General features: G+C 47.0%; 3 protein-coding genes across 28 annotated transcripts in view; 1 reads left to right on the forward strand and 2 right to left on the reverse strand.

The window, feature by feature from the left end:
* LOC123189942 (uncharacterized) overlaps window positions 1–19,012 on the reverse strand; it is a 20,205-nt gene extending 1,193 nt beyond the window's left edge. The window contains exons 1-18 of one of the 5 annotated variants that reach the window (XR_006496062.1): window positions 18,785–19,012; window positions 18,509–18,623; window positions 17,966–18,037; window positions 16,285–16,808; window positions 16,102–16,197; window positions 15,883–16,020; window positions 15,732–15,803; window positions 15,491–15,639; window positions 13,971–14,044; window positions 2,122–2,265; window positions 1,920–2,028; window positions 1,606–1,665; window positions 1,335–1,530; window positions 1,092–1,142; window positions 872–978; window positions 693–770; window positions 369–596; window positions 1–269 (exon numbers count right to left, since the gene is read on the reverse strand). The exon at window positions 1–269 is cut by the window's left edge and continues 236 nt beyond it. Coding sequence is in view for 3 of the 5 variants with exons in the window: in XM_044602488.1 (XP_044458423.1) it covers window positions 3,463–4,389 (927 nt within the window). In the remaining 2 variants the exon portion in view is untranslated. Of the gene's footprint in view, window positions 270–368; window positions 597–692; window positions 771–871; window positions 979–1,091; window positions 1,143–1,334; window positions 1,531–1,605; window positions 1,666–1,919; window positions 2,029–2,121; window positions 4,481–13,970; window positions 14,045–15,490; window positions 15,640–15,731; window positions 15,804–15,882; window positions 16,021–16,101; window positions 16,198–16,284; window positions 16,893–17,965; window positions 18,038–18,508; window positions 18,624–18,784 lie in introns of those variants that run through there. The other 4 variants (XR_006496061.1, XM_044602488.1, XM_044602470.1 and 1 more) reach the window with 4 other exon arrangements.
* A 19,605-nt stretch (window positions 19,013–38,617) lies between these two features.
* On the forward strand, window positions 38,618–54,235 carry LOC123189964 (receptor-like cytoplasmic kinase 185). Of its 7 annotated transcripts, none has more exons than XM_044602513.1 (15): window positions 38,618–38,855; window positions 39,609–39,735; window positions 40,038–40,299; window positions 40,408–40,636; window positions 48,175–48,343; window positions 49,119–49,339; window positions 51,182–51,443; window positions 51,555–51,597; window positions 51,692–51,783; window positions 51,991–52,039; window positions 52,260–52,333; window positions 52,407–52,526; window positions 53,346–53,434; window positions 53,865–53,910; window positions 54,071–54,235. In XM_044602513.1, the coding sequence occupies exons 1-15, from the start codon at window positions 38,767–38,769 to the stop codon at window positions 54,140–54,142; spliced, it is 1,944 nt and encodes a 647-aa protein (XP_044458448.1). In that variant the 5' UTR covers window positions 38,618–38,766; the 3' UTR covers window positions 54,143–54,235. The 7 variants fall into 7 exon arrangements, with proteins under 7 accessions (XP_044458448.1, XP_044458440.1, XP_044458455.1 ...); XM_044602505.1 differs by having other exon boundaries at window positions 38,619–38,855; window positions 39,606–39,735; XM_044602520.1 differs by having other exon boundaries at window positions 38,619–38,855; window positions 39,606–39,735; window positions 40,038–40,119.
* Window positions 54,236–55,111: 876 nt separating this feature from the next.
* On the reverse strand, window positions 55,112–60,291 carry LOC123190007 (vegetative cell wall protein gp1-like). Of its 16 annotated transcripts, none has more exons than XR_006496124.1 (7): window positions 58,902–60,291; window positions 58,568–58,785; window positions 58,323–58,438; window positions 58,111–58,178; window positions 55,830–55,949; window positions 55,515–55,694; window positions 55,112–55,435 (listed from the first exon to the last, which is right to left on the reverse strand). XR_006496124.1 is itself a non-coding variant. In XM_044602573.1 (5 exons), the coding sequence occupies exons 1-3, from the start codon at window positions 60,154–60,156 to the stop codon at window positions 56,054–56,056; spliced, it is 876 nt and encodes a 291-aa protein (XP_044458508.1). In that variant the 5' UTR covers window positions 60,157–60,287; the 3' UTR covers window positions 55,112–55,435; window positions 55,515–55,694; window positions 55,830–56,053. The 16 variants fall into 16 exon arrangements, 7 of the variants coding, with proteins under 7 accessions (XP_044458508.1, XP_044458494.1, XP_044458515.1 ...); XR_006496109.1 differs by having other exon boundaries at window positions 55,830–56,075; XR_006496110.1 differs by having other exon boundaries at window positions 58,111–58,181.
* Between the last annotated feature and the right edge of the window lie 657 nt (window positions 60,292–60,948).

Below are 60,948 nucleotides of genomic sequence, written 5' to 3' on the forward strand. Positions count from 1 at the left end.
ACATGGATGAGGTTCATGAGTACATTTGCTGATAGACTACAGAGCATGAACGTGCAGATGTCAACAGATTGCAAAGCTCATTTACATATATACAAACAAAATAACCAGGGCACCGAAGCTTTATGACCCTCTACACATGGATATCGCCTTGACTGAAACTGAAACACAAGGGGCGAAAGCATTTTGAAGGTTGTTGCAGGTCAGCTGATCAATTTACTCGTTTCACCTCCAGGCACCAAGTCCAGGATATACACTTGGAAGGTGTGCACCTACAACGCTCATGTAATGGGTAGAGGTCAGTGTACAAAAATATGAGAGTTGGAATTAAGAAATGGAATGATGGCAAGGGAATCCAAGTATGTTTCAACCTTACTAAAAGGCAGTCTGTCTCCAAGTAGCCCGACAGTCTGGATGGACAGTGACATTGTTGTGATAACAGTCACCGTAGATCTGAAGCAACCAAATGATTTGGCAATATGTGCCTGCGAGCCTGAGCTCAAGTAGAGGAATCGATAGTACATCTATACTGATAAAAAACCATCCATTTACAAAACTTGTTTCCAAAAGGCTTAGGTCACCAAAAGACGTCCTTGTTCCTGAAATGATGCAAGAATCAATGAAAATGATATGGTGCAATGTGAAATGATAACAAAGGCCCAAGAAGAAGAGATCAATTGGGGCAAGGTAAATACCTAGTAAAGGGTTCTGCTTCTTCCAGACCTTTCTTGCCCACAGTCGTTGGGGCAACAGTAGGCACGGACGGTTCAAACCTGAAAAGAAAGGACATGACAAGCAGAAGTAGCATTAGGCATAGAACGGTTAATGCAGTTTCAATAAAAGAGACGCCGAGAGGCAAAGGAACATCAAGAACCTGTTTGCATTGGTTGTTGCATCAGTAAGCGCCAACCCGTCTTTCTCATGAGAGTGAATAGTTGAATGGCACTTATAATCCCCAAGACTCATAATATCATAAGATAACTATTACAAAATGAGATGTAAGAATGGCATCAGTATGAATCCAATTTCAGATGAGAAATAATAAAAAAGAGCTCCCAGGAAAATGTTTATGATAAGTAATAAGGAGCATGTACATTTGCCTTTTGCCTCAGTGTCTCACCCTGTCCTGACAGAACTCTCAGGATCTGCCACACACGGATAAACCCAGGACTTATTCAGCATGCTGACCAAATCTTAATAAACACTACATTAACACATGTCATGTTGTAGCAGAGACTTTATAGCAGACACACAAGCACGACACCGATTGCAAGCAATGCATCATGTAAACAGTAACCTGCAGGACCACCACAACAGGAGAGAAAATCAGAAACTACCTGAATCCATAGTTGACGACAACACTGTTCCTCCACTTTAGTGTGCTCCAACCACTGGGCACACACACCACTGACCAAAGCCCGCAACGTGGTCAATCTGGTGGGATTGTCCATGCCCAAGGAGATCGTGGACGCTGCAACTGGCTCTGCTCTGACGCCCTGCCTTCTCCAGCTCCACCCTCACAAGAATTGAATGCTAGAAGAAATCAGTCAACTTGAGTCCCTCCAAAAATGGTTGCATGCTAGAAGATACAGATATATGATATCAGACCTTGAAAGGCATGCTAACCACAAGCTTCACAGCAAGAGACCTATAAAGGAGCTCAGGAACCTGGCAAAAAATGAGGCTTTCATCATTATAGAACACATTGAGTAAGACACGAAATCTATATATCTTTGTTGTAGTTATTTTATCAAACCACGTAACAAAGTAGCATTCTTGCTAAATGCAGAAAACTAAGAGACTACTGAAATTCATCCATGTTTAGATTAGAAAATAGCTGCATCGAGATATCTTTTGGTGGGGTCACACAAGAAAAATATCAATACAAGACACAAAAGAGGGTATTAGCATGTGCTTCTCACCAATCTCAGCATAGGTATGGTTGCCCTGCCAAGAAACAACATGGATGTGGTTGTTTCAATTGAACTTAGGCACAAGCTTCTCACCAATCTCAACATACATGTGATTGCCCTGCCAAGAAACAACATGCATCAATTACCAAGCAGAAAAGGAAAGAGAAAATTACAAACAACATAGGGCACGGGGGCTAGAGATGCCATATACCTGGGCATCCAAAAGGACCATGTCAGTGTGTTTGATAGGACTGTTATCAGTGGACCCACGATGCTGCCACACACTCGAAACACACACACGGATGGTCAAGTTCTTGTTCCCCACAACAAGAGCCTGCAGATCAACCATCGCCGTCTACAACAAAAGTATCAGCACCAAAACACAACCATCACATGAGACCACATATTTATTCAACCAACAATATATGTCGCCACCCAAAATATCATCAACCTCATAAAATCATGCCAAAACCTACCAAAATGAAGACTACCATCATACACAACAAACCTAGGCCATTCCTGTGGCCGGGAAGACCTCAGGGAAAACAATGTTCTTGGTCTCAGAGCCGCATTTGCCATCAACATCTAATATAAGGGTTTTCAAAGAAGCCCTTGACATAACACGAGACACTGCCACATACAGCTGCCCATGCGTAAAAACAGGACCCTTAAGATATATACCAACAACAGATAGGGTCTGTCCCTGGCTCTAATTAATTGTCATGGCATAGCATACATGAACAGGAAACTGGCGACGTCTAAGCACAAAGGGCGCATTTCCCTTCTTTCCCAATAATTCAATCATGGGGATATAAACGGTATCACCCACATGTGAGCCAGTCATAATGACAACTTTGATAAGCCGATCACCTAATTCTTTTACAATTAGCCGTGTACCGTTACACAAACCATTTGCCCGGCTCAGGTCTCTAAGAAGCATAATCGGAACACCAACCTTAAGAGTCAGCCTATGATTTGGGAAATTTAAAATTTTAGTTGCATTCAGGTACTCGACTGGATAGTAAACATCTTTGTCCCTAACAGAATCTGCAGAACCGTCAATAGAATTAGCACTCAAATAGTCTCTGCTATCAGTAGGAACCAATGTAAGAATATAATCATTAATGTCCTCAGCATGGTCGTTGGTAGGGGCTAAAATGGCTCTCTCTTGCAAGTAACCAGAGTTCAAGTAGTTAAGCAAAAAATCACCGTAGACAGAAGAAACAATAGCAGCTATTGGATCACCAGATGTACAAACCAAAAGGTCATCCGGTATCTGTATCCAAGAAGCCTCGACTTCATCACCTCGCCTTGTGAGAGGCAACTTCCCTTCCCCAAGATCTAGCACCCATCTGCTAAATAAGGCAACATCCTTCTGCGCCTGGGTATCCGCACCATGCACAGCCAAGCGCATGTTAATAGAAAGCGACAATTTCTGAACAGAACGCCACAACGGAGAATTTGTGATTGCTGCATCAATGATCTGAGGCCTAGTACCTCCCTCAACGACTGGTAAGATTTGTCTAAGGTCACCACCCAAGACCATCACTACTCAACCGAATGGAATATCCGCAAGATCTGGATTAGCCACAGAGAGGACATCACACAAAGTTCTATCTACAGCCTCAAAGCATTTCCTGTGTGTCATAAGCGCCTCGTCCCAAATAACAAGCGAAGATACCATCAGCAACTTATAAAGCTTAGAGCCTCTTTTAATATCACATTGCGTATTATCTTCAAGAAGAATAGGTATCTTAAAGCGAGAATGAGCAGTTCTACCACCAGGCAACAACAGTGACGCAATGCCCGACGACGCAACAGTAAGCACTATCTTCCTCTCGCCCCTAAGGAAATCACATATTGCACTCCATAGGTAAGTCTTCCCAGTACCACCATACCCAGAGACAAAAAAGCCCGATTTCCCCGCCTTCACACACTCTACAATTGTCTTATAAGCAACCAACTGGTCCTCATTTAAACTGGCAAACATAACCAAGGACTGTTTAGACAGAGCACATGCATCATAAGACAGTTCCTCACGAATAAGGCGATTATCATCAGACTGCTCACCTTCGCTAGAGCGAGATGGCAAGTTAAAACTTCTTATATCAGAACCATGTTTCAAGAAAATGTCGACCAACTCGTTAAGAAGCATATTTCTTAATCTTTCAGGAGGAACAACATAGTTTGGATTACCCAGGGCATGCCGCAACCTATGCTGGATATCATCATACATGCTAACGCAGTAACGTTCAAAGAAACCCATCTCATCCCTGATAGAACAATGCATGAGCATAGTCACAAACAGCTCTCTAAGTCGATGCCCAAACCCCCAGACAACCGCTTCATCAAACGCTATGTACCACTCGTTATCGTCTCTTAACAAACCACGCGTGGAACAAGCCTCTTTAAAGGTGTGATAAAGACGACCAGCATATTGATACGTCTCCAACATATCTATAATTTTTGATTGCTCCATGCTATTGTTGGGGAACGTAGTAATTTTAAAAAAAAATCCTACGCACACGCAAGATCATGGTGATGCATAGCAACGAGAGGGGAGAGTGTTGTCTACGTACCCTCGTAGACCGGCAACGGAAGCGTTGACACAACATAGAGGAAGTAGTCGTATGTCTTCCCGATCCGACCGATCCAAGTACCGAACGTACGATACCTCCGAGTTCTGCACACGTTCAACTCGATGTCGTCCCTCGAGCTCCGATCCAGTAAAGTGTTGAGGGAGAGTTTCGTCAGCACGATGGCGTGATGACGGTGATGATGTTCTACCGACGCAGGGCTTCGCCTAAGCACTGTTACGATATGACCGAGGTGGAATATGGTGGAAGGGGGCACCACACACGGCTAAGGAACGATCACGAAGATCAACTTGTGTGTCATGGGGTGCCCCTTGCCCCCGTATATAAAGGAGGGAGAGGGGAAGGTGCGGACGGCCCAAGGGGTGCGCCTGGAGGAGTCCTACTCCCACCGGGAGTAGGACTCCCCCCTCTTGCCTTGTTGGAAAAGGAAGAGGGAAGGGAGAAAGAGGGAAGGGGGGCGCCGCCCCCCCTTCCTTGTCCTATTCAGACTAGGGGGGGGGGGAGGGGGCGCGCGGCCTGCCCTGGCCAGCCCTCCTCTTCTCCCTTAGGGCCCATGTAGGCCCAATAACCCCCGGGGGGTTCCGGTAACCCCCCGGTACTCCGGTAAAATCCCGATTTCACCCGAAACGTTTCCGATATCCAAATATAGGCTTCCAATATATCAATCTTTATGTCTCGACCATTTTGAGACTCCTCGTCATGTCCGTGATCACATTCGGGACACCGAACAACCTTCGGTACATCAAAACACAAAAACCCTAATTACGATCGTCACCGAACTTTAAGCGTGCGGACCCTACGGGTTCGAGAACTATGTAGACATGACCGAGACACGTCTCCGGTCAATAACCAATAGCGGAACCTGGATGCTCATATTGGCTCCTACATATTCTATGAAGATCTTTACCGGTCAGACCGCATAACAATATACGTTGTTCCCTTTGTCATTGGTATGTTACTTGCCCGAGATTCGATCGTCAGTATCTCAATACCTAGTTCAATATCGTTACCGGCAAGTCTCTTTACTCGTTTCGTAATACATCATCCCGCAACTAACTTATTAGTTGCAATGCTTGCAAGGCTTGAGTGATGTGTATTACCGAGAGGGCCCAGAGATACCTCTCCGACAATCGGACTGACAAATCCTAATCTCGAAATACGCCAACCCAACAAATACCTTCGGAGACACCTGTAGAGCACCTTTATAATCACCCAGTTATGTTGTGACGTTTGGTAGCACACAAAGTGTTCCTCCGGTAAACGGGAGTTGCATATTCTCATAGTCATAGGAACATATATAAGTTATGAAGAAAGCAATAGCAACAAACTAAACGATCAAGTGCTAAGCTAATGGAATGTGTCAAGTCAATCACATCATTCTCCTAATGATGTGATCCCGTTAATCAAATGACAACTCATGTCTATGGCTAGGAAACTTAACCATCTTTGATTCAACGAGCTAGTCAAGTAGAGGCATACTAGTGACATACTGTTTGTCTATGTATTCACACATGTATTATGTTTCTGGTTAATACAATTCTAGCATGAATAATAAACATTTATCATGATATAAGGAAATAAATAATAACTTTATTATTGCCTCTAGGGCATATTTCCTTCAGCTATTTTATCTACTATTTTGGACTATATTGGGCTTTATTTTCCACTTTTATATTATTTTTGGGACTAACCTATTAACCGGAGGCCCAGCCCAGAATTGCTGTTTTGCCTATTTCAGTGTTTCAAAGAAACGGAATATCAAACGGAGTCCAAATAGAATAAACCTTTCTGGAACGTGATTTTGTTCCCGAATATGACCCAGGAGACTTGGACCCTACGCCAAGGAAGCTTCGAGGTGGGCACGAGGTAGGAGGCGCACCCTATACCCCCAGGCGCGCCCCCACCCTCGTGGGCCCACCGAAGCTCCACCGACGTACTTCTTCCTCCTATATATACCTACGTACCCCCAAACGAACAGATACGGAGCCAAAAACCTAATTCCACCACCGCAACTTTCTGTATCCACGAGATCCCATCTTGGGGCCTGTTCCGGAGCTCCGCCGGAGAGGGCCGTCATCACGGAGGGCTTCTACATCATCATAGCCTCTCCTATGAAGTGTGAGTAGTTTACCTCAGACCTTCGGGTCCATAGTTATTAGCTAGATGGCTTCTTCTCTCTTTTTGGATCTCAATACAAAGTTCTCCCCCTCTCTTGTGGATATCTATTCGATGTAATCTTCTTCTTTTGGCGGTGTGTTTATTGAGACCGATGAATTGTGGGTTTATGATCAAGTCTATCTATGAATAATATTTGAATCTTCTCTGAATTCTTTTATGTATGATTGGTTATCTTTGCAAGTCTCTTCGAATTATCCGTTTGGTTTGGCCAACTAGATTGGTAGTTCTTGCCATGGGAGAAGTGCTTAGCTTTGGGTTCGATCTTGCGGTGTCCTTTCCCAGTGACAGAAGAGGCAGCAAGGCACGTATTGCATCGTTGCCATCGAGGATAACAAGATGGGGTTTATTTCATATTGCATGAATTTATCTCTCTACATCATGTCATCTTGCTTAAAGCGTTACTCCGTTTTTAACTTAATACTCTGGATGCATGCTGGATAGCGGTCGATGAGTGGAGTAGTAGTAGTAGATGCATAATCGTTTCGGTCTACTTGTCACGGACGTGATGCCTATATACATGATCATGCCTAGATATTCTCATAACCATGCTCAATTATGTCAATTGCTCAACAGTAATTTGTTCACCCACCGTAGAATACTTATGCTCTTGAGAGAAGCCACTAGTGAAACCTATGGCCCCCGGGTCTATTCTCATCATATCAATCTCCATCACTTTAATCTTGTTTTGCTTTTTTACTTTGCCTTTTACTTTTCACTTTGCATCTCTATACCAAAAATACCAAAAATATTATATCTATCAGATCTCACTCTCGTAAGTGACCGTGAAGGGATTGACAACCCCTAATCGCGTTGGTTGCGAATAGCTATCGTTTTGTGCAGGTACGAGGGACTTGAGCGTGGCCTCCTACTAGATTGATACCTTGGTTCTCAAAAACTGAGGGAAATACTTACGCTACTCTGCTGCATCATCCTTTCCTCTTCGGGGAAATCCAACGCAAGCTCAAGAGGTAGCAAGAAGAATTTCTGGCGCCGCTGCCGAGGAGTCTACGCAAAAAGTCAACATACCAAGTACCCATCACAATCCCTATCTCTCGCATTACATTATTTGCCATTTGCCTCTCATTTTCCTCTCCCCCACTTCACCCTTGCCGTTTTATTCGCCCTCTCTTTCCCAATCTCCTTCTCCTTCTCCGCCTCTCTTTTCCATTTGCCTTTTTCTCGCTTGCCTTGTCGTCATGGCTAATCTTATCTCTTCTCCGTTATCTCCCTAGAATGAAGTCCTAAATTTTAAACAAAGGGAGGGAGAAAATTTGAAAGACGCTTGGTATAGAATTTGCAATGCTCAAAATAGATCTACCAGGAAGCAATCTACTTCAGTCCTTCTTCGCAATTTTTATGTAGGTGCTAGTCCTTGGTATAGATATATCCTTGATACCATTACTGGGGGGAATTTCTTGGGTAGCCACACTTTTGATTCTTATAATGCTATGATAGATTTATTTGGCTCACCATCTCTTTTTGTTAATGGAACTATGTTAACTTTGGAGCATGTTATGCAAAGGCTTGAAATTATTGAAAATAAAGTTGCTACCATTGAATCAATTGATAATCTAGATAAAAAGATCCATAATCAAATTACCCAATATGGATCTAATGTAGGAATGACTTTGAAAAATATTAAGGAAAAGGAACCCATGGTTAATGAGAAAATAAATCTAGATTCCACTAGAATCGATAAACTTGAGGGTATCATTACCAACTTAGGAACCGCTTTTTCTTCCGTAAAGAATACTTCTAGTCCTCCCACTAAAATTACCAAGCTTATGTATGTTCCTAAGAATAAGGGTGAATCATCTAGTAAGGAAACTGCGGATCTTAAATCTATAAGCATTTATCCCGATATTTTTGCTATCATTAAAGAACCTTATGCTACGAATGAATTATTTGATCTTGTGCCTAAAAGTTTTATAATTACTAGAAAAGAAGAAATTTCTAAGAAAGATAGATGCCTCATTGAAGAATTGCCTACCAAAGATGGCAATACCTAGATCTATCCTCGCTTTTATGCCTAGCTAGGGGCGTTAAACGATAGCGCTTGTTGGGAGGCCACCCAATTTTATTTTTAGTTTTTGTGTTTTGCTCCTGTTTATTAATAAATAAATTATTTAGCCTCTGTTTTGGTTGTGTTCTTTGTGTTTAATTAGTGTTTGTGCCAAGTAGAACCGTTGGGAAGACTTGGGGAAAGTCTTGTTGAACTTGCTGTAAAAAATAGAAACTTTAGCGCTCACGAGAACTGCTGTCATTTTTATTTGGAAAGTTCTATTTAGTTAATTATTTTTGCATATGATTAATAGATAAATTCCTCACGTCCATAAATTTATTTTAGAATTATTGGGGTTCCAGAAGTTTGCGTTAGTTACAGATTACTACAGACTGTTCTGTTTTTGACAGATTCTGTTTTTCGTGTGTTGTTTGCTTATTTTGATGAATCTATGGTTAATAAAATAGTTTATAATCCATAGAGAAGTTGGAATAAAGTAGGTTTAACACCAATATAAATAAATAATGAGTTCATTACAGTACCTTGAAGTGGTCTTTTGTTTTCTTTCTCTAACGGAGCTCACGAGATTTCTATTGAGTTTTGTGTTGTGAAGTTTTCAAGTTTTGGGTGAATTCTTTTGATGGATTATGGAACAAGGAGTGGAAAGAGCCTAAGCTTGGGGATGCCCATGGCACCCCCAAGATAATCCAAGGACACCAAAAAGTCAAAGCTTGGGGATGCCCCGAAAGGCATCCCCTCTTTCGTCCACTTCCATCGGTAATTTACTTGGAGCTATATTTTTATTCACCAACATGATATGTGTTTTGCTTGGAGCGTCTTGTATTATTTGTGTATTTGGTTGTTAGTGTGACACAATCATCCTTGCTGTACACACCTTTTGAGAGAGCCATACATGAATGAGAATTTGATAGAATACTCTATGTGCTTCACTTATATCTTTTGAGCGCTATAATTTTGCTCTATGTGCTTCACTTAGATCTTTTAGAGCACGGTGGTGGATTTGTTTTAAAGAAACTATTGATCTCTCATGCTTCACTTAAATTATTTTGAGAGTCTTAATAGCATGGTAATTTGCTTAATAATAACATGCTTGGTATTCAAGATTTGTGAAACTTTCTTTTGAGTGTGTTGAATACTAAGAAAAGTTGGATGCTTGATAATTGTTTTGAGATATGGAGGTAGTAATATCAAAGTCATGCTAGTAGAGTAATTCTGAATTTGAGAAGTGCTTGAGTTAAAGTTTGCAAGTCCCATAGCATGCATGTATGGTAAACTTTATGCAACAAATTTGAAACATGAGGTGTTATTTGATTGTCCTCCTTATGAGTGGCGGTCGGGGACGGGCGATGGTCTTTTCCTACCAATCTATCCCCCTAGGAGCATGTGCGTAATACTTTGGTTTTTGATGGCTTGTAGATTTTTTCAATAAGTATATGAGTTCTTTATGACTAATGTTGAGTCCATGGATTATACGCACTCTCACCCTTCCACCCTTGCTAGACTCTTCGGTACCGTGCATTGCCCTTTCTCACATTGAGAGTTGACGCAAACTTCGCCGGTGCATCCAAACCCCGTGATATGATATGCTATTTCACACATAAACCTCCTTATATCTTCCTCAAAACATCCACCATACCTACCTATTATGGCATTTCCATAGCCATTCCGAGATATATTGCCATGCAACTTTCCACCATCCAGTTTATCATGACACATTCATCATTGTCATATTGCTTAGCATGATCATGTAGTTGACATAGTATTTGTGGCAAAGCCACCGTTCATAATTTTTTCATACTTGTCACTCTTGATTCATTGCATATCCCGGTACACCGCCGGAGGCATCCATATAGAGTCATACTTTGTTCTAGTATCGAGTTGTAATCATTGAGTTGTAAATAAATAGAAGTGTGATGATCATCATTCAATAGAGCATTGTCCCCAAAAAAAGAGAAAGGCCAAAGAAAAAAAAGAAGGCCAAAAAAGAGAAAATAAATAAAAAGGGGCAATGCTACTATCCGTTTTTCCACACTTGTGCTTCAAAGTAGCACCATGTTCTTCATATAGAGAGTCTCTTGAGTTATAACTTTCATATACTAGTGGGAATTTTCATTATAGAACTTGGCTTGTATATTCCAACAATGGGCCTCCTCAAGTGCCCTAGGTCTTCGTGAGCAAGCAAGTTGGATGCACACCCACTTAGTTTCTTTTGTTGAGCTTTCATACATTTATAGCTCTAGTGCATCCGTTGCATGGCAATCCCTACTCCTTGCATTAACATCAATCGATGGGCATCTCCATAGCCCATTGATTAGCCTTGTTGATGTGAGACTTTCTCCTTTTTGTCTTCTCCACATAACCCCCATCATTATATTCTATTCCACCCATAGTGTTATATCCATGGCTCACGCTCATGTATTGCGTGAAAGTTTATGAGTTTGAAATTATTATGGTATGAAACAATTGCTTGGCTTGTCATCGGGGTTGTGCATGATGAGAGCATTCTTGTGTGACGAAAATGGAGCATGACTAAACTATATGATTTTGTAGGGATGAACTTTCTTTGGCCATGTTACTTTAAGAAAACATAATTGCTTTGTTGGTTTGCTTGAAGTATTATTATTCTCTATGTCAATATGAACTTTTGTCTTGAATCTTCCTAATCTGAATATTCATACCACAATTAAGAAGATTTGCATTGAAATTATGCCAAGTAGCACTCCGCATCAAAAATTCTCTTTTTATCATTTCCTACTCAAGGACGAGCCGGAATTAAGCTTGGGGATGCCTGATACGTCTCCAACGTATTTATAATTTTTGATTGCTCCATGCTATTTTATCTACTGTTTTGGACTATATTGGGCTTTATTTTCCACCTTTATATTATTTTTGGGACTAACCAATTAACCGGAGGCCCAGCCCAGAATTGTTGTTTTTTTGTCTATTTTAGTGTTTCGAAGAAACAGAATATCAAATGGAGTCCAAATAGAATAAACCTTTCTGGAACATGATTTTCTTCCCGAATATGACCCAGGAGACTTGGACCCTACGCCAAGGAAGCTTCAAGGTGGGCACGAGGTAGGGGGGCGCGCCCTATACCCCCAGGCGCGCCCCCACCCTCGTGGGCCCACCGAAGCTCCACCGACGTACTTCTTCCTCCTATATATACCTACGTACCCCCAAACGAACAGATACGGAGCCAAAAACCTAATTCCACCGCCGCAACTTTCTGTATCCATGAGATCCCATCTTGGGGCCTGTTCCGGAGCTCCGTCGGAGAGGGCCGTCATCACGGAGGGCTTCTACATCATCATAGCCTCTCCAATGAAGTGTGAGTAGTTTACCTCAGACCTTCGGGTCCATAGTTATTAGCTAGATGGCTTCTTCTCTCCTTTTGGATCTCAATACAAAGTTCTCCCCCTCTCTTGTGGAGATCTATTCGATGTAATCTTCTTATTTTTGCGGTGTGTTTGTTGAGACCGATGAATTGTGGGTTTATGATCAAGTCTATCTATGAATAATATTTGAATCTTCTCTGAATTCTTTTATGTATGATTGGTTATCTTTTCAAGTCTCTTCGAATTATCCGTTTGGTTTGGCCAACTAGATTTGTAGTTCTTGCCATGGGAGAAGTGCTTAGCTTTGGGTTCGATCTTGCGGTGTCCTTTCCCAGTGACAGAAGGGGCAGCAAGGCACGTATTGCATCGTTGCCATCGAGGATAACAAGATGGGGTTTATTTCATATTGCATGAATTTATCTCTCTACATCATGTCATCTTGCTTAAAGCGTTACTCTGTTTTTAAATTAATACTTTAGATGCATGCTAGATAGCGGTCGATGAGTGGAGTAATAGTAGTAGATGCAGAATCGTTTCGGTCTACTTGTCACGGAAGTGATGCCTATATACATGATCATGCCTAGATATTCTCATAACTATGCTCAATTCTGTCAATTGCTCAACAGTAATTTGTTCACCCACCGTAGAATACTTATGCTCTTGAGAGAAGCCACTAGTGAAACCTATGGCCCCCGGGTCTATTCTCATCATATCAATCTCCATCACTTTAATCTTGTTTTGCTTTTTTACTTTGCCTTTTACTTTTCACTTTGCATCTCTATACCAAAAATACCAAAAATATTATATCTATCAGATCTCACTCTCGTAAGTGACCGTGAAGGGATTGACAACCCCTAATCGCGTTGGTTGCGAGTAGCTATCGTTTTGTGCAGGTACGAGGGACTTGAGCGTGGCCTCCTACTGGATTGATACCTTGGTTCTCAAAAACTGAGGGAAATACTTACGCTACTCTGCTGCATCATCGTTTCCTCTTCGGGGAAATCCAATGCAAGCTCAAGAGGTAGCACATATGTTCGGAGATCTTCGAAAGACCTAGCCCCCTTAACAATCATCACAAGCATGCGCAAGTAGTACAACTCACCACTCAAAGGATGTACATTATATGCGCGTCCAATCTTTTCACCCCTACCCCTTGGATGCCATGACCTACTTTTAGCGTCCCAGGTCCAAGCAGTTGGAAAATCACAATAAGTTAACGATCAAGCATCTTCGAACATCTCATTCGCAACAAACCATTCGGTAAGCAGTCTTTTGCAATAAGTCAGAATCAACAATTTTCGTGAGGTCAGCACCAGCACGATAGTGAACAGTATTCATGCCAGGCATATGAACGGTCAGCCTTTGAACCGACGGCATTTTAAAGTGTATCTCAAAGCCAAATATGCGCCACAATGCATCATACTCACATATATACCGACATATCAGATACTCCTGAACCTCATCTACTGTACGACAACCAGATTTAGTCAATTTTTTAGCCTTTCTAACATGACCTTAGAGTAATCAGCACCTTTGGTGACATACTTAAAGAGGTATTTCATCACTTGTGTCTTATTACACCACTCTACATTTATATGACCCTGAAATTTCTTGAGCATCGCCATATTATAAGGAACAACATGCCTATTATCAAGGTAATGACCATTTTTATAGACCCTTCGACCATCGTCACGACGTCGATATAAGGCAAACCCATTATCATCAATGACAGTGGTATCTCTAAAATCTTTTGGGAAATATTTAGAACAAACACCTTTTTTCATGCAGACGCATTTATCATTCATTTCACCACATGGACCGTGCATCATAAACTCAGAAACTAAAGCATATCCTAGAGGATCAAGCAATGCATCAGGTATTTCAGCAGATATTAATGAATTAGTATTTTCAACACCAATCTCACCATTACCCCCCTCCGCCAGACAAGTATATGCACGTGAGGCAGTCCCCACTTCTGGAACTCAACGGTATACAACACTGAAAAAAGAACATAAGAAGCTTAATTAGATAGCCTAGCCAGCAGAAGAAGTAAGACACCATTAAAAAACAACGACCACACGGAGCACAACAGTACACAATACTAGCCGTAATGGGGCCAAAAGCCCGGCCTGACTTAATCTCGTCCAAGTACTCGGTGAGCTTCATGTGATAGACCCTAACAACAATATCCGCCCTATCAGAAGGCGTCTGACCCGGCTCCAATGCACTAGAGATCTCAGGCCACTTGGGATTGCAAGTGAAAGTGGTAAATATGTCGGGTGCACCATGCACCCGACAAACGGCAAGGCCATCATGGAAATTTTCATGGAAGTAACGACGACCGCCGATGTGACTGGAAGGTACAATGGTGCTCTTCCCAAGAGCATCACCATCAACACACCCATCACCTACCGCATTAGTAATACCCTGCATGTGCTCTGATCTAAGCATATCCTGATTTCTTATGATATACCACAGTCTACATTCATCGATGCACGCACGTGCGTCGACAACCGACTGAGAGGAGAGGAGACCATAACATATATATGGATTGGGCTAATCACCCTTGTAATGGCACATAAAACGATAGTAATCCTGCATGGTCATCCTATTCCTGCTATTTGTGGAAGCATCACCACCTCCAGAAGGGTATGAAGAGGAAGCCTCAACGGCCGGACTTCCAGGTGCAGGATTGGGATCTCCAGGTCCATCGTCATCATCTTCTTCAGGAACAATCAAGTGAGGAACATCCACCTGGAACCCCCTCTCTCCATAAGGGAAAAGTAACGGGTACTACAGAGGCATGAATGCGGTGTTCAGAGAAGATATCTGCTGCAAACCATCGGAACGACTGCAAACAACAATATCCCGAGAAGATGCCTCTAACGTGAAGCCACCACCGACAACTAAAGCAGCAAGCCCAATGGTTGTAGGCAAACTAAATTGTGGACTATCGCCCTCCGAAGGCCCAATAATACGAATCGAGATATCCTCAATGGGTTCATCACCACGATCCGCTATCATCTTACTCGCCTCCCTAAAGGTCTGTACCAATGGGTTAAACTCATTAAGCATGTCTCTAAGACCAACCACAATACTCTCATCCACACCCCCAGTAGGCTTATCATCTGGAATTAAGCCGTTCATCCTATGTCTAATCTCATTAGCTGGGTCATGTATATACAACTCAGCAAACTTAGGGGTATCATCACCGCTAGGCACCAACGAACCAATACGATGAGACACTTGACCACTGAACTTGAAAATCTTAGGTCCACGGCTGCCACCAAACGAGCATTCAATGGTAGCACCCATCAAAGTGAAAGCAAACATACAGTTGTACTCACGTATAGTCCGGATGAATTTTTTAGAACGAGAAGTACCATCGAATCGAAGGAGCTCCCGGAGATAGGCCGGGGGATCCTTAAAGGGAGGGATATATACCTTAGCGCCTTTGCAACAGCGATTATAAACCATCTTATGTTGTGTCCAAGATGACCTGGACATTGAGCACTCAGCAAACCAAAAGGAGGCACCACAGTACTGACACAAGAAATCTGGAGGGCCGTAGTACGACCTATCTGCATAGCAAGCTAACGGGCACCAAAGCAAAAAACTATCAGCAAGGGTAAAAGGAAAGCAATAATCACATAACCAGAACAACAAAGGTTTTGTTAATAAGTACCTTTAAGGGACTCGGCAAACTTGACCGAGAAACCTTGCCAGTCCTTCGGCAAAGGCCCTTGGACAACAATCTCTACAAGGCACGTAAAACCAAATAAGAGACAATACAACAAACAACAACAACTAATAACAAACCAAGAAATCTCATGCACCTTCACATCCAGGACGCCGCAATTTAATTGACACTTTCCGTTTTTTCCGTTTGTTGCGGTCTACCCCGGTCACCTCTGGACTCACATAAACTGAGAAACCATGCCAATCTTTCGGCAAAGGCCCATCAACGACATGTTCTTAACAGGACATGCAGAACCAAGTAAGACACCACATGGCCAACAACAACAACTAACAACAAACTAAGAACTTTCATGTACCTTCGTATCGAGCGCGCCGAAACTCAACGCACATTTTCCATTTTTTGCGATTTACCGCAGCCACGGTCAAGCTCAGAAAAGGAAACCAACCATCACCTAACCACAGCGCAAACAACACAGTAATGAAATAATTATCATCAACCCCAACAAAATACTAAAGAAGAACACTGGAGAGACACGTACTTGTATGGCTTCGAGGAGGAAAACCAACAGGCTGACGCGGGATGCAACATTTAGCAATCCCAAGGGCCGAGCACGCCTAGGAGTGGTGGCGTACCCAGGACCAGCAGGACGAGCAGGGACAAGCACATGCACAGAAATGGCGTCGTGCCCAGGATCAGCAGCACGACCAGGGACAGACACATGTACAACAGCGACTGCAAGCCTAGAATCAGCACCATGACCAGGGACACGGCCACGAACACCCCTACCACTTGGCCGAGGTAGGGCGCCACGCCCAGCGGCAGGCACCTGTCGAGCACCACGCCCACGTCTGGCGATAGGCTCAGCTCCAGCAGTAGGCACCCGCCGACTCACACCCCTACGCCTGTCAAGAGGCTCAGCCCCAGCGGCAGGCACCCGGCAAGCAGCAACCCCATCGGCAGCGACATGATTAGAAACAGGGGCACGCCCTATATTAGAACCTCCATGGCCAGTGGCTCGTCCACGACGACCAGCAGACCGCCCACGACCACGCCCACAGCCACCTAGCAACCCAACATTAGCCTCGACCGTGAGCAGAAACCAGACCACGCGCCATGTCAACAACCCAACAACATCATACACACACGCTGGAAAAATAAGCAAGAACCACGTAACCATATATCAGAGCATAGCATAACAGGCATCTGAGATAGCATAACAACAACATGCAACCGAGTAAAAAACATGGTACACAAGCAACATAATCAGAAACATGATGATACTGTCATTGAATAAAAGAATAACGAATAAGACCTTCACATAAGAAGTACCAACATCGAAAAATATAGGCAAAACCATGTCAAGCCTCTATAACAAATGTTGAAATAAAGAAATAATGGCAAGCCTGTGATTCGTATTGCATGTGTCAAGTATCAGCTCAGCACACAAGAGTGGTGGTTACATAAGAAGTGGTTTCACCATTAGAGAGAGTGTAGCCATGAGTTTACTGCTTAGATTTCACCAAAGCAGAAAATGTTGATTAGACAATGCGAAGAGCTAGAAATATTGATTGGTGCAAGTTTGAAGAAAATAAATCTAAATCAAGTCATAATTCCTAAGTGAAACAACTGGGTAATGTTCCAATAAATAGGCAATTGTAGTGACTCCTGATATAAGAACTAGATCTTTTCTAGCCTTCAATTAAATGTACTATTTCAGAATTGAAAAATTGCACACGAGAGGATGCAAGAGGCACAAGCACCTCTGTCAAGAACAAAAGCAAACACGTAAAAGGCGTATCAAACAGTTCATAGGTGTCCCAATTCATGGATACATTGCTGCAACAGATAGCAACATAAATGATCCAGCAATTGGTACCTCTGTCAAGCAAATGAAGCAAATGCTTCACATTACACCTAATCGTATTTAAGTGCCAGACCTAAATAACTGGATACGAAAGAGAAGTAAAACAAAGCAACACATATGGTCTTTTGAAGGAGGCAAGTAGATCGATGCCACCTCTGAATATAAAATTAGGCATACTGGGACAACATATGTTTATGGAGATTTGAGAGATTAGCCAAAACAAAAAGGTGTTGCTATATATAGAACACTAATTAGAGCACGTGAGTTCAGAGCAAGAGCTTAACACCAAATGAACACATCATGATTATAGTGGACGAACAGTTCATCCAAAATTATAGTGCGCGTGCAAACTTACAACAACAACTTCCATATTGATTTCAGTAGCCTCGTCGATCCTTCCATGCCCCTCTATGATTTCAGCAACTTCCTATAAACTCAGAGCGGAAGAGAAAAAAAGGGTGCATGAATAAAGTTGCTCCTTGTTGATCGACTTCATACGTTTGCTATAAACAAACAAACAAAATAGAAGCTTTTACAACAATTGTGAACACTGCAAGGGTGTGGTTTCAGTATACAATATGGCATGTCTTCGACCCCTTACGGATGAACCAGACATCCCATTTCATAAAGGCATGAAGCTACACAGAACATATGTGAGACCTACTTCCTACACACATAGCCCACTAACACATGTGTTCTCTGAATAGCCAATTCTTATGACATAAAGAATAAATTTGATAGGTTAACTGAACCAATTCTCTAGGCAACTTCTCTGAACATGTTTCCACCACATAAATCTGATTCTCTAGGCAACCTCTCTGAACATGTTTCCACCACATAAATCTGAATAGTAGCTACATGCTCAAACAGAGAAGAAGGAAGATGGAGCTAGTTGTACCTGTTTGAGCTGCCCCTCTTGTCACCTGTCAAGGTAGTAGATGAAGGCTTGGAGGAGGATTTCTGCCTTCACAAATCACCTATGGGAGACGCGGCATGCCGGCAACAGCGGCAACCTGCACGACGGGAGATGGAAGGAGCATGGATGAGTGAGCGAGCGAGCGGCGAGAGAGAGATAGAGAGAGAAAGAGAGAGAGAGAGAGAGAGAGAGAGAGAGAGAGAGGGTAAGCACGATCAGCACCACGAAGGGGAGCCGCACTGGCAGAAGGAGCCTCACCTCATCACGATGCCCTCGTCGGTCCCTATGGCGGCGGCCTTCGGCACGGCGCGGTCTGCCAACACCTCGCGCTCGGCAGGTGGGGAGGAGACATGCCAGGGCTGATGGGCGATGGGAGGGGAGGAGACAGAGAGGACGAGAGCAAGACGGGTGGCGGCGGTGGGATGGGGAGGATGGCTGGTGGCGGCGGGGAGGAGAGGAGAGCGGGCTCGAGGGGGAGGGGAACGACCCAGCTCACTCTTAGCCCTAGCGCTAATTGGGCACTTTTCCAACAAGGTGAAATACCGAAATTGCCCTCAGCGGGTCACAAATTTTACGGGCGGTGGCATCAGATTTCGACACTGTTTCGATCGATAGTGTTGCGTTCTGATCCAACAGCCGTTGTCATCCACGAGGCGGATCGCACGGCCGAGAACGCATCAAGCAACGAATTCGACGGCCAGGAAGCATCAAGTAATGAATCCAACGGCCAGGAAGCGCTGATCTATGAGAGCGCGGGGTTCCTCCTGTCGTGATTCTTTCTGGATATCCTAAAACCTCATCCCAAGTTCCCCAAGAGTGACACCCAAAAATCTTAGGGAAAACATCTTACCCTAATGCTTTTTAGTGTGGCCTCGAGGCCAAGGTTTTGGGCCGGACTTCCTGGATGCCCGGAATTCGGCTTAGTTTCCGATTGAAATACCCCTAAAAAAGTCTCTGATTGAAATTAGTAGCTTCGGTTTTAGCCGAATACTTTATCTGAAGGTTGGCCCAAGTTCCTCGTGGACTTTGGGAGCACCCGAAATCTGACCCGGCTTTGGTTTCAGCTATAGATTTCATACCAAATCTCCAAGTTGTAGGAAAATATCCTAACATGCAGATTTTGAGTAGGCTATAGCCCGTCGTTTCTTTCCCAAGGGGTATCTTCTTCCGCAGTTGAGTTGAGCTTGTTTCTCTTACCTACTCCATTATTCCAAAGCTCTAAAACTCCTCATACTTTGCTCAAATCCATCCAAGCCTTTGAGTGAAAAGATAGAGTATCCCCCGATATACACTTCAACCGAAGAAAATTAGCCTCCAACCCCCTTTAGTTCATCATTGGTTTATTACTCTTTGAGTTAAGGGGAACCTTAGATGATTAGATTCCATTCGAAAGCTTTCAAAAGTGTGGTGTTTCGTAGTAAAGTTTGTGAAGGTTTGGTGGTCGTCACAAGACCACTCATCAGTGAAATTGACATCCTTCCTAAGGAGAATAGGGTGAGCCACAGTAGTGTTTGAGAGACTTTGGCTCTTGCACCTTTACAATAGAGATTAGCACTTCCTTAAGAGTGTGCACTTTGGGGATACATCATTGTCTCCAACTTATGGTTATTTTGCTCCGCTCATTTCACTTTGTGCTTGCTAGCTAGTTTCTTGATCTTCCTTATCTTCTGTAGGTAGCTTGCCTTGTCATATAGATTTTTCTCACCTAGTTACATATTTAGAGAAGCATTAATCAGAAAATTAATAATAAAAAGTTAAGAATTTATCATATAGGGGCAAGGCTCTCTTTAAGATCTTTGCCGCTTCCACCTCTTGAGCATGCGTTGGTTTTCCCTTGAAAAAAATGATGATGCAGCAAAGTAGCGTAAGTATTTCCCTCAGTTTTTGAGAACCAAGGTATCAATCCAGTAGGAGACAACGCACAAGTCACCTGGTACATGCACAAACAATCAAGAACCTTGCAACCAACGCGATAAAGGGGTTTTCAATCCCTTCACGGTCACTCGCAAAAGTGAGAGCTAATAAAGATAGTAAAGTAAATATTTTTGGTATTTTTGTTGTATAGATTGGAAAGTAAAGATAGTAGACGAGATGCGATGTAAATAAAGGAGATGCAATATAATAATAAAGAGACCCGGGGGCCATAGGTTTCACTAGTGGCTTCTCTCAAGATAGCATGTATTACAGTGGGTGAACAAATTACTGTCGAGCAATTGATAGAAAAGCGCATAGTTGTGAAGATATCTAAGGCAATGATCATGAATATAGGCATCACGTCCGTGTCAAGTAGATCGAAACGATTCTGCATCTACTACTATTACTCCACACATCGACCGCTATCCAGCATGCATCTAGAGTATTAAGTTCATAAGAACATAGTAACGCATTAAGCAAGATGACATGATGTAGAGGAATAAACTCAAACAATATAATATAAACCCCATCTTTTTATCCTCGATGGAAACAATACAATACATGCCTTGCTGCCCCTACTGTCACTGGGAAAGGACACCGCAAAATTGAACCCAAAGCTAAGCACTTCTCCCATTGCAAGAAAGATCAATTTAGTAGGCCAAACTAAACCGACAATTCGAAGAGACTTGCAAAGATATCAAATCATGCATATAAGAATTCAGAGAAGAACCAAATAATATTCATAGATAATCATGTTCATAAATCCATAATTCATCAGATCTCGACAAACACACCGCAAAAGAGTATTACATCGAATAGATCTCCAAGAACATCGAGGAGAACTTTGTATTGAGAATCAAAGAGAGAGAAGAAGCCATCTAGCTAATAACTATGGACCCGAAGGTCTATGGTAAACTACTCACGCTTCATTGGAGAGGCCATGGTGTTGATGTAGAAGCCCTCCGTGATCGATTCCCCCTCCGGCAGATCACCGAAAAAGGCCCCCAGATGGGATTTCACGGGGACAGAAGGTTGCAGCAGTGGAAAAGTGGTTTTGTGGCTCCCCTAGATGTTTCTAGGGTATAAGAGTATATATAGGCGAAAGAAGTATGTCAGTGGAGCTACGAGGGGCCCACGAGGGTGGGGGCGCGCCTACCCCCTAGGTGTCGTGGTTCTAAGTCTGACAGTAGAATAGGGGTAGGATAACGGAGCATGATCTATCGAGATGCATATGGGTGACACAGTGGTTTTAGTGAGTTCGGGCCTCTCACGATGGAGATAACGACCCTACGTCTCGTGCTCCGGAGAGGCTTTGTTTTTATCTGAGTATATATCCGGAGATTACAATGTGTGTGTAAGCGAGGAACGGATCCCCATGCCTGAGCTAAGTCCTGAGACTAATGGTGAAAAGAGAGAGAGGTGGAAGAAAAGAGCCCCCTTGTCTAGTGGTGGGGGGTGGCTTATATAGAGTGCGCCACCCCCTCACCTCCTATGTTACAAAGTGGGGTATGAATGCCATAATGCCAGCCCGCTATTAAGCCCTCACTATTAGAAAGATGCCGACTGCCTTGCTGCCTGCTGGTCTTCGTATATCCGAGTGAGTCGTACGGTCGAGTGGTGAGCCGTCATCCGAGTGGATGGTATGTTGCTTGGTCGAGTGGATAGTATGCTGCTTGTCCGAGTGGATAGTGTGTCTGTATGAAATTGACCTGGACCCACATGTTGTGTGGGCCCCATGCTTCATGATATTTCGACCCTTCGTGGGCCTACCTGTTATGTATATCCCCAACATTAGCCCCCGAATCGATTGCGATTTTGCAGAACGAGTTGGTGTAAGACACAGTTTGGTCCGAGTGATTACAGAAATACTCGGTACATGTCGCCGCGCTTTCAGACAACCAAGGTTTGAACAAAATCTCAATGGATTCCGGCACCATGCTTCCCGACTAATCGAGGTAAGCGTCTGTGAGGAGCAACTTGGTGACATTCATTCATCTCTCGGGAGAGGTTTAACTCGTGATCTGAGTATGGGCGTGTCATTAAATCCGTGCAACCAGATTGACACATGGACTGCTCTTTTAGAGAGATGCCATTCTTATCCCGGAGGAACGCCAATACGAGTCGGTTTCAGATCCACACTTGTGAGTTTCACGCTTTGAGTCCTAGAAGAAGGTTCAAAACAGGTCCATGGAGGAGCGTTAAACTCGCCTTATAGAATTTTTTGGAGTGATTTGGAGCTGGGCCTACATCGAGTAACTGATTACTCGGAATTTCTTCACGCCTGGAACGTGTCTTTTTTGTTGTTTGGCCGTCACTCGGGTTGGGCGAACCGTTCCGAGTGGATACCATTCCAGTGGGGGCACGCTGAGTGCACCCACTGGGTGTAGTCCCCGAGACTGCTGTCGACTGCGGGCAGTCGGCGAGAGTCTTAGAGCCTGTCTTTTTGTTGTTGTTTGGCCGTCACTCGGGTTGGGCGGACCGTTCCGAGTGGATACCATTCCAGTGGGGGCACGCTGAGTGCACCCACTGGGTGTAGTCCCCGAGACTGCTGTCGACTGCGGGCAGTCGGCGGGAGTATGAGAGAACTAAAACTCTTCTTAGCTGGTACTGATCGAACTTGTTCTTCTCTGACTCGGAGGTCGAGTAATACTGGAGATAGGTTTGCATCGAGCAAAATGTTTCTTTCTGAGTCCTCTTCCAGTGGGGGCACGCTGAGTGCACCCACTGGGTGTAGTCCCCGAGCCTCTGTCGGACTAGATGAGTCTGGCAGAGGGTTTAAGTCTCTCGGTAAACCTCCATGCAGTTGGCATGGCAAATATCTTTGTCTGGAATTGAATCAATCGGATGGATGCGTAACGAGGTGGTTGTACGAACGATGAGTAAGGTCGCCTGTACGATTCAGCGATGGCGCTTCATTTTTACCCTTTTGCATGAAAAGGGGTATTTATCCAAGTGGACGTGCTTCACTTATAGATCTTCGGCGAACCGAGCATGTATGGTCAGAAGAATATCTTGATGTGATCAACAGGTTGACCAAATGGGCGTAACCCCTGAGGGTGACATGGCCAACTGCCGCGCGTAGCCCCCGAGTGGTGCTCGAAGGAGGTAAGCTTGCTACAGAGTGTGATATGAGGTTTGACCATATGAGTAACTTAGCCGTTCCCGTGCTGGGGGTGTAGAGGTAAAGACATGTCCAACTGATGGTGACGCGCGGGGCGGCCGAGGGGCGAGGACGTGTATAACCGAGTGGCGACGCGCGGGGCGGCCGAGGGGCGAGGACGTGTCAAAACCGAGTGGCGCCGCGCGGGGCGGGCGAGTGGTGAAGACGTGCAGAACCAAGTGGTGATGCGCGGGGCGGCCGAGTGGTGAAGACGCACACAACCGAGTGGAGACGCGCGGGGCGGACGAGTGATGAAGACGTGCGCAACCGAGTGGCGACGCGCGGGGCGGCTGAGTGGTGAAGACGTGCAAAACCGAGTGGCGCCGCGCGGGGCGGGCGAGTGGTGAAGACGTGCAGAACCAAGTGGCGATGCGCGGGGCGGCCGAGTGGTGAAGACGCACACAACCGAGTGGAGACGCGCGGGGCGGACGAGTAATGAAGACGTGCGCAACCGAGTGGCGACGCGCGGGGAGGCCGAGTGGTGAAGACGTGCAAAACCGAGTGGCACCGCGCGGGGCGGCCGAGTGGTGAAGACGCGCACAACCGATTGGCGACACGCGGGGCGGCCGAGTGGTGAAGACGCACACAACCGAGTGGAGACGCGCGGGGCGGACGAGTAATGAAGACGTGCGCAACCGAGTGGCGACGCGCGGGGCGGCCGAGTGGTGAAGACGTGCAAAACCGAGTGGCGCCGCGCGGGGCGGCCGAGTGGTGAAGACGCGCACAACCGAGTGGCGACGCGCGGGGCGGCCGAGTGGTGAAGACGCGCACAACCGAGTGGCGACGCGCGGAGCGGCCGAGTGAAGGACTAAGTGTCCAGCTGAGTGGCAAAAATGGTCCTTGAAGGAGTTAGCCAGATGCTTTTGAAGCTGATGTAGCGACAAGGTCGGTGTAGTGTGGCTGTGGCGCAACAAGACCGGTGCGACAACTGAATTTGAGTAGGAACGAAGATGGCACGCAGAGTGTCTGGGTGATTATGAAATTTGTCAAAGTGACGGATCGAATGTACTTGTTGAAGTGAAGGGTCTGATTGGTGATGAAGTACTCGACCACTTAGGAGAGTGTCATTCCAAATGAGATGCAGCCCCCGAGTGCGGCGTAGCCCCCGAGCATACTACAGGCTTCGACAATGGACATGTCGGAATATGAGAAATATAGTTTTGAATGGATGATTTGTAATTCATCGAGTCGGATTTGGGTAAAGATGAGGAGAAGCTTCCGAGTGATGCTCGGAAGAAGCAAACTCGCAAAAGAGTGAAGTGTGAAGTTTAATTATGAAAGGGACTTATCTGTCTCATGCCCGACGAGGTCTATATCATTGATACGATGAAGAGAATTCCATAGAGGGGTTGGCCGGACGTGTTTGAAATCAACAGGGCGACAAAGTCAGTGTTGTGGTGCGCTAGGACCAGTATGGAGACCGAGTCCGAGCAGCGATGAAGTTGGCGCGTAGGACCGTCGAGTGATCGCGGTAACTTGTGTAAAAAATGGCACAAGTCAACACAATAATTTCTTGAGGAAATTTGATGTGTGCTGAAATGATTTGTGTGAATAACACCCATAGACACCCGCTGGGAGTGCAAGGGGTTTGCTGGTTGACCAGCAAAAGTTTAAAAGAGCGAAGGATTCGTTCGCACTTGTCGAAGCGAGAAATCCTACTGAACTTGTTGGAATACTGGCTAAAATAAAACGGAAGTGTAGTGTTTTGACTGAGTTGCAGCCCCGGAGGACCGATGCAAACTCGAAATGAAGAACGACACATGGTGTTCGTGAATGATATATGCGAAAAAAAGGAAGTTGGACTTCGGAGTCACATAACCAGTACTAAGCAAGTATGTGAAAATAAGCAGTCGAGCGTAGAGGTACACTCGGTGGTGTGGCCTCCGAGTGAACCTGATGTGCGAATTATGGAATACTCGGGAAGACGAAAATAACAGAATGTAAAATGACTTAGCTGTCTGAAGGCGCGCAGGGCGGTCGAATGGTGATGAGGTGACCAACCGATTGGCGACACGCGGGGCGGCCGAGTGCTGATGAGGTGACCAACCGAGTGGCGACGCGCGGAGCGGCCGAGTGGTGATGAGGTGACCGACCTGTGGCGATGCGGGGCGCCGAGTGGTGATGAGGTGACCCCCGGGCCGAGTGGTGATGAGGTGACCAACCTGTGGCGACGCGCGGAGGCGGCCGAGTGGGTGATGAGGTGACCAACCGAGTGGCGACGCGCGGAGCGGCCGAGTGGTGATGAGGTGACCAACCGAGTGGCGAGGCGCGGAGCGGCCGAGTGGTGATGAGGTTGACCAACCGAGTGGCGACGCGCGGAGCGGCCGAGTGGTGATGAGGGTGACCAACCTGGTGGCGACGCGCGGAGCGGCCCGAGTGGTGATGAGGTGACCAACCGAGTGGCGACGCGCGGAGCGGCCGAGTGGTGATGAGGTGAACCAACCGAGTGGCGACGCATGGAGCGGCCGAGTGGTTATGAGGTGACCAACCTGGTGGCGACGCGCGGAGCGGCCGAGTGGTGATGAGGTGACCAACCGAGTGGCGACGCGCGGAGCGGCCGAGTGGTGATGAGGTGACCAACCGAGTGGCGACGCGCGGAGCGGCCGAGTGGTGATGAGGTGACCAACCTGTGGCGACGCGCGGAGCGGCCGAGTGGTTATGAGGTGACCAACCTGGTGGCGACGCGCGGAGCGGCCGAGTGGTTATGAGGTGACCAACCTGGTGGCGACGCGCGGAGCGGCGAGTGGTTATGAGGTGACCAACCTGGTGGCGACGCGCGGAGCGGCGAGTGGTTATGAGGTGACCAACCTGTGGCGACGCGCGGAGCGGCCGAGTGGTGATGAGGTGACCAACCGAGTGAAGTAGACTCATCCCGCGGAGTGGCGACGCGCGGGGTGGCCGAGTGAAGTAGACCCGTCCCGCGGAGTGGCGACGCGCGGGGTGGCCGAGTGAAGTAGACCCGTCCCGCGGAGTGGCGACGCGCGGGGTGGCCGAGTGAAGTAGACCCGTCCCGCGGAGTGGCGATGCGCGAGGCGTCCGACTGAAGTAGACGCGTCCCGCGGAGTGGTGACGCACAGGACGTCCGAGTCGGGCAAGTTGATGATGATGCGAACAGCTTCATGACCGCGTGCTGGGTGGCCGAGGACATGTCCAATCGAGCGATGATGTACGGGCGGCCGAGTGGCGGCGCACGAACGGCCGATCAAGCGCAAGTGATCCGGTTTGGTCCGAGTGAGCTAGTCCCATCCGAGTGATCATGCCGAGTTGCCGACTGAAGGAGTTGTTGTCGAGTGCTGGGTCTTGTCGAGGCAGAGACAACGTGTGGAGTGCCGGCTTTAGTCAACCACCGTGCCGGTCAGCAAGTACATCCTAGCGGAGTGGCGCACTGGTGGGAGCCGGTCCTTCCGTTTCCATTTTCCTACATGCAGTTATTCCTCAAGGAGGTTGATTTGGTGCAGAGCTTGATCTGTTGGTTGTGGAGCAATAAATCACAAGTAATCAGGTGTGATTGCTTGGCCGACCAACACATTGGAGGAGTTGCCCACGTTCTGGACATGTAGGCAGAATCTGCATGCAAGAGAGCCCTAATTAAGTGAGAGTTAGAGCCATTCATGTATGTAATAAACGTTTCCCACGGTCATTTATCCCTGCATGGAGGAAATAAATAGGAAGGAATTAAGGGAATAAATGGGCAGGAATTAAGGTTAGAAGGAGCGGCGACGCGCGGGGCGTCCGAGTGAAGCAGACGCATCCCACAGACTGGGTTTGGGGCGTCCGAGTGTTGTAGACACGTCCTGTAGGGTAACGACGCGCGGGACGTTGAGTGACCATGCACGCGTGACCAGTTGAGCGACAGTGTGCAGGCGGCCGAGTCACTGCATGTTAGTCGTATAAAAAATGCATCTAAATGAATCTGGACGTTTAGTAATCCAAATGGAAAACTCATCTGCCTGTCATCGTGTTATTCGCCTGAACGAAACGTCCGTCCGAGTGAACTGCAGTCGGTGGACGACGACGGGACAAGTGATCCTGCAAGTTAGTAGCAAGTATAGCTACGAATATTATTTTTTTGATCTCAACGCTCCTGCAAGATAGCCGGTTAGCAAGCATAGCCACGAAATTAACGGCCGGGCGGTTGCACATGCATGCATGCATGCACCAATTATTGGTGCGTGAATAGCATGAGTTTTGGCTGCAGTAATTAGAAATCTGGTGTACGAAATACTCACCTGATGAGCCGCTTAATGACGCAATTACCTTAGCGAAACGGCCACCCCACGTTCTTCTGTTTCCTTGCGCGACAAGGAGGTGGGCTACGCTCGCGCACGGTTAACGCACTAAACGGGCGAGAGGGTTGGTCCCTTGCTCCCGAACGACGGCTGCAGCGACGGGACTTGGAAACGCCGCCAGAGGGGCCGATCTGGCGCGGATGGATGCGCCGGAGGCCTGGTGGTCGTGCAGCAACCGAGTGTCCGCGTCATCGGAGTGACTGCTGAACACCTGCAGTCGCGCAGCCAGCAGACGGGTGTGCTGGGCTCGACGGAGAAGATGGAGAAGACGAAGCAGGAGGCGCGCTGGTGGCAGCCCTGGTCGGTCCGGTCGAGCGGGCGATTCGCCTCGCGCTCGGAGTCCTCGGCGGCATCGGGGTCGTCACCCGTGAACCCGAGGTAGTGGCGCGGGTCGTTGGCACCCATGGAGGCGGCACCGCCGGAGAGCTCGGCGAAGAGGAGCCGCACACCGCCTGGTGGCGGCGTGTCCGTCCAGCGGTACCGGCCCTCGAAGATGAAGCCCGCAGTGTAGAAGGAAATCGCCAGATGGACGCGTTTGTGAATGGTTATGCATGCTCGCAGTGTCGGGTGAAGATGTATCTTCTCCTCCCCTTTTACGGTGCTTCAGTTGTTCGTATGAACTGCATGAACAGGAAATTAGATGAATGAAAAACCATATGCATCATGGCTCGATAGACGCCACACCCCACGGTGGGCGCCAACTGTCGTGGTTCTAAGCCTGACAGTAGAGTGGGGGGTAGGTATGGAGAGGCAAGGTCCTAGCTATGGAGAGGTTGTAAGCACAAAGGATGTACGAGTTCAGGCCCTTCTCGGAAGAAGTAACAGCCCTACGTCTCGGAGCCCGGAGGCGGTCGAGTGGATTACGTGTATATGAGCTACAAGGTGCCGAACCCTTCTGCCTGTGGAGGGGGGTGGCTTATATAGAGTGCGCCAGGACCCCAGCCAGCCCACGTAGGAGAGGGTTTAAGGTGAGTTAAGTCTGGGGCGTTACTGGTAACGCCCCACATAAAGTGCCTTTACTATCATAAAGTCTACTTGATTACAGGCCGTTGCAGTGCAGAGTGCCTCTTGACCTCCTGGTGGTCGAGTGAGTCTTCGTGGTCGAGTCCTTCAGGCCAGTCGAGTGAATCCTCGTTGGTCGACTGGAAGGCGACCTCTTCTAAGGATGTCCTGGGGTAAGTTACTTGGATGAGGTCCATGACCCTACCCTAGGTACATAACCCCATCACTAGGCGCACCCTCCTGCCTCGTGGTCGCCTCGTGGAGTTCTAGACTTCTACTCCAAGTCTTCTGGATTGCTTTCGGTCCAAGAAAGATCATCGTGAAGGTTTCATTCCGTTTGGTATTCTTTTCTGCGAAACTCTAAAATAGGTAAAAAACAGAAACTGACATTGGGCCTCCGGTTAATAGGTTAGTCCCAAAAATAATATAAAAGGGCATATTAAATCCCATTAAATATCCAAAACAGACAATATAATAGTATGAAACAATCAAAAATTATAGATACGTTGGAGACGTATCAACCGCCTTAAGAGGAAGATGGTCGATGGCGGGGAGCAAATGAATGCTCCACCCCAAACTAGTTCCACTGCACCTTTGATGACCACAGACCTTGATTAGCTTTGATCTGGTTTCAGATGTAGATAGTACTCACATCTTTCCTCAAGGGTGACCCTCGGTATAGATCCCACAGTAAGTTCTATTATTAGACAAGGATTCAAGCAAGATATCATTCTCGTATGAGGTTTCAGCTTCCCAGGAGTTGTGATTGAGAGAGAGAGAGAGAGAGATCAAATAGATGGAAACAAGAATTGGCATGAGGACTTTACTTACAACCTTATACTTGCACTTGGGATCTTATCTTAATTTCTAACATGGTACTGGTAAACACCGTTATGATGTGGTCTCAACGAATAGATATGTGGGATGCGTCCAAATAACATCACGATCGACCAACAACATGCATCGTGAGTCTATTGTCCAACCAAGGCCCTGCAGGGTTACCTCGATTATTAAGGATTTCTCCAGACCAACACATTGGGCGTTTAATGACTGCACCTCATGATCCCCAAGGAGTTGCTTTCGGCTACCTACCAATCCTTACCATCACCGGCGTTCAGTGTAGCCTTCCATGTGTCCCTACACTTTACCTCCTCCTAGATCGATCTAAGAGATTCTGGGTACATGCAGAGTCTTAGAAAAAGAAGAAGACAAGAGACAAATATGTTGCAGATAACACATACGAATAACATTCAACTTAAGCAAATTCATATCAACAATTTGTGCACCAAGTGGATAGCCCTGCAAGGCTATGCCTCAGCCCATTGCCTAAGGGTTACTCGCATATCGCAATCAGATCACATATGGAAAAAATTGTGGATGCTATTGATAAAAAGATAAATGATTGTATAATGTCTTACAATGTCGCCATATGCGATGTATCGATTACAAGTATGCTAACTATGCGGAGATGGCTATGGAGATGGACACGGTGATGGCTAGGGTTTTTGGGAATGGGTGATGATGATCCTGGTTCTCTATTGCGAATGGTATGCCTTCTGTTGTGAATGGGGTCTCGCCCCTTTTATGAAGTGTGTCAGGGATGACATCACAGTGTCTGTGGCGAGTGGTACGAGTGCGCCTGCTCGTACTAGATGTCGTCTTTGGCTCTGGATAGCCCGTGGCGCCTCCCTTTGACATGATCTGATCTCCTATGTTCATATTTTTCATGTAGCACTCCATTTTCTTCCCTTTTGGGGTCCAAAACATGCGGGCACTAATCATACAAAGGGATTTGCAATCTTTGCATCTTTAAATATCCAAGAATATCTGCCTTAAAAATGGCGGAGTAAGTGTAAAAAAATACACTAATCAGACCTCATGATCTTGTTGTAGTCCTACAAAGAAACCATCTCTAAGGAGGACCTTAAACCGTCAAAGAGGAGCTAGGGGAAAGCTATGAAGTTAATACCTTTTGTTGCTCTTAATGCCTCCCTTGATATTGAAGGGACCACAAATACTTGTGTCCCCCCTATACCTGAAGGAAAAATACCCTAGAGGCAATAATAAAGTTGTTATTTATATTTTCTTATATCATGATAAATGTTTATTATTCATGCTAGAATTGTATTAACCGGAAACTTGATACATGTATGGATATATAGACAAAACACCGTGTCCCTGGTAAGCCTCTACTAGACTAGCTCGTTAATCAAAGATAGTTACACTACTAGGGAAATGCTTATACATAGGAGCTTAGTAGCGCTTTTTTATAAGAAAGCGCTGCTGCTAAATAATGGTAGCGCTTGTCACCGAAGAGCGCTGCTACTATCCATCTCGCAGTAGTGCTTTTGTTATAAAAAACCCTACTACTATAGTTGCCAACGGTTGCATGGCAATGTAGGTATACTAGTAGTGCTCTTAATTAAAAAGTGATACTGCTATTGTACATAACAATAGCGCCGTCCTTTGACGAGCGCTACTGCTAAATAGCAGTAGCGGTTGTTTCTAAAGAGCGCTACTACTACGCTCACCTTATCCACCCCGCACGCGTCCTTCACTCTCCCTCACACACTCACACACTCACTCGCCGCATGTCGCCCGCCGTCCCCGCCGACTCCCCCAAGGTATCTGCCTCCCTCCCTCCCTCCTCCTCTCACCGCCCTCCCCTTCCTCCTCCTCCTCTCGTCGCCCTCCTCTCTCCTCCCTCTTCGCCGGCGGCCCCCTCCGATCCTCCTCCCTCCTTCCTCTCCTGCTCTCTCGTCCTCCTCCCTCCTCCTCCTTCCTCCTCCTCCTGGCCTCCTCCCACCTCCTCCTCCTCCTCCTTCCTCCTCCTCTTGGCCTCCTCCCACCTCCTCCTCCCCCTTTATGTAAATAGGTTTTAGTTTTTGTTAAATGTAGGTTTTTGTTTTTAGTAAAATGCAGGTTTGTAGTATATTTTGTTTTTAGAAAATTTGAATAAGTAATTTGAAAAGAATAAGTAAATGTAGGTCTTTTGAATAGAATAGGAAATTTTTAGAAATTTTGAATAAGTAAATTTGAATAGAATAAAATATGAAATTGAAAAAATAAGTAAATGTAAGTCTTTTGAATAGAATAGGAAATTTTTAGAAAATTTGAATAAGTAAATTTGAATAGAATAGGAAATTATAAGTAAATTTGAATAGAATAATTAAATGTAGCTTATGGAGTTTCACTAAGTCCTAAGATGACGATAATAATGTTTTTGTTTATATTTTGTTTTTGCAGAAATCAAGGAGGCCCTGCATCACCCCCGCCGTCGTCCCCGTCACCGACCCCCTCCGACCTCGATCGAGGTGAGACCAGCCACCCCATGTGGCTAATTTAATTTAGGTATTTTAGGTGTTTAATTTTAGAATAATGTAGTATGAACCCTAGTTATGATCGAATCATATTCAAAATGTAGGTTTTTAATTAGGTGTAGTTAATAGAATTTAGATGTTTTAGGTGTCACATTTGTTGTTATTTTTTTAGTTAAAGCAATTATTCCCGCATCGACGTCGATGATGCCTATCCCGCATCCTTGTCGTCGACTCGACGGAGGAGGCCTACTTGATCAGAGGGGCCATGTCCGGGACTGGGCGTCGGGCTGGTACTGGGAGGTGCTCCCTTCCGGGGGCGCAGCTTGGTGAGGAGCCAGCCCGTCGTTGACCCAAACCTTCTTTGGTGGCGGTCACGTGGGCCAGTGGCGGTGCAGAGGCTTGAGGACCCCGCAGAGGTGGTACGTCACCATGTCAGTGAGGAGGACGAGCACGTCCATCGCTACATGGTTGCGTTGGAGGGCAGGTTCTCCAATACCTGGCAGGTTCTTCAGGGATCTCACTGGAGCTATGATCCTGTGATGGTTCCTTCTCTTTGCGTGTCCACCGCCCGCGCCGATACCCGTCGTTCACTAGGGTTTTAGCTGTATTAGTGATCACTATTCGAGATGTATTAGTGATAATATTCGATGATGTATGTACGGAAGAGATGATTTAGTTTTGCTTATTGAATGAATGCTAACTTGAATACTAATTTATTTTATGATTTGGTTTTGCTTATTGAATGCTCAAATAGGAAAACTACTCCATCAAGTTTGAATGCTCATATGATGTAGATATAAACATATATCTTGTGTTGCTCAAATAGGATATGTGCTTGCCCAAGTGGCCGGCCATGTTTGCAGGTTACACCTCCTATAGTGGCCTATGTTTTGCCGGAGTGTTGATTAATTTCCATTCCGGAAAATTTCAGGCGCTCGATAAGTCCTTTTTTAGCAAAGGTCATGCCAGATTTTTTTCATGAATTCTGGCATGACTTGTGCTAGAATATGTAGGAAATATTGAGTGGCTTGATTTTTCTAGAAAAATAATTAAACTACATTTTGGGTTGACTTTAAGTCTGTCGAGGCTCCATCACCGAAGGTCGGAAGATCAGTGAGGGAGTGTATCCACCATATATGAGAGAGGACGAAGAAGCCCGACTGTTGTCGTGGGGGTCATTTCTCCTTCTTCTCCGGGTGCTAGACCTTTGTTATGCACTAGGGGAAGGAGGAGTAACGACCATCACCGACGGTCGCAAATGTTAGAGAGGAATCAGTGAGTGAGAGTCTCCAGCACATATGAGAGGACGAAAAATCCCGACTGTTGTCATGGGGGGTCACTTCTCCTTCGTTTCTGTGTGCTAGACATTTTGATGTAATGCACTCGGGGACGAAAGGAGGAGCGATCATCACCAACGGTTGAATGTATACACCACGTGAGCTGAGAGTTTCCAAGAAAAAGACTCGGTAGACCGATAGTTAAACCGTGATGAATAATAATGATCTAATTTAGTTTTTGTAGTACATATATTGAATTGTACAAGTTTAATATTTGAATTATGAACCTAGGAAATGTCGTATCGGACGACAAAAGTCTCCCGGGGGAGTGTGACTGGTGCAACGACGGCCAGGGTCTGTGTGATAGGCCTCACCTGGACGAAGATCGGTGCTTCAACATTAAGCTTCAGGAGACCTTCGATGTTGAAACGGTACGCAACGACGACAAGTGTTTTTTTTCAAAATTAAGCATGACTTCAAATATTTCAAGGTGTAATTTTCATCTTTTACAATTCAAGTAGCTTATCCCATGCCATGTAAGACGCTATGTCTTGGAGAGGATGGATTTTGAAGACCATGAAAATTTTGAAACAAAGAAAATTCACCTAAGGACCCATCATGGTATGGATTTTGAAGTAAATCTGTATAATTCTGAGAGCGTAACCCATTTTGGTTGCACAAATTGGGAAGCACTTTGCAAGATGTATGGTTTTTATGAGTGTATGCTTGTCACCATGGATCTTGGTGATCCTGACATCGACCAAGACAATATGGACATTTGGGTGCTTGTTGATATGCTTCCAATTCTACCGCTATGTGAGTTTCTCAAACATAGTTATTAACTAATTTATATTGTTTATTTCAAAATAGTTGACATCTTATTTTCATTCTTCAAACAATGTGTGGAAGATGGTAGACAAAACCTACTACACCGATGGCTCTGAGTTAACTTATCAAGAGAAAAATCATCTGATCGCATTTTGTACTGATCTTGAGAATTACAATATCTATTATCAAACTCCTCCACATTATGGTCAATACGTGCCACTAGTGCACGTGTTGAACTATGGTAACATCCATGGAGATGCCACGGTAAGATTTTTTACTATTATGACATCCGTGCATGTTTTGCATAAATTCTTTTAAAACTTAACTACATTGCTAACTATGAAGTTATTACTATGTTTTTCAACAGAAAATCCCGAAGAATTGTGTGCCTCATCTGATGTATCAGAATGGTCGCCTTGATGTTTTGAACATACAGCCAGGTCATCCTACGAATCACACCTGTCCATATCAGATTTCTAAAACCAGTGAAGACATAAAAATCAAAGAATGGAAAAATGTATGGACAGCCGCAAGGAGATACTTGGAAGCAACATTGTGTGAAAGGCAAGAATTGGAGACATGATAATCTCCATTCTTCGTAATGGAGAGTCGGGGCCTATCTTTTTTATGCTATTTTATCTAAGAGAAGGTAGTAGGTCCTAGCTAATAATACTCATGATCATGTGCTAAGAACAACTAAGTAGGATTGGTTAGATGACTATGATGATGATGTGGTATCAAGTAGAAGTTGTATGATCGATGATGATGAGTATGACTTGTTATTATGATACCAATGATGAGTTATTTATTATTATGATCGATGATGCATGATGCTAAATTGTTATGTGAGCATGATGAGTTATTATATATATATATATCAGTAGGTGAAATGAACATGGATTAGATTTAAGTGGAGGCAACATGTGGTGCATGTCAAAAGTACTACTCTAATCCAAACCCAATATGATGAAAGTACTGTATACATAATAACTAATCATGGTCATAAAATCATATGATGAAAGTACTGTATATAAAACCACAACGAAAATAAGCTGTATTTTTAAAAATACAGGAAAAGTTAGCAGGAGTGCTTTTCAGAATAAACGCTACTGCTACTTGCTACTAGCAGTAGTGTTGTCCCAAGGAAAGCGCTACTGTTAACTAGGTATAGCAGTAGCGCTCCCTTTCCAGCGCTACTAGCTTTAAAACAAGCATTACTACTAGCATTTCCCCTAGTAGTGCTAAGTTTTCTAACCATAGACATGTGTTGTCATTTGATGGACGAGATCACATCATTAGGAGAATGATGTGATGGACAAGACATATCCGCCAGCTTAGCATAATGATCGTTAAGTTTTATTGCTATTGCTTTCTTCATGACTTATACATATTCCTCTGACTATGAGATTATGCAACTCCCGAATACCGGAGGAACACCTTGTGTGCTATCAAATGTCACAATGTAATTGGGTGATTATAAATATGCTCTACAGGTGTCTCCAAAGGTGTTTGTTGGGTTAGCATAGATCAAGATTAGGATTTGTCACTCTGTGTATCGAAGAGGTATCTCTGGGCCCTCTCGGTAATGCACATCAATATAAGCCTTGCAAGAAATGTGACTAATGAGTTAGTTATGGGATGATGCATTATGAAACGAGTAAAGAGACTTGCCAGTAACGAGATTGAACTAGGTATGAGGATACCGACGATCGAATCTCGGGCAAGTAACATACTGATGACAAAGGGAATGACGTATGTTGTTATTGCGGTTCGACCGATAAAGATCTTCGTAGAATATGTAGGAACCAATATGAGCATCCAGTTCCGTTGTTGGTTATTGATTGGAGACGTGTCTCGGTCATGTCTACATAGTTCTCGAACCTGTAGGGTCTGCACGCTTAACGTTCGATGACGATTTGTATTATGAGTTATGTGTTTTGGTGACCGAAGATTGTTCGGAGTCCTGGATGAGATCACGGACATGATGAGGAGTCTCAAAATGGTCGAGAGGTAAAGATTGATATACTGGACGATAGTATTTGGATACCGGAATGGTTTCGGGACGTTTCAAATATTTATCAAAGTACCGAGGGGTTACCGGAACCCCCGGGGGAAGTAATGGGCCAACATGGGCCATAGGGGAGAGACAGGGGATCCCACAAGGCTTGGCGCCCCACCCCCCATGGGCTGTCCGAATTGGACAAGGGGAAGGGGGCGCAGCCCCCCTTTCCTTCCCCCCTCTCCCTCTCCTTCCCTCTTTCCCCCTCCATGAGAAGGAAAAAGGGGGGGGGGATCCTACTAGGACTGGAGTCCTAGTAGGACTCTCCTCTCCTTGGTGCGCCCCTGGTGGCCGGCCTCCTCCTCCCCTCCTTTATATACGAAGGCAGGGGGCACCCCAAAGCACAACAATTATTCTCTTAGCCGTGTGCGGTGCCCCCTTCACAGTTTACTCCTCCGATCATAGCGTCATAGTGCTCAGGTGAAGCCCTGCGCAGATCACATCACCATCACCGTCACCATGCCGTCGTGCCGATGAAACTCTCCCTTGACTCTCTGCTGGATCAAGAGTTCGAGGGACGTCATCAAGCTGAACGGTGCTGAATTCGGAGGTGCCGTACATTTGGTACTAGATCGGTTGGATTGTGAATACGTTCGACCACATCAACCGCGTTAATCTAATGCTTCCGCTTTCGGTCTACGAGGATACGTGGACACACTCTCCCCCTCTCATTGCTATGCATCTCCTAGATAGATCTTGCGTGACCGTAGGATTTTTTTTGAAATTGCATGCTACGTTCCCTAACAATACCTACCAAAACCCTTGGCTTCGTACCCCCATTGTACGTACTTTGGCCCAACCTGCATCCACATATCAACCACACGTATGCTCCACCCACCTTGGACGTTTCTCATTTTTTTAACTGGAAACTTTCCATGGATTCTCATGTTCCTAGTGCTTCCCCTCAATTTTGGGATGTCGTCATTCTTGGCTTCAACCCATATGATCCGAACAATCTCACTGCAATGAAAGCCGAAGATGATCAACTCAATGCTACCACCCTTCACATGCTCCGTCAAGCCGTGCCCTAGAACCATCAAGATTCCACCACCCTCTTAAAGACTTCCAATGAGATTCGGGATTGTCTCGCCAAGATATTTTGAAGGTGATGAACGTATTCAACAATAGAAAAAAAATGGAGTTTCTCACGGAAGAAGTTAACATGTTCATGAACACTCCAAATACTATATTTTTCGGAGCTTGAATATCTTGTCGTGTCATTGAAGAGCAATGGATGTGAATGCGTGAATGATTCTTTCATTGTGAGCTAGTCCCTTGGAGCTATGGTCCCACTATGGTGTTGATGATCGAACAAAGACCGAATTTTACCACAATATCTCCCAATGACGCATTGGTCGCCTTCGTCGTTCATGATCCAATAGAGCATGCATGCTATGAGAGAGAAAATGATGATGACGACATTGTGAACCAACGAGAGTTGGAAGCATAGCCCTAGGGGTTGATGAAGAAAATAAGGGTGGTGCAAGGACTATGCATTGTATTTTGCAACCATATCAAAAGAGACACAACTGTAAAGTAGAGCACATCGAGTCCAAGACAGGAAGCATTGCAAAAAGAAGAAGAGGATGGACCTGTTGTTCTTGTGTTTTCATGCCCATAGTAACATCTTGTTTGTGAATATGGTATTTATTTTTCCATATCAAAACATGTATTCTTAGGTTAAGCGGGTTTAAAAAAATTGTTTAAACCAAGCCGTTAAAAGTTACTCCCTCCGTCCCAAAACCTAGTACAAAGTTGAGTCACTTATTTTGGGACGGAGGGAGTACTTAACTATGAGAGTCCACCTAATCAATTGTCTGATGTTTTTGTCAAAGTAATTTATAGCTCACCTCTCTCTTTTTTTTCATCTCAATCGAACTATTAATATATAGTAATATTTTTTTGCTTGTCTTTCCTTTTTGAGCTTCCCTTTGCTTGTCTTTGACTGTCAACAGGGATTAGAACCTGGTGTTCATGTTAATCATGCTTTTAGCATCATTAACAACTTATTGGAGTTAGTCTAGCTCTCAATAAACCGCGCGTAGGGGTGTTGCAATTGTATAGACGGATCGTTAAAAATCGCCTCCACAAAAAAGGTCATGACACCATGCAGTAGTGCTATCAAAACTGAACCATACGAGACATTTTTTTGTCACCTAAGTAAGTAATTAGCTCACTTTTACCAAACTGCACAATAATGTGCGCGACCACATTGTGTGCCAACTGATCTTGAGACCCCTTAGTCTGAACGTTGAAAGGGGGAGCATGTAGGTCTCCACTTTTCCAAGCCTCGGTAAGGTTAGGTGTCGTTGTTCCATCTCCACTGATTAGCCGCCCACAGCATCCATCGTCTTAATTTCTCCCCTCCCGGGCGTCCTCCCGTCAACGGCCATGGAAGTGGCATCTCCCTCCGATCGAGATCCGCAGGCAGGGCTGCACCCCTCCGCCGGCTCCAGCTCCAGCTCCAACCCCATCTCCAGGTCAGTACGTAGTGTTTCTATGTTTTGCTCTGCGGCTGCGGTCGATATTGCGCAATCCCCTGACTAGCTAACTTCATTCATGATCCAGATACCGTAATACACCTGAACTTCTTCTCTTTTTTTCCGTGGAATTAGTATACATATGATCCTCCTATTTATGGGAAAGTTTTGGTGGAACTCAGGCTCCATGACACCCGTTTTTCTGTTCACGCACGAAAAATCATCTTTTGTGGTTTTAAAAAACCCTGAAAAAAATACACATGGACATAGAGACTTTAAAATTTCATGATGAACTACGCATCTCCTAATTACGTGTGTATGTATGCTATGCTATGTCTCTCTGACTTGCTCCCATACAGATTCCTGCTTGCAAATCTGTTATTAATCATAGTAATCCGGTTGTTGCTTCTGATTATTAGTATTTGTTTCTATTACTAATATGCGAATAATATTTTCCATATAATATGCGATAAATATTTAACATGGGAAATCTAATACTCTCCCTGTAAAGACATATAAGAGCGTTAAGTTCACTATTAGTGATCTAAACGCTCTTGTATTTCTTTACAGAGGGAGTTATATTATTCCCAAGTCATGATTGTTAGTAATATTTTTAATTCAATAGTCTTTTACACGGACATAGTCAAAGTTATAGAAGTTTGACTGCACTCTTCTAGGACATCATCTCTTTTCAATGGGTGCACTCTGTTCTCTAATTTACTCATTCTTAAGGGTTTTCATTTGTACCAGCAGAGACAGTAACATGGCTAGAAAGTTACAAAATGCAGCATGTCTAACTATGCGAGTACTACAACAAATCACAGATAATTTCTCCGAGAAGCGAAAAATTGGTCAAGGCGCATATGGAACAGTTTACAAGGTAACATGGCATGCTTGGTTTTCGACTCTGAATACAATAATGAAGTGCATTAAGCAATCTTACTTGCTTAATTACAACTGGCAACCTTGTGAGACACTTTCTAACTACTCACTCCGTCCCACAATATAAGAGCGTTTTTGACACTAGTGTAGTGTCAAAAACGCTCTTATGTTATGGGACGGAGGAAGTAAAACACAACAGAAAACTTAAGATAACATGATACTTATTTCCTTCTGCTTTTCAAATGATATGGATTTATGAGATGAAATTGAGGCTGTACCCTGGACTTATGACTTGAGTAGGGGGTGCATGCCAGTGGGGAAGAGATAGCTGTAAAGCTGCTCCATAATAACCTGCAAGGAACTGACGACGAGCAATTCAAACGTGAGTTTGAAAACCTTATGAGGCTTGATCATCACAACATTGTACAGTTAGTTGGCTATTGCTACGAAACACATCATAAACCTATGCTGCATAATGAAGAAACCATTTACGCTGAAGAAACAAACAGAGTGCTCTGTTTTGAGTATATGCGAAATGGGAGCCTTCAAAAGCATATTTTTGGTACAAGACTTCTCCACTTCGAGCATACCATACGGAGTATTTAGCATCTGAAGAAAATAAGCTTTCTCTATATTTCTATTTCATTGAATCTTTTGTTTTAATTTGTAGAGGAATGTGATGGACTTGACTGGCACACACGTTATGAAATTATCAAAGGGACATGTGAGGGCTTAAAATACCTTCATGAAGGATTCAAAGAACCAATTTACCATATGGACTTAAAACCTGACAATATACTGCTAGATAAGAATATGATGCCAAAACTAGCAGATTTTGGCTTGTCTAAGCTCTACGATGGAGAACAATCGATGATCACTCAAAGTCTTGCGGGAACAATGTGAGTGATCAAATTTCTCCTGCAAATAAGTTGTTTCGTAGTGAAGCAGAATATTCTAATTATATACATTGTACGTTTAATATTTATGCTGCCATGCTCAGTGGATACTTGCCGCCAGAATATTTATTACCGAAAAAGGCTTTCGCCCCGCTTTATATTATAAAGCACATGCCCAAGCCAACAATCCACAGAGGTTCAAACACACACACACACACACACCAAGTGCATACAGAACACAGGATCCATAAGGGTTAATGCTGAGGGCACAGCTCAACAAGCCCTAGAACAAAAATAAACGACTGCAACTAGTCGGGCTCCGGGGGGGGGGGGGGGGGGGGGGGGGGGGGGGGGGCGGAAGCGGTGGCGTCAGGCGGAAGGCGAGCGATCGAAGGTCGGCGAGGAGGGTGTTGATGACGTCCCGATCCTGAGGGCGGCTAAGCGGCCGCCAAAGCTGCAGGTACCCACACATTTTAAAAATGCCGTCAGTAACACGTCTGAGAGTAACCTTTTGGATGACAAGCTTATTGCGGACAGTCCACAGCGTCCAGGCGAGGACCCCTACACAGAGCCAACGGATATGTCGGTAGCGAGGGGGGAGGCATGGATCTCTGCGAGAAGGTCGGGAAAATTGGAATTGCACCACTGTCCACCAACCGTCTCGCAGAAACTGGACCAAAGAAACTGGGCTGTGGAGCACGCGAAGAAGATGTGGTTAGCGTCCTCCACCGTGCCGCATAGGGGGCAAAGCCCATCTCCAGGTCCGTTACGCTTGAGGACTTCGACTCCGGAGGGGAGGCGTCCACGGATCCATTGCCAAAGGAAGATCCTAATCTTCAGTGGCAGGCGGATATCCCAGATCAAACTGAAGGGCTCGGGGGCGGGCAAAGGCGCGATGGCCGCGTATAGGGACTTAGTAGAGAAGCGTCACGAAGATTCTAGGCGCCAAGAGATGGCGTCCGGGGTGTCAGTGACGTTCATCGGGAGATGGGCGATGTCCTCGAGGAGGGCATCCCAGGCGGCCACTTCGGGCGAGCCAAAAGGGCGGCGAAACGCGAGGCGCCCTAAGTCAATAAGGGCCATCTCAACAGAGACCCATGGGTCAACAGCAATGGCGAAGAGCTCGGGAAAGTGGGCGGCCAGAGGGGTGTCGCCGATCCACCGATCAAACCAGAACAGGGTCGCAGACCCAGACCCAACTGAGATGGACGTGCCAATGCGAAGCACAGGGAGCAGCTGAATGATGGCCTGCCAAAACTGGGATCCGCCCGAACGCTGACAGAAAGCCAGAGGCTGTCCATGGAGGTACTTGTTCCGGATGATGGTGAGCCAAAGCCCTCCGTCACCATTAGCAATACACCATAGCCACCGGGTCAGGAGGGCGATGTTCATGCGTCGGGAGGACAAAATCCCCAGACCCCCCTGGTCCTTGGGTTTACATATGTCCGGCCAACTGACCATATGGTACTTCTGTCTGTCATCCTCGCCAGCCTAGTAGAATCTGGATTGGTACTTGGCAATTTCCGTGTGCAGCATTTCATGGAGGCTATAAAAGCTCATGAGGTACCAAAGAAGGCTGGCGAGAGAGGAGTTGATGAGAATCACACGGCAGCCTTCGATAGCCAGCGCCCTTTCCAAGGCTCGACGCGATGTTGCATACGGGTCACCGTGGGGCGGAGGTCCGCCACGGTGAGGCGCGAATCACTAATGGGGATCCCCAGGTAGGTCGTGGGGAAAGAACCCAGCCGACAGTTAAGTTGGTCAGTGATAGCCTGAGCTTCCACCGGAGGGTAACCAAGAACCATCACTTCGCTCTTTACGAAGTTGATCGTTAGGCCCAACATCTGCTGGAAGCACAGGAGGAGGAACTTCAGGTTAGCCACATCCTGAGTAGAACCTTCAACCTCCCCTCCCCCTCCGCGTATTGAAGGAGGGAGACCCCTCCCCCTCCGACTAGGTGGGGGACAATGCCGTGAATATGACCGGCACCCTTGGCTTTGTCCAGGATGGCGGCCAGAGCATCGACCACCATGTTGAACAGGAACGCGAGAACGGGTCCCCCTGACGCACCCCACAGAGAGTGGGGAAGTATGGCCCAATCTCGCCGTTGATGTTCACCGCGGTCCGCCCACAGGAGACTAATTGCATCACGCGAGTCACCCAGCGGTCGTCAAAGCCCTTACGCAGCAGCACTTCCCGAAGGAAAGGCCAGTGCACAGTATCATAAGCTTTATGAAAGTCCAGCTTCAGGAAGACATCGCGATGTTGTTTCACCCGAACTTCGTGAAGGACTTCATGGAAGACCAACACGCCATCTAAAATAAACCGGCCTTGGATGAAGGACGATTGGTTCGGGTGAGTGATCGAGTTAGCAAGCAGGGTCACCCTATTGGCGTACCCTTTGGCCAGGATCCGGAATATCACGTTAATCACGGTGATGGGACGGAACTGGCGAATATTAGAGGTGCCCGGAACCTTTGGGATGAGGGTAATGATCCCATAATTGAGGCGACCAAGGTCCATAGAGCCCGAATAGAACTCCTCGAAGAGGGCCATGACCTCAGGTTTGACTGTCTGCCAGAACGTTTTAAAGAACGTAACGGGCAAGCCATCCGGACCCGAGGCGGAGCAGGGGTTCATTCCTTTAATGGCCACGAGTACGTCTTCTTCGGCGAAGGGGGCAACAAGGGCCGCGTTAGCCTCGTCGGAAACCAACTCTACCCCCGTCCAAGTGTCGGGGGCGAGACTAGCCCCACCCCGAGGGGTGGGGGTAAAGAGGGCTTTGTAGAAGCCATCTACATGAGCCCGAATGGCCGCGGGGCGGAGAAGGGGGGCGTCATCCTCCCACAAGCAGTGGATGGAATTTCTCCGGCGTCGGCCATTCGCAACCGCCTGGAAATATGCAGTGTTCGCATCGCCACGGAGCACCCATCTTTGGGTACCACGCTACCTCCAGTATGCCTCCTCATCTGTGTAGATGGAGGAGAGTTGATCCTCAAGATCATATCTCAGCATCCACTCATCTGGGGAGAGCCCGGAGGAGTCGGCCTGGGCGTCTAGAGCCTGAATAGCCAACAGGAGAGATCTTTTACGCTCGCGGAGGTCACGACCAAGGTTAGCGCCCCAGCCCTTCATGAATTGGCGGGCAAGCTTGGCGCAGAAGTGCCACGAGTCAACGACGGACATGGAGCGACGGGGAGAGGCGCGAGCAAGAGTCCAACGAGCAGAGACCGCATCCCGAAAGCCGGCCTGGTTGAGCCAAAAGGACTCAAACCTAAACCGCGGCGGGAGGGGGGGCACTCGTCCGCAGAGAATAGGAGGACAGGGACATGGTCAGACCCAATCCGGGTAATCGCCCGGAGCGAGGTCAGGGGGCACCTCAATTCCCACTCCGGGGAAACTAGGACACGATCCAAGACGGATCGCGTCGGGTCGGCCTGGCGGTCAGTCCAGGTGAATCGCGCCCCCGTCCGCTCGATCTCCCGGAGGCCGAGCTCCGTGATCCAATCGTTGAACAACTGCATCCGGGGGAGGTTAATCCTATCATTATTCTACTCGTCCGGAGAACGGATGAGGTTAAAATCTCCGCCCACAACTACTGGGAGGAGGGAGGTGGAGATCTTTTGGTGGAGCTCTGCAAGGAAGGTCGGGGAACGGCGGTGATCCGCCGGACCATAGACAATCACGACCTCCCATTTGAAGTTCAGAGCTCGCTCAAGAATCTCCATGCAAACGAAGAATTTGCCCCGGTCCATGCCGCCCACCTCGAAGGTGGCATCCTTAACCCCTAAAAGGATGCCACCGGAGTGGCCCGTGGTCCCACTAGAAGGGAACCAATGCCAGGCGAAGAGGTGAGAGCTGATGCAGTCAAGCTCATGGAGGGAGAACTCAGTACGCAAGGTTTCATGGATCGCAATGATGTCAATGTGTTCGTCACGCACGTATTCGACTAGTTGGTGGCGTTGGCCATCATGACCAAAGCCGTAGATGTTCCAAAAAAGGGCCCGTATCTAAGCCCCCAACGGGGGGCTGCTTGACCCCAGAACACGAGATGCGCTTTGGGCGCGAAGAGCAGCAGTGCGGGAATGAGTGCGCCCGCGAATAGCCCCGTCGACCACCGGAGGGGCCTGAACAGCAGTACAGGCAGTCTGGTCCTCAGGGGTCCTACGCAGGCGAGCCCGAGTCTCAGCCAGCTTACCATCCAGGATCTTGCGAGCCCTAATGGCCGCGATCTGCTCTAAGGGGGGACCCACTTCCCCCTGAAAACGATGGCCGAGTCAGTGGCCACCTTGGCAAGGTGTCCAAGAGGAACGGCCTCAAGCGCGGAAAAGGAACAACATGAAGAACTGGGGAGGGAGGAATCCACACCTGACTCGAGGTTCCAGGCAGCCGCCCGGATCTCAGCACGCTCGGCGATGGACGGAACCGAGGCATTGACCGGGCGGGACGCATCGAGGCGGGCGCTGCGGCGAGACGCCTTCACCGGCGTCGAGGAGGAGCGGGGCCGCCTGGTGTATGCCACCGTCTGGGGAGGGATCGTGGAGACCGGAGTGGTGATGACCACGGCCACCGCCGAAGCCGGGGAGGTAGGGGAAGTGGGGTGGGCATCGGGGGCCACCAGCGGGGGAAGCGGGGCGACAAGCACCAGGGTGTCACCAGACGCATCCCCCCCAGGCGGGAGCACCGGAGAGGGCTCTCCGAGGGGAGGGGTCCCACCGTCACCACCCATGAGGACCGGAGGGGTTGGGGCAGGGGGGACGGTGGTTCCGGATCCGATGGAGAGGAGCGGCGAGCGGAGTCGGCGGACAGAGAACGGGGCGACGAGGGGGGCACGACGAGCAGACCAACACTCGAGATGTCACTGGCCGACTCTGAGGCAGGGGGAGAGGGCGCCACTGGGGGTGCGGCCAGCTGAAGAGCCACCGCGAGGTCAGTGGCAGACACTGGGGTGCGGCCCTGCCCGGAGCCGCCGCGACCCGAGGGGGGGTTGGTGGGCTCACGAGACGGGGAGCGGGAGCGCTCAGAGATGTCGTCGTCCTCCTCGTGGTCGTCGAAGCGGGAGTGGCGGGGGCGTCGGTGGTGGGAGCCATCGGCATCCGCGGGCCTGCCCCCCTGGAGGCTGTCGGCGAAGATGCGGGGGCGGCCGATGTGGTTCGGCGGCTCAGGGCAGATGGTGAGGTCGTATCCGTCGTCGTTGAAGAAGACCCGAAGCGTGGTGTGGAGCTTGGAGGCGTCCAGGCATTTCACCTTGACCCGGACCTCCTCCTCCTTGCATAGAGAGAGCTCGTCGACCACCACCACCTTGCCCAGGATCTTGGACATACTGCGAATGACCCGCTCAGACCGGGCCACGTCTGGGAGGCCGGCGATGAGGATCCAAGCAGTGTCGAGGACCGCCACGGCCTTGGGATCCCACCTCGGCTCAGAGATGTTCACCACAATCCCGTTGAGGGCCAAGGTGATGTTGTCGCTACGGGTGCAGAGGCCCATGCTCAGGGCGTCGAGGAAGATCACCAAGAAAGCGTTGGGCGCGGTGGAGGTCACCTGCCAATCCCACTTGCATCGGTAGAGGTGGTTGAGCTCGGCCTCGATCAGCTCCGGAGTGGCGACACCCTCCCCCACGACCGTCACAAGGGCCAGGAGCGAGGGGGAGGGAGGCGGAAGCTCCGACACCTCAATGTGGAAGAAGCCCATGTCCTTGATGCCGTGGCCGTACATCATGATCTCCTCCATGACCGGGCGCTCCAGACAGAGAACTGCAGGGTGCCCGGCTTCCTTGCAGAGGTAGCAGGTCGGTGGGTTGGGGCAAGCCACCTGGAAGTGGCCGGGCAGGCCGCAGTTGAAGCACGGCGGACCCTCGGGGGCGGCGACGGCACCCGAGGCCGGGGTCACCACGGCGGCGGAGGAGGAGGCAGGTGGAGGGCAAGGTAGCCACTTCTTCTTCTTCTTCTTAGCGCCCGGGCGCCCACGGTTCCCGTTGCCACCGTTAGATGGCGGAAAAGCGGCTTGGGCGCGCGGGGGCTGGTAATGCCGGTTCTCAGGGGCGGTGGACCCGGAGGCGGGAGGAGCCTGACGCGGAGGGGAAGGCCGGCGGGAGCCACGGCCGTCACGGGCCGGCGAGCGCCGGGTCGGTGACCGGCCTCGGGCAGGGGAGCGCCGGGCAGGCGAGTTGGCCCGGTCCCGGGAGTCCTCCCAAGGCGGATCCCGGCGGGCTGGCGAGTGTGAACGGCGGTCATCCCGCGTCGGGGAGCGGCGTGATTGGCGGGGAGGGGAGCGGCGGGGGTCGCGGGAGTCACGAGCAGGGGAACGGCGAGCCGGGCGGGAGGTGAGCTGGCTCCGGAGGTCAGCCTCCCGCCGGAGGCCGTCGGGGGAGGATCACGGCGGTCATCCACACGCCGCTTCGGGCGGGGCTCGGCATCGCCTCAGTCCCGGGGCATGGCCGGCGGGGGAGGGGGGCGAGGGGGCGCGGCGGCCGGAGGGGACAAGGGAGGCGGCCTGCGTGGCGACGGGATGGGGAGCGAGGGGCGAGGCACGGGGGGCACGGGGAAACCCTACAGGGGGCCAAATCGAGCGCCGGGACGGGCCAGACCGCGCCGGGGGGCCCTGCTGGGCCACACCACGCGCGGCCGGGCTGGACGGCCGGCCCACGCAGCGGTCGGCGGCCCGCATCCCACCTGGGGTTCCAGCAGCCGACAGCCCGGGGGAAGGCTCGACTGGTTGGGCCCCAGGGAGGCCCAGCAGCAGCGCAGCCCGAAATGACCGGCCCGGGGCAACCAACCGGGGCACGAGGGTTTCCCCAGACGCCGCCGCGGAGGTCGCCGCTGGGGCCGGCCGGAGACAGGGAGGGAGCAGCCCCGAAGGAGGAAATGAACGGGCGAAAGGGGGCTCTCCGGACAAGGATGCCCGAAAGCGCGAGCGCCGCCGCCGGCGACTGGCCGACCGGAGCAGAGGCGGATGCCGCCAACGCGGGGGACCGCCAGGAGTCGAGCGCAGCACCACGGTCGGCGCGGCCGGCGACGCCCCAGCCGCCAGCATGGCGCCGTCGGGGAGGGGCCCGAGACCCCAAGACATCCCCTTTCGACCCAGGAGATGGCAGCGTGCCCGACGCCCGCCGGTGGCGCCGATCGGTCCCGCGGGAGGCCGAACTCCCACCCCTGGGAGTCGGGCCGCCGGCAGGGACGGATGGAGGTGGCCGGACCGGAGCGCGGGGCGGGATGCGGTCGCGGCAGGCGATGGGGCGGCCCGCAGCCACATCGGCAGCTTCGGCGAGGTCCGCCCAGAACTCGTGCGGAGGAACAGCCGGAGGAGACGGCGGGGAATCGGGCGAGGGGGGCGCCGGCGGGCTGGCCGCGGGCGAGGCCAGGGGCGAGGGCGGCAGCGGCAGCGCCGCCGAGGCGACCAGGGCGTCGCCAGAGCCAGCGCACGCGAGAGCCATCCTCTAGTGTCTTCTCGTGACCTTGATCAATACTTCATCTGTGTTCTCTTTCGTGACATGTTGTTTGAGTCTATCATTGATGAGGTTTAGCCCTGAAGAGCTGCAGGCTGCTTGTCTTCATTCTGAATCGTGTTCCTCCAGAATATTTGTTTGAACACGTAGTCTCGAAAAAGCTGGACATATTCAGTCTGGGTGTTGTAGTGACAAAGATAATTACGGGACCTAGAGGCCCCACCAGAAGGGCTGAAATGACACACCAAGAGTTTACTAATCAAGTAAGTAATGATATTTTCACTTCATCAAACAGATCAACTGTCATTTTTGCAAATATTATGATAGTCTTACATTGCAAAGTACCCTTTCCTAACATATTAGTGTATTTTGTTCATAAACATGAAAGTATTTCATATTCCAAATTTCTGTTGCAACACCAGTTTTATGTTTCCTTTAACCACCTAGTAAATATCCAACTTTATTTTCTACAACTTCAATCCTTTTTGCTTGTTCTTGTCTTTTTTTTTTGGAAAAGGAGGATCAGTCCCCCGCCTCTGCATCATAATGATGCACACATGCATATTGATCATTACTATGTCTTACTACATGTCTGTAAAAAATCCTAATGATGCAATGGCATGAGAGTAGCTTTGTGGCTAATCTAGTTATTGCATTTGCCCACTCCAAATTTGTGTGTGCAGATTAAGGGTCAAAGTTATACATGAAAAAAGAATGACCGACCGCATGCATTCTAAAATTACATAAAAAATAGAATGGAGGTAGTATTGTCTATGCATGAAAATTACTCTACTACTCCTTACTTAATATCAATGAAAGCAGCACTGCTATATTTCGTACAAAAAAAGGAGGCACCGAAGCTATTTTTAATTTTTTTCTTGTTCATCAATGACTAGAAAATAAGCCTTATAATTTCAAAAGGAGGATTTATCATCCTAGCCTACCTCAACTTGCTTGGGACAAAAGGCTTTGTTGTTTTTGTAGTTCTTGTTGTTGGAGGAGGATTTATCATCCTAGCTGTATGCTTCGATTTCATAGGTACATGTAAACTGGAGGAAGAGGTTGCAGGAAACATGGCATGCTTCCCGACAACTAGAAGCTTATTGCAACCAAGTGAAAATATGCATTCAAATAGCATTGACATGCATGGAGAATGATAGGCACAAAAGGCCTACTATAGTGGATATCATACATAAACTGAACCAGACTGAAATTGTGATCAAAGAGCTCAAAAATGATCAGGCTTACAGATGGACAAGGTAATTAAGACTGTTAGTTGGCATGAGTGCGCCCAGGCTTTCCTTTCATTTTTACAACATTGATGCATTCATCCGTTTTAGTGATATTTCTAGTTATTAAAAAAATGCAATTTTACAAGGGACATGAATCCTTATTCACTATTCAATATATTTATGCTACTTAAATTTTGAATCCGGAGGCAAATTGCCTTGATATTATGGTTGCCTCTACATGACTCTAAACTGCTTTTTTCTTCACTCTTTGAATTAATATAGTATCTAGGAATCATTTATGTCTTTTTTTTAGAAAAGGAGGAGGACCCCCGGCCTCTGCATCTGGACGATGCATGCAACCACTTTATTAATTATTCACACAAGACCTTACAAAGTCATACAACAGTAAGAATAAAGCCACCGTCTACGCAACATCTGTCGCTACTCCTATCCAGTTGATGTAGAGATGTTGATAGTCTGGGCCTAAACCAAACAGACCTCGCAGCCAAACCTAACATCTAAGACCTGAGGTCCCAACCAGGATGCCTGCCGGGTATGGGGCACCCACTAGTCCAGTGCACTCCTCAACTAGGACGCCTGCCGGGTATGAGGCCGCCGCATCCACCTGCCACCAATCCATCTTCAGTGATGTACTGCTGCATCTACCTTACCCGGTCTAGCTGCCGTCGACGCCACCACGACGCCAGACAACGCCACCATCCTGCGCTCGTCCATCATCACACGCCCATCGCCGAGACCCCGCTTCTCCATGCCGCCGAGTCGACCCGCCGTCATCGACGCGAGAGAAGGCATGCCACACCACCTCACGCCTCTTCCATCCGGCGCCGCTCCACAAACGATGCCCCCCAATAGGGAACATGACACCGCAGCGCCACCATCGTCCGATCCGGTGATCTTAGGATTTCTCCCGGGGCGGCACGAGCAGGTTGCCGATAGTTGCTTGACGATGCCTTCATCAAGGTAACGACGTAGACGCCGCCATCGCCCTCCATGACCGGAGTCGTCTCGGTTCTCACCGGCGACTATGTCTCCCCAACTTGCCGCCGATGCTAATAATGGGATCCAAGATCCGTCACTACCAGCCTGGCCAACCGCCTTCGGTGGAGAAGGCAGTCACCAATGCCCGGGCCAAGAGACCCGGACGTCCTCGTGCCGCGAAGATTACCCAGGGGGATCTCCTCTTGCCGTTGTCGAGACGAGGCGCAACCGCAGTGGATCTTGATCTAAACTCCTCGGGCTCAGATTAGATCTCATCGGAGCCAAAATCTCATCCGCCAAATGGCCGCCGGAGATATCCTGGCCACCGCCAACCCGCTGCGCACTGCCATTGGAGGAGGAGGGAGATGGACGCCGCTGCCCCCACGCGTTATCGCCGGCCGAGGACTGCGCCGCCGCCGCCGCCTCACCACAGGGGCTTCGCCCCGTGGTGTCCTCAGCGACGGCGGCGTTAGTGGGAGGCGATGGAGGGGGAGGGTTGATGGCGGTGTGGATGGGGACTCCCCGGGGGCGGCGCGGCGCCGCCGCCTCGGGGGAGAGAGGCCGGGGGAGAGAGGAGATGACCCATGTTTGTTCCAAACATTTACGAGTGAAAAAGTGAAGCAAAGCCTTTGAATTATTGCTTAAGCCCACCTATTTTTACAAATAATGGAGAACTTTATGTCTTTGAAACACCAGTTTGGCCATGGCTCACGATGCACCAAGGTAAAGCGTGCTATTCTGTCAAGATTTTGGTACAGTTAAATTTATGTATGGGACCTTTTAGCAGAAAGATTTTGGTAGTCAAACAATCAAGATTGTAGAGATAGACAAAGTTGGTTGTCTTACCAGGTCTGTTTTCTCTTTTTGCAGCAACAATATTATCAGGGATGTTGTAGCGCAAGGAAGTGATCAACGTGATTATCATGCTGTACATGATGAAAACCCATCACTCATGGGCCCTCTTAGGAGCATATCAGAAAACATAGAGCGGGTTGAGAATGAATACTCAGATGAAGAGGACGACCCGCTGCCAGGCGTGGAAGGGCTAAGAATCACCGGTGAAGCTTTTCCTGGAGGAGAACTTCAAGTGAGTGGGTATTCCATCAACGGGACCACAAGCTGCAAATTTGAGGTGCGCTTTATAAATGTGTTTCAACATATTCTGACATTCTACTAAATTCCTGCGTTTCTGAGTCCTGTACAACTCTCACGTTTGCAAAATGAAAATAAATTGTGCATTCAGTGGGTACGCCATTTGGAAGATGGATCGCAGAAGTTCATAGAAGGTATATATATTTCCACTAGATGCTAGGAGGCTTTTATTTTTATATTGGTGTACTGTAAGAAAATTCAAATTAACATTGTCCTTCCCTGATGCAGGTGCACGGCAGCCCATATATCTAGTTACCGCGGATGATGTGGACACTATACTAGCCGTTGAGGTCCAGCCACTAGATGACCGAGAAAGAAAGGTAAATCCTCTCGTCTGACCATTCTCGATCGGAATTTTTGTTTTAGCTTGGTCTTCTTTGGTTAGAACTATCTCCGTATCCATCAAGAAATTAGTACGGCACCCATACATTGTTTGTTTGGATAGTACAAAAGGGTTGGCCATTATAACTTTCAGTAGGATGCTCATTATATTTAACTCTATTTGAAGATTTTCTTTCGTTTTGCAGGGGGGCATCGTTAAGGTTTATGCTAATGAGGAAAGAAAAATTCCTTGCGGTGAGCTTGCTGAGATGATATTTGCATCTTGCATAGATGTCGTGAACTTTCCTGTTCAAATTGCACATGTTTTGTTTCAACTAATGATGTATCTCAGCTCCATGCCCCCCCTAAAGAATTTCTCGAATAATGTTAATTCTGCAATGGTTTTGTTTGAGTGCAACAAGAGAATATTTAAAGAACCATGCATGCACTGAGTACAGAATCATTATCTGTGCAGATCCTGAAACAAAGGAGCTTATCAAGCAAACCCTTTCAGTTGGCCATGTGTCTTATGAAGTCCTTCTGCCGGCGGTCGGTCCAAGGCTCAAAGAATTTTCTACACTCTTTTTTATGTCACATAATCTTTGAAACATTAACTTTGCAGGTTCCGGTCTTAGAAACGTGGGAACCTGCTGTATTGGCAGTAACGAGGAAAGGTTACAGCATTAAGTGCAACGGACAGCGTGGTGTTGTTGCTACAGAGACATTCCAGCAATACATGGCTGTATGTTTCCTATAGTTGGCTGTCTCTTGTTTCTGATTATACTCTGTCCAGTCACAGTAAAGCGTGACTTCGTGATAGAATCTTGTAAAATAGTGTTGTCTCTGTAAATAGCCAAGTACTCCTTCCGTTCCAAATTAGTTGAAGGTCTTGCTTTGTTTTGGCTCAATCTTTTTACCAAGCCTATATAAAAATTTGTTAATATCTACAACATCATATGTATAGTATGAAAAATATATTTTATGATGAATCTAATGAAACTAATTTGGTGTTCTAGATGTTGATATATTTTTCTCTAGCCTTGAAAGCTACTCCCTCTGTCCCAAAATAAGTGTCTGAACTTTGTACTAACTTTAGTACAAAGTTGTACTAAGGTTAAGACACTTATTTTGGGACGGAGGGAGTAGAAGTCAAGTTAATTTGGAATGGAGGGACAGGGAGCATAGATTGGCGCCGTGGAATTTATATTAGTAACATATTTTCACATAAAGTACTTTCATAATGGTATAATTTAGTAGGTTTTGTGAATTTAATAAAATGACTTGTCAAGTTTGCAGGAATTCAAGTAAAAATAGCACTTCTTTCCTGACCGGGGATAGTAATTGTTAGTTTTGCTTCATGCATTATTTACTTTTGGGTTCTCAAATATTGAACTGAGCATTGCATTGTCTTGTTGTGCATGCACAGATGACAACTAATCTAGCATTCCTCACAAAATGAAGAAGGCAACTAATCTAGCATTCCTCACAAAATGAAGAAGGCAACTAATCTAGCATTCCTCACAAAATCAAGAAGACAACTAATCTTGGTCTATGTTTTCAGATCAGTATCCCATGTGGGCGTCCTACTGAATTTTCACTTCAGTCTGCTGATGGTGATGAGTATAGTCTCAAGCCTGCAGAAAATTCCCAGTGAGTTTGAAACTATGTACTACTCCCTCCGTCCCACAATATAAGATCATTTTTTAAGCTATGTTAGCTTGAAAAACGTTCTTATATTATGGGATGGAGGGAGTATTTCATTACATAATCTGAATTCGATGGTCTGCCGAAGGCTCGACAAATAACACTTTTCAGTTTAATATCATCATTGTTTGTGTCTCTGCTGTATTTATATTTTAGAACGTAAGAATTGTATGGGGACATAGGTACTAAGGGCCTGATTGAATTGTTGTTTTCCACGCTTTTACACCTGTAAAAGATACAGACCTCAATCAGTCGTTTTCTTTTCCGGTTGGAAATAACAGATAGCTGGTGATATACACTTGTAAAAGTAATACAGGTGTATAAATCTACCCCCATTCCAAGCGGGGCCTAAGTGTTGGTTCTTTGGATTTTGCAGATCACGAGATACTATTGTTCTAATACTGAGGGCGTTCAGGATGCAGGTACGAGTTGGTTGTCTAACATTTTGTCTTTTGAACTGGCTTTGATTCGTGCCTACTATATATGCACGTGAAGTTAGCACTGTCATGTGTTTTCGTAGGATATATATCATGATATGCAGTAGGAGCAATAAGTTCACATGTTCTTTTTTGATTTTATTAGGTACATGATGAAATGAAATGCAGGCTATTGAGAAGATTAGAGCGAAGATTGGGCGCCTCCAAGTTGGAGTAGAGTAGAGTAGAAGGTTGGGGTTGCCTAAAGATATTTAAGTTTGGCTTGTGATTCTTGTGTGCAGAATGAAAGCACAAGCTTTGGTTTCCTGCATTTTATCGGTCTATGCATGTCTGTGTCTGCTCCGCTGTTAAGGATCCAATATTTGTTGGTTACTGAGTGAGATTGGAAAAGTGACCTGACGAACATAAGTCGCTTGTGTTGTGCCCTGGAACTAGAAAGAAAAGCACCTCATGAGAGGCCGGGGACGAGAAGGTCGGGGCGACGGCAGCGAGTTGGCTACGCAACGTGATGGAGACGGCAGCGGAAGCTCGCTGCGCAGATGGGAGGCTCAATGGCTGTACTACCTCGTTTTCTTCGGCATCCTGTTCCCAAAGTTTGTATGCAGAAACTAGTAACCTGTGCAGAGGCAAGATTTTCAAGGCGGCCATGGCCCATAGTAATGTCGGGTGCCGAGCTGCTGTCTAACTCGTGTGATTGTAAGCCTGTTTTTTCTAGCAAAGTTTTCTTCTTCTTTAGGCCACAATCGCCATGGTTGCTCCGCACGGCCCTTTCTGCATCCTTTTACACCTTTCGGTTAATCAATAAAGTTTGGCCTAATGCTCGATGAAAAGAAAAAACAGAGCAGCAAGCCAGCAACCCTATTATGTTGGACTGGGTGGCAAGTGTAAAATTACGCTGGACCGGCTGGCAATGGCAAGTGTAAAATTACGCCGTGAAGATAAGTGGCTGAATTTTTTCTCTCTAAAAGAAAGATAACTGACTGAATTCCATCATAAAAAAACCAATATAACTGACTGAAGGCGGTTCGGGCGATCGATCCGGAACGTATGTGTACGTGTACGTGCGTGAGATCTGACGGCTGAGAGCGGTCTTATTTGTTTCTTAATTATTAACTGGTACAAATGCCCGTGCGTTGCACCGGGCAAAAAATGAAATGTAACCTGCTTCATGTGCCATTATGCAACATTTTTATAATCTAATTTTCGCAAACATCAGAAATGAGGTTACACTGAGTATTTTTTTTTTGTATGATGAAATTTGGAATAAGAAATAAGGCTACATGTGCACGGATCTTCTAAGACTGCTCTGCGGCAATGAACTGCACTTGTTGAAAGTCAGAAAAGAAACCAACGCCAGTCACCACAAAACTATGGGGGTGATAATGGAAGCCACCCCCCAACCAAATCTTTGGAATGTAATCCAGCCTAACAGCATCATCATGAAAGTTGCAAGTCCAGTTGCGGTAGAGAAATCACCCATGAAAGATGAGTGCTCGTTTGGACTGGGGAACTGCCAAAATGAATAAGGAACCATGAAAAGGTTAAAGGAGTACAAGGAAAGAAGAAAAACAAAAGCCGGAAAAAATTACCTGTGCCTTGAGCTTCGATTTCCATGTGACTTACACAAAATTGATTATAATGCCATATGCAACAACTAAGGTAGCAAGGCCCCTCACATATTTTGAAGAGATCAGAACTTCATACTCTCTTTCATGCTAAGCTTAGGTTTGTTCTGTTGAAACAATGGCTATATTCACAACTGTGGTGATCTGAAAATGATTTAATCAAATCAACTTGAGCAAAAAGGGCTATCATTTGATAAGAAAGCTGACCAAAGATAAACTCAAAATTCCATATGGCAGGCACAATAATGACATGGACAAATAAAGGCATCACAAAGGTACCTCAAGGAATTAGAACTGAAAGGTAAGGCTTGCGGCCAGTGACCGGAAGTAGAATATGCTTAACTTGGGACAGAGCATTAATCACTAAAGCACTTCCAGATTCATTCACTTCAGCCCTCACTGGTTACAAAGCAAAGGCAAACAAATATCAAACAGTGGTCTCAGCTCAACCATCCATCGTACCTCTTCAAACATAATCAGAAGGATGTTCTTTGCAAGTTTGATTACGAATCACCACAAATTTCCCTGCTAAGAACAAAGTCAAGCATGGTGAACAATTCACTAACTTCGGTGCAGCAAAGGAAGGCCAATACATTGTCAGAAGCGCAACTACGCTTGGTCAGACACACAATCATTCAAACATCACATGAAAATATCAGCATCAGCAACCTGAAACCACTGCACCTCGCTCCAAGTCAAAGCGAAGTAAATAATCTTCAGTACACGTAGTGACAGCACAAAGAGACGACCAAGCAATCGACGTACAAATCTCAAGAAGACTTCAAGTCAGAGGCCGCCACCCACACGCCTCCGCAGGGAGCCCGGCCGGGGCCAGTGGACCATTGCCATAGGCACCACCGTCTGGGAGGAGCAGCGCTGGTGGCCGGTAGCACTGCCCCCGCGGTGCGTTCCGAAGGCCACGGCTGCGCCGTGGGCGCCGCCTCAATTGCGGGATGGTGCGCTTAAGAACGAGCCTTGCCGGCCATGTGCCATCGCCTCGCGGAGCGTCTTGGCCAAAAATATGAAACCTAATGCTATGCCCTGTTTAAAACTTTTTATAAAGTAAAAAATATTTCAAAAAAATAGACATCACAATTTTCCATATGTATCACACACTAACGTTTAGACTTTGTAGTTTTTTCTACAAAGATTGACCACATATTCAATACCAGTTGGTGAAATAGGAACATATAGTTCTGCATTTCCACTCTACACAATGTTATTTCTCCAAAAACGAATCCATTTTTAGATATTTGTCATATTTCTGAACTTCAAATTGCTCATTGTTTGAAGTATTCAACAGTCTATACACAGTCAGGGCAAGATTGGACAGATGATACTAAAATTGCAAGGGTAAGAAGATGGACCAGACACCAGATTAGTGGACAACCATGGGATGACCTGCTAAAATCTGCTTATGTATAATTCAGAAGGGAGTCAGACTAATACATGATCAGTCAGCCTTAAATTCAGCATTCAAGGTAGTAACAATACCCTGATACTACAGATACGCTGATAGCAGAGCATGGTGCCCGTACCAAGTGGAACCAAACTTGTAGGCAAGTAAACCTAACACCATATCATAATATGAGCACGGTGTCTTTTACACTGTTATATTGTTCTGTCTACTTGGGCTGGCCCAACAGATGCTTACAAAGATGTTGGATAAAATAAATAAAAAATGCTGGATGAAAGCTAGATGCAAATGAGGTTATACATCATCAACAATTCACTGCTATAGTTTATTTAGATTCACGGACATGCTGTTTTTATATGTTCACTGGCAGAATCTACGGGACTGTATATGCCAATATCTGTGCAACTGTCTCTTCAAATTGCTAGCCTGCAGGTTGACATGATCAGCAAAACATTCCTAGAGGTACGGATCAGCAATGTAGTAGCAATCTAATCAAGTTTGTGTCTAGCCCGTGGCGCCAACGACACCTCCCGTGCCACTGCCGGCCTTAGAAATACCAAAGAATTATCACCCAACAACTATTGTATGCTTGATTTTTATTGCTTATAGCAAAATAAGGCCAAATTTAAATAACACTAATTTTACTATTTTCTATGTTCTTTGACGACTCTTGGTGATGATCTAGATTGTGTCTAACAAATCAAAGTAATTTACTTCACTCTGTTTTGCAAGTTTCAGTTTCTATAGCATGGCTTGCATGCGTCAAGGCAACATAGAGTAGTCATGAATGTATTACCAATCATATCATTATTAGTAATGATCTTTGTATGAATTAATATAGGCATCTACCTTACTGATACACTCAACATAAGCAACTTGGTCCAATGTTATTTGGTTGATCATCCCATTTTACATAATCCAATCGAAGAACTGAATTTTATGGGCATAACTGTACTACGTGCGAAGAACTGTACATAAGCAGATTTGGTAAATGAATACAGAGGCATGCTCTCCATGAAAAGTAGGATCAAAATAATGCCCCCCCCCCCCCCCCCGCAATCAATATATATTGTTGTACTTAGTATAGTGAATTTTGGGGACATCAATGGCTGGTTTCAACATAGATATGTGCAAGATTTTCACCTGAAAATAACAATGGGTTTCTATATCTGTCCATCAGAGTGCATCATCTCCAATAATTATCCAACAGACTGCTACAAAGATTATTTGTCCATATGATGGCTCTAGTCAGATATATATTCAGACATCATACCAGTCGATGCAATATATGTACTCCGAAACTAAGCCTGGTGTTTGTACTGTTTATTAGCCTACAGATGTTCTCACGTACTCACAAGTATCTATGCAAGATTGTGGTAGTGGGCAGTAGCAGCGGGCTATGGGAAAGTTGTTTCATCAATGCGAATGCGCACTCCTTATTCCAGCTCTGAGGTTGGTGTTGACACAACTCCTGACAGAAAAAAATCATGAAAATGTGTTAGACACACAACTGTTCATGTCCTACCGAGCACGTCAACATATTGCCAATTGGTGGGTCAATACAAAGGTACAAACTGCATGCATATTAAGAATGACGTACATTATGGATACTATGGTAACAGCCAATACTTTGTCGCCTCCCACTACAGGCTCCCTTGCAACGTTGGGCATGACTCCATATATTCTGTAACCGTATAACTGAGGACACCGGTGCCCCCTTTAACGATTTCCACTGCAACCACCACTTCACCATCCCAGACCAAGCAGCAAAGGCTCATGTTGTTTCCGCACAGATCTTAGTAAAACATGAAAGCGATACTGAAAAGATATAAGGACAAAAGAGTTTTGAATATAAACGCTAGCCAGATAGATAAAACGCCATGTGCATCTACAAATTTGTATGGAGACTTGGATAGGCAATGCATCGTCTTTACCTCTAATAAAAAGCATGTAGAGATCAGTACATGTTCACTTAGTAAAATTATAGGCCCTCTAAGCATGTCTTCTCTGTAATAATTACACTAAAAGCTGTAAATCTGCAAGGGCTCTCTTGCTGGCAGGAAGACTTTTATGAGAAGCCATTGATCAGGACTGAATTATTCAACATCCTCACTCAAAGATTTTTCATCATTCCCATGGCATAAATCATGTAGTTCAATCCATCTCCTTTTATTACTCGATGGCCGTTAGGTAGTATACATCATCTTCATCCCCTATCTAACCAGCCTGAAAGTTTACTACTGGAACACCACGATACAACCATAGAGCCTCGTAATCTTAGCATGGAGCCGACGACTGCGACATGTAAGTTGCGACGGCATCTCCGACCACTACACGCTGACAGCCTGCTCATACTTGACCTTGCTTCTCGATCACACATGTAAGGAGCGGCCATTTGCAAATTCAGCATGATGTGGTGAAGCAATTTGAAGAAGGAAGTAGTGTGCGTACGCATCTGAAGATGGTGGTGGCGTCGGGGCTGATCTCAAGGTGGGCAATGATGGAGCGGCAGAAGATGTGGCTTGGGCTGGGCCTTGGCTTGATGCCGGGACGGCTGGGGCGGCGGCCCATGCGATTGCTGCAAGCGAGCGGGACGAGCGTCGTCCTCGTGCAGACGCGGGCAGGGACAGACAGCGCCGACGCTGTTGGTCGAGCGGGGCGGTGCTCCAGTGACGAGGATGGCGGGGCCCGGTCGGATCCGGCCGGATCTGGACGGGACGGATCCATTTCCGGCGGATTTGGCGTGCAGGCGGCCGGATCCGGCGAGATTAAGGGCTGGTGGCGCCATGGCCCTTCTGGAGGTCCCTGTTCAGCGAGAAAGAGAGAAAGAGGTGAGAGGAGATCGAGAGGAAGGAGGAGAGGGGCGAGGCGGCGGAGCGGCCGGAGCTCCGGCGGTGAGGCGCGGCGGAGGTGTGGGGTCGCCGGCGAGGCGGCTTGCGGGGGCGAGGGGAGCTCGGGCAGGATGGAGCTGCGGGAGGCAGAGCGGTCTGGTTCGCTCGAGCCACCGCGCCGCCCCCAGCCGCTCGAGCCACCGCGTTGACCCGATCCAGAAGCTGGGCTTGAGCGGCGGCGCGACGGCGGGTCGAGTTCCGGCGGATTCCGGCGGGGCGACGACGGGGCGGAGTTCGGCGGCGCGCGGCGGCGTTGCAGGGCGTGGCGGCGCTGGAGGTGGATGAGATTGGGGTTCATGGGTCGTTCGTGTGGCTAGGTTTTTTTTCTTTCCAGGGGGACCGCGGGTTGAATTCTCAAAACGGCAGGGTTCTTTTTGTAATAACGAAACGTTTTCTGAGATAGCAACTTAAAAAGGGACTGCGGGTTGAATTCTTGAAAATAGAGGGGCTTTTTTGCAAAAGTGACGACGACGTACGACCAGAATCACCCCGTGCTTTATTAGTAGGAAAGATTGCAGCACTATTCCCTCAACCAAGCGAACGACCAGAGAGGTCTCCTTCCCGAGCACGACAGTTCCTAAGGCCTTTACAATGGGAGGTGCTTAGAGAAATAAACCGAATTTTTCTGAATCGCCGGTGCCTATTTTTATAGGACAGACGCTTAGTTAAACGTCTACCATGTACAAATAAGCACCGGTGCTTAAGGAAAGCCTGATTTATTTTTCTAAGCACCTCCCATTGTACAAGGCCTAAGCCGCCGCCGGCCGAAGCCGCCGCCGCCCCGCCGCCGGTACAGGAACCCATCAGCTCCACCCTCCGTCGAGCAGCCGCTCCAGCCCGGAGCTACGGCGGCCACCGGTCCATATGCAGGTAGCCACCACTCCTTCGTCCTCCCTCCTTCCTCTTGCACCCTCTGTTTGTTCAATTTCTTTCCTGATTTTCTGTATTCGATGAGCACGTGCGGTACATTGCATATTGTGAGAATATAATGATGACTATTACTTGATGAATACTTGCTGCATGATTTTTCCAGTGCACGTTCAAGTTTACGTACCCTACAAAAAAAAGTTTACATGTGCAAGGATTTTTG

This window comes from Triticum aestivum, chromosome 1A, assembly GCF_018294505.1.
Source record: "Triticum aestivum cultivar Chinese Spring chromosome 1A, IWGSC CS RefSeq v2.1, whole genome shotgun sequence".
Classification (NCBI taxonomy): domain Eukaryota; kingdom Viridiplantae; phylum Streptophyta; class Magnoliopsida; order Poales; family Poaceae; genus Triticum; species Triticum aestivum.

Bases quoted from the DNA above. Each gene is read 5' to 3' on its own strand.
- LOC123190007 (XM_044602551.1), bottom strand. From the start codon at position 60,156: ATGAACCCCAATCTCATCCACCTCCAGCGCCGCCACGCCCTGCAACGC. The intron at 58,439-59,418 runs GTACGCACACTA...TTTTTCTGTCAG, and splicing joins CCACCACCATCTTCAGATGC to GAGTTGTGTCAACACCAACC. The intron at 55,436-58,322 runs GTGAGTACGTGA...TCATTTTGGCAG, and splicing joins ACAATCTTGCATAGATACTT to TTCCCCAGTCCAAACGAGCA.
- LOC123189964 (XM_044602505.1), top strand. From the start codon at position 38,767: ATGGAAGTGGCATCTCCCTCCGATCGAGATCCGCAGGCAGGGCTGCAC. The intron at 40,637-48,174 runs GTGAGTGATCAA...GAAGAGCTGCAG, and splicing joins CAAAGTCTTGCGGGAACAAT to GCTGCTTGTCTTCATTCTGA. The intron at 52,334-52,406 runs GTCGGTCCAAGG...TTAACTTTGCAG, and splicing joins ATGAAGTCCTTCTGCCGGCG to GTTCCGGTCTTAGAAACGTG.